Source organism: Cervus elaphus, chromosome 1 (genome assembly GCF_910594005.1).
Source record: "Cervus elaphus chromosome 1, mCerEla1.1, whole genome shotgun sequence".
Taxonomy (NCBI): Eukaryota; Metazoa; Chordata; class Mammalia; order Artiodactyla; family Cervidae; genus Cervus; species Cervus elaphus.
The window spans coordinates 93,338,514-93,410,602 of NC_057815.1; the positions used below are offsets into that span (position 1 = coordinate 93,338,514).

The following is a 72,089-nucleotide window of genomic DNA, read 5'->3' on the forward strand; positions in this document are numbered from 1 at the left end:
TCTCACTTTCTTGGTAATCTGTGAGTCATTTATTTTCTTAATGAGCACTTTGCCCATTTTCTACCAAAAGTCTTAATGCTATTTTCCTCTTATTCAGCAAAGCATGATTTCCCTGTCACTGTCTGATTTCCTATTGGAACATCAGAGCACACTCAACAGGCAACTCCTTGAATTTATTGCTACTCTAATCACAAAGCAAATTATAAAAAAAATAGATGATACCTATACTTAACTTTAACTAGCCGTCAATCTGTTATCTATGCAGTAAAAGGAAAATATATTCAGCTATCACACAGTCGGGCAGGATCATGGAAAGGAGGAGAAATCATTCACCACACATGTCCTTCCACTCCAATTGTCGTGAATCCTTCATATCACTTCTTTCAGCCTTGACATTCTTTCCTCACTGAAATTCTGGTCATTCACCTACTGTTCAGAGTATTTCATTTTGTGTCTTGAATTCACATATCTCTCAATATCATTCATTAGCCATTCATAGAAAAATAAAAGTGTCATTGTAGAGACACTGTCACTCAACCAGTGTTCACACAATGAGAGGACATACCCTCAGAGGAACAGTTTGAACAAAGTGGCCTAGTGTGAATATCCACAAGAGTCTAATCACCATCTATATTTTCATCTCTAAGGTTATTCCCCACGATGTTCAAGCTCACATAACTAATAAACAAAAATAAAGTGTACATTCTAAAACTATATCTATCTTATTCTAGAACACTATGTTTTGCAAGTTGTTTGGATTTATGTTCCCGAATCATGAGCTCACCAAGTGGATTTCCTCTAGATCCAAGTCATCAGATCCACTGAAGTGAACATCAAAGCTGGATTATAAATAGTATGCAGGCCACCACTTGCTTTTGTGTGTGATTTAGGAAGCTCAGTTATTAGACATTCATTCCTCCTGGGCTTCAGTGACTGAATTCCCTTGCACTTCACTCAGACTTTTGTGATATAAACAACTTTGTGGGATTTTTTGCCTTGAGGGGCTTATCCTTTCCATGATTTCTGTAATCTGCTGCTGCTGCTGCTGCCGCCAAGTCACTTCAGTTGTGACCGTCTCTGTGTGACCCCATAGACGGCAGCCACCAGGCTCCCCCTTCCCTGGGATTCTCCAGGCAAGAACACTGGAGTGGGTTGCCATTTCCTTCTCCAGTGCATGAAAGTGAAAAGTGAAAGTGAAGTCTCTCAGTCATGTCCAACTCCTAGCGACCCCATGGACCGCAGCCTACCAGGCTCCTCCGTCCATGGGATTTTCAGGCAAGAGTCCTGGAGTGGGGAGCCATTGCCTTCTCGGTCTGTAATCTGAGTGAGAGACAAAGGACAGCTCTGGTACTAGGGTTCCCTCCCAGAGTCAGGAAGATCCCCTGGAGGAGGAAATGGCAACCCATTTGGGTATTCTTGCCTGGGAAATCCCATGGACAGAGGAGCCTGGTGGGTTGCAATTCATGGGGTCACAAAGAGTCGGACAAGACCAAGCACTGAGCTGAAGTAAATTTATGGCAATTAATAGCCTTCATCTCTCCTCAAAAAGATTGTCTTCCCTGAGAGAGTTCAAATGGGTTTTACTTTATTTTCAAGTATTGATTTCCTAGAAAATTATAAGCTAATAAATATTGGTGTTATTTTTATGAATTTAGAAAACTTCCAGAAAATAATAGAAAAAATTTTCAGTTGAACATGTTTTAATTTTTCCCCAAACATATCATTTCCAAAGGCCTTTCTTTCCTTATTTTCTTCTTTCCCATGTATTTCTGAAGACTCAGTTGCTTCCAATGTGCTATATGAGCAAAATAAATAATAGCAAATGCGCAGCGAGGATTTACTGGGTGTCATATACCAAGGGTTCTCTTTCATCTTAACAAGGTCCTAGTGAGAAAGGCACTAAGTCTCCTAAATTTACCTATGAGTAAAATCAATAACAGATAATTAATTCATAATGTGCCTAATGTTTCAAGGTGTTTGTTGGCAAACTGACCCCATATAAGGAGGCAGGGAGAGACTGAAAAAAGAGTCAGACCGCTCCAGTTTGGAGGTGGCACTTTTACTAAACAAAGGGCTTACATGGGGGGCTTGTCACGGATGGTTCCAAGATAAGCAGATCTTTGCATCTTTATGTCAGAAAATTTAAGATCATATACAGGCCTTTCCTGGGTTCATTCACATATTCAGTCCAGATGGTCTCAACAACACCTTATTATCTCAAGTCTGCATCCTTGAAAATGTCTCCAGCTGTGGGGGTGATGTTGTTTAGTCTCTCAGTCGTGTCCAACTCTGCAGCCCCGTGGACTGCAGCAAGCCAGGTTTCCCTGTCCTTCACCATCTCCCAGAGCTTGCTCAAAATCACTTCCATTGAGTGGGTGATGCCATCCAACCATCCGGTCCTCTGTCATCCCTTTCTCCTCTTGCCTTCTATCTTTCCCAGCATCAGAGTCTTTTCCATTGAGTCAACTGTTCACATTAGGTGGCCAGAGGATTGGAGCTTCTGCTTTAGCATCAGTCCTTCCAGTGAATCTTCAGGGCTGATTTCCTTTAGGATGGACTAAACAAAGTGATCATATGGATTGCAGCCTTATCTAACTCATAAAACTATGAGCCATGCCATGTATGACCACTCAAGATGGACGAGTCATGGAGGAGAATTCTGACAATATGTGGTCCACTGGAGAAGGGGGTGGCAAACCTCTTCAGCATTCTTTCCTTGAGAACCCCATGAACAGTATGAAAAGGCAAAAATTGGGACAATAAATGGAACTCAAATTCAAGAATGGGAGGACAAATGAGGAACTTCTGATGCTCAGGCCCATCTCATTTCTCTAGCAGTGGTCGTGTCCTCTCAATGACCGACACCAGGCAGAGAGGACAGTACCTATAAAAGTCAGAAGGGTAGCTACTTCTAGGGGAAGGAAGCAGTGAGGACAGGAAGGAACGGATATTAGACTTTGGAGATTATTATTGTGCTCTATTTCTTGATTCAGGTACAGAGTACAGGTTTATTGCCTTCATAGTTCTGTCTTTCTGTCTCAGTTTTGTTTTTGTTTTTCATTTCTTTATGGATTATATGTCATAACTAATATATGAAAAAATCTGTAAGATGCCTTAAAACCATACATAAGTCAGTGAAACACCCAAGGCAGAGTGTAAGATTAGATATGTCTTTAAAGAATTAACTTGAAAGCAAATTTAGGTATTTCCTATCTAGTCTTCATGTACAAATATCATAAGCAAATTATTATTTTTTAATTCACAGTCAGTCTTAAAATTGCCTAATCTATATAACATAGCAACAGTTTCTTTAAGCTAATATGTTTTTAATCACATAAGTCCCTACAAAATCTGAGTGACCAATGGAACTGTCATTTTTCTCATAATTTTTCAACTCATCATCTCTGATATTTATAAAGTAAATAATTTGGGCTCTGTGATTTGAAAGTTAATTGAGTTCTACAATTCCCAAATCCACTTTTACTTCCACATAGAGGTTTTAACACATTGAGTAGGGGAAATTAATTATGCTTCTCTTCTGAAAACATCTTTTGGTACCAAACCCTTCTCATGGCCTTTTTCATCTCTGTGTTTCTCAGAGTGTAGATTAAGGGATTGAACATAGGAGCAATGATGGTACAAAAGAGAGAAAAGATTTTTTCCTCAGGGAAAGTGGTAGGGGGTCTGAGGTAGGCAAAGATTGAAGGACCAAAAAATAAGGTAACCACAGTGATGTGAGACCCACAGGTAGAGAGGGCTTTGCGCCTTCCTTCAGCTGAGTGGTTTCTTAAAGTGAATAATATAATGACATAGGACCCAAACAAGAGAACAAAGGTTACTAAGGCAACCATTCCTGAATTGGCAACCACCAGGACACCAGTGACGTAGGTATCAGTACAGGCAACTTTCAACAAAGGAAAAATGTCACAATAGTAGTGGTCAATTTCATTGGGGTCACAGAAGGGCAAAGTGACTATCACAGAGAACTGAGAAAAGGCATGGACGGCCCCACCAGCCCAAGCAGCCACGATGAGGAGGTTGCACCTTGTCCTGGTCATGATAATCATGTAGTGGAGAGGCTTGCAGATGGCAACACAGCGGTCAAAGGCCATGACTGTAAGGATGCAGATTTCAATCATTCCTAAGAAGTGCAAGGAAAAGACCTGTAAACATGCAGTTACCATAAGAGATGGTTTTCCTTCCCAGGAGCAGGTCACTGATCAGTGTGGGTGTCACACAAGAGGTATAGCAGATGTCCATGGAGGATAAGTGGCTGAGGAGATAGTACATTGGTTGGTGAAAAAGAGGGTTACATCGGATGGAGACAAGAATCAGAAGGTTTCCCACCAAGATGGCAATGTAACAAAATAAGAAGAACACAAAGCAAAATATTTGTATGTTTTGGTTATAGGAAAGTCCCCAAAAAATAAATTCTGAGATGTTCCTTTGACTTTCCATATATTGTATGCTATCTGCAAATAGTTGAGTATCTGAAAAAAAGAGAAAGAAAATATTTACAATATGATCACAATCACATAAAAGCTGCTAACAAGCCATTAAAGTTCATTTTAACAAATTACCAAAACTAGTTAATAAATTAATGATATTATATTTTTCTTAGGAACCATAGCTAATTTCTTCAGTATTGTTTTCAAATATTCTGTTACATTGGTAGTAATAAAAATGCTGCTGCTGCTGCTGCTGCTAAGTCGCTTCAGTCGTGTCCAACTCTGTGCAACACCATATACGGCAGCCCACCAGGCTCCGCTGTCCCTGGGATTCTCCAGGCAAGAACACTGGAGTGGAATAAAAATAAATTCTATTAAATTTTCAAAATATAATTGTTTAGGCTTCCCAGGTGGCTCTAGAGGTAAAGAACCCATCTGCCAATGCAGAAGACACAAGAGACATGGGTTTGATCCTTGGGTCAAGCATATCCACTGTAGTAGGAAACGGTAACCCAATGCACACTTCTTGCCTGGAAAATTCCATGGACAGAAGAACCTGGTGGGCTGTGAATCCATGAGTCCTCAGTGAGTCCACTGAGCACATGGTTTGCAGTACAGAACAGGCATTACAGACATTCCTTGACTCATGGTGGTTTTTGTTGCGACTTTACTGACTTTATGATAGTATGAGAATAGCAAGCATCAAGAAGAAACTGTACTTGAATTTTGATCTTTTCCCTGAGCTAGCTATAGGTGATATGATACTGTTATAATGCTGGGTCTGAGCAGTGAGTTACAGTAGCCTCCAGTCAGCCTGGTGATCACATAGGTAAAGAACGGATGTACTTACAACCATTCCGTACCAGACAGCCATTGTTTTTCACTTTTAGTGGAGTATTCAATAACTTGCATGAGATAGGCTTTGTGTTAGATTGTTAAAAATAGGCTTCATGTTAGATTGCTGTTGTTGTTCAATAGCTAAGTCATGTCCAGCTCGTTAGGAGCCCATGAACTGCAGCACTCCAGGCTCCCCTGTCCTTCACCATCTCCCTGAGTTTCCTCAAACTCATTTCCTTTGAGTCAGTGATGCCATCTGACCATCTCATCCTCTGTTGCTCCCTTCTTCTCTTACCCTCAATCTTTCCCAGCATCAGAGAGTTTGCCAGTGAGTTGGCTCTTTGCATTCGGTGGTCAAAGTATTAGAGATGATTTTGCTCAACTGCAGGCTAATGTAAGTATTCTGAATATGTTTAAGGTAAGCTGGACTAAACTATGATGTCCAGTAGGTTAGATATATTCAATTCAATTTCAACTTGTATTTTCAGGTTATCATGAATTGATTGGGATGTAATCTCATTGAATATTAAAATGCAGAGACATTACTTTGCCAACAAAGGTCCATCTAGTCAAGGCTATGGTTTTTCCAGTGGTCATGTATGGATGTGAGAGTTGGACTGTGAAGAAAGCTGAGCACCAAAGAATTGATGCTTTTGAACTGTGGTGTTGGAGAAGATTCTTGAGAGTCCCTTAGACTGCAAGGAGATCCAACCAGTTCATCCTAAAGGAGATCAGTCCTGGGTGTTCATTGGAAGGACTGATGTTGAAGCTGAAACTCCAATACTTTGGCCACCTCATGTGAAAAGTAGACTCATTAGAAAAGACCCTCATGCTGGGATGGATTTGGGGCAGAAGGATAGGGGACGACAGAGGATGAGATGGCTGGATGGCATCACTGACTCGATGGACACGAGTTTGGGTAAACTCCAGGAGTTGGTGATGGACAGGGAGGCCTGGCATGCTACATCATGGGATCGCAAAGAGTCACACACGACTGAGCAACTGAACTGAACTGGACTGAATCTCATTGAATGTCATGAAGATCTGAACTATTTCCCAGAGATAAATTATACCATTACCATTACTTTTAACACTTAAACAAGTGTTATTAATGCAATTTAATAAAGGACTTTTTTTTACTTATAATTTTCAAATGTCTCCTTCAGAAAGGTAATTTTTTTTTTTAATTACATGATGCTCCATTCCCCTACCATGATATAAAACACTCTCCTGGATTTGTCTGTAGTCGTATGATCATGGAATACAGTGCATGTAATAAAAGTCACCTAAATTATGAGCTGTGTGATTAGGATTATAAGTGCTGTCCCTTGAAATACAAGAGTGAGGGTAGAGTAAGTACTGCATAGTGAACTTGGGGAGCCAATCTTGCTAGCTATTTTATAAGACTAAAATTATTTGAAAATATAACAAAAATTTTTAGTGATTGACATTTAAAGAAAGAAAATTATATTTTATATTTAAATTTAAAGTAAAATAATGGTTTAATGTGAATTTTATAGTGATTAAACTTAACAGTGCAAATAAAGAGATACACTAATTGAAATGAACAAATAATTTGAATTTGGTATTTGTGATCTCTGCTGGAATAAATTATGGACAGCAAAAATCAGAAGATGATGTCACCTCAATATAAATGTAAGGCAAACTTTATGGTCAAGAAGTGATCAGTTGTTTTCTGTTCATTGGCTTTTTAATGGATTTGCATGTAGTATATTCTTTTTGATCAAGGTAGGACTTAACACTAAGGTGATGAAAGCATGTACTACTGAGAACACAGACTTCTCAGTTTTATTCCCGTCACTCCTGAGGAATTAGGTAGTATCCAGGTGGTTGTCCACCTGACTCCTCTGTCAGATGGAGTAGCCATGCTGTGTTCCATGGGTTCCATAAGCAGATTTTTAATAAAACATAACTTTTGATATAACAAAATGAATAGGTTAACATGTTCACTATTTTCCAAATTGTGTAGCTGTATTGCTGGTGATATTTAATATTATCTTAGCTGATAAACAGATGTGGCTTTAAAGCACATTGCAAAATATGTTGAGAGTAATTCTTTTTTCAATTTTAGCTCAATATCTTTGTCTACATTAAAAAGGGAAAGTATTAACTTAATCACATTATGTCATTATATCCCTATGATGCTTTTTTTTTTTAACATGAAGACATTATATCCATAGTCTCCTTTTTTTTAACATGAAGACAACAGGGTTTATCTTCAAAATTACATGCAATTTATACCATAAGCTCCATAAAAGTTAATGTTTTGTTATATCTTTAAATGAATCATCACAATTGCAATTAATAACTAATTTATGAAAAAATATTATATTGCATTCCTTTGAGTGAAAGTACAAGAAACTAAAGTGACTTAAAATTTATTAAAAATAAATAAGTCTAGTTATTATGTAGCATAAAAGTACTCATCTAATCTAACCGTATGATTTTCAGTATCAAATGAATTGATTTAAAATAAAGTAAGTGACTATCCCAAACCACAGAACCAGTAAACCATAGCATTTATAAACTAGACCTTCCAAGTCTTACTATGTACATCACTGCTTTCCACAGGAAAGGGGCACATATTAGAAAAGACAGCAGTAAAGGAATTATCACTATTTTCATCTCATGAAAGGTGACAGACTCCCAGATCACTATAAAACATACTATGATAATTATAAGAATAGATGCATGGTGTAACATGTCCGTGCTTTGAAATCACTTTTACAACATCAAAGTTTCACTCTAAACACTACAGATATTAATGCTTTGATCTTATAAAGATATGTTATCAGCTCTCTTGAAGGCACTAGTAGAATAATGGCCTTCATGAAGGTTAAAACATTGAACACATAAGTGAAGAAAAGAAAACATAATTAAGTCAAAAATCAAGTGATGATGCAAAAGCAATAAGGTCGAAATTAGATATGATGAAGATAATAAAATAAAATGGAGGAAAAACCACTTTTATCCAAGCATTGGTAAACTTCTGATGCTAGAGAGAGGATATTGGTCACCTAGATGTTTCCAATATTCAGATGTTTGATATCAAGTGAAATAATGTAAACTGAAAGTTAGCTACTTTTTTTGCTTCAGTTTTTTATATTTATGCTTTATACAGAAGAGGACATTTAAATCTAAAAAGACCTTCCAGTTTAGAGTGCATAATCAATCATCCTTTTTGAATCTGGGCAATTGTCACACCTTATTCTTGGTGCTTTATATGTTTAACTTTCTTTTACTATTTGTAATGCAATCTGAAGTACAAGAAGGACTGTTTTGGATTTATTCAATCACACGAGTTGTTCTTGGTTGTATTACACAATGTGCTTTAAACTTGAAGTGCAAAAACTACACCTGTGATATAGACACATCTTTCCAGGAAACAATGAGAGAAGAACACATGAGTTTATAAAACAAAATCCATACATAACAATATCTTTTCTTTACATTCTTTTTTCTTTGAATAAAGGCACAGACATACATTTCAATGAAATCACTTGAAATAAACGAAACCCAAACAAAACCCAAATTGAATTTCTGTTGAAAAAAATAAAGTCAACCTGGCTATATCACTGGCTGCTCGCAAAATTTCTTGATATTTAATTTTAAATAAGTAATCCGTTATTTCATGCCACCAATATTAAGTTAAAAAGTTAATTTGCACCTGCTGTAGTACTGCTTAACTGTCCTATTCACCCTTCATGAGGTATTATCAGTGTTGTAAAACTATTCTTCAGGAAGTCAAGTAGGATCTGTATGTATTTATATGTATATCTAGGTATAATCAGCCTGTGACTAACCATACATTTGCTTGACCTGAGTCTGATGAGTCTAGACAATTCTAGTCAACTGATATTTTAAAAAATAGGAATTTCTTCAAATATTAGAGTTTGGAAGATCACTGACAATCTGAAATTTTCGTCATTTTTAAATGTATTATCCACAGCACACATGCTGTTTGTAGTATACCATCAAAACAGAACTCATTTGAACCCTTGTTAAAATGTTTTATATACCACATCAGAATATATAAACTTAAAGTAACACAATTAATGCCAAATAGAGCTGATGAGCCTAAAACAAGTACTGTAAAGACTATTACCTGCACATAATTTGCAGATGGTCTTCAAGTTAGTTTTAACTTGTTCAGGAAAATGTCTTGGTCACACAACTCCCCCCCTCCACTTCATTTACACAGTTTGCTAACCATTCACTAGCATTTACATATAGACTTAAATTAAATGTAAGTCTATAAAGCAGCGATTCAGACAAATCTAAATCAGTTCTCTAAAAATATCTTCAAATATTGCTTGAATTTCCAGGAAGAAAAACCCTACTGTTATACAAAGTGAGTGGTGGTTTGAATACCCCTGAAAACTATCCTGTGTTCACAGAGAAACATTTGTTCATCCCACAAGAAGGTGATCTGGGATTCTAAATGCTGATGACTCACCAACACCTGCTCATATTCAACAGTAAACAAGAACTTCTTGAAATATCTGCTAAAGCAGCATTCACATCCACACCCTCGAAGTCATCTCTTTGATGCCTGTGCCTGAAAGAAACTTGTTCTACACGAGCCAAATATAACCTGAGAGGAAGCTATAAGAATAGTTTGACTTAAAAAGTTAAAGAAATTGTTTTCCCAAAAGCATTTCCTGAAGATTCTAACCAAGGAACACTAATCAGTTGTGCAAGATTATATTCCACAGCCTTCTGGGAATTCTCAGAATATAAATGTATTTAATGTTTTGTGTTAGCCAAGCTCTGGGCACTGTCTCCAGAGGTCAGTACTGTTATTCAGATCCCAAGAAGCTCAGTAAATTCTGCCAGTTCTGTCTAATTTCCTCCTGTGAAGAACAGAAAAGAACCTAGATAACCCTTTGGGAGCACCGAGTTTGCTTTGAAGAAGGCCTCTATTTCCAAGCCAAAGAAGAAAAGAAGTTAGAGGAAAGTCAGAAAGAGATATTCAGAGTCCCAACATTTTTTACGAACAAAAGCAACATAAGACGCATAAGAGTCAGTTAACAATAAATCAATCACCTGTCACTTCACTACTTTCTGGGACCAGCAGCAGCAACCAACAGCAATGCAGGGCCAAGGCTGCAATGAGCATTGGGAGAAGAATCATCTGTGGGACTTCCTGGCAGCTCACTGGTTAAGACTCTGCTATCAATGCAGGAGACAGGGGTTCAATCCCTGGCTGGGGAACTAAGAGCCCACAAGTTTCATGGTGTGGCCAAAAATAAAAGTAAATAAATATTAAAAAAAAAATTTCAAAATATTTGAAATTTAAAACAAAATCCCTATTCTTATAGATAGGTTGGAATAGGCTCCACATTTGTTTACTGAAGTTTTAAATAGCTTAATGAAGTTAGAAACCAACAAAATATATATATTTTTATCCCCCTTACTATTGAGCACTTTCCCTTCAGTAGGTTTAGTCCTGCAGGGTGTATACACTCAGAACCATCTGCACAAATGGGCCCCAAGGGCAAAGAATAAATCAAAAGGAGATCACAAAGTAGTTTTATATGAATTAAAATAAAAACAAAATATATCAAAGTCTATACAATGCTAGTAAAGTATTAATTATAGGGAGATTTGTTGCACCAAACATCTATATTGGAAAAGAAAAATTCTCACATTTGTCCTCAATTTCTGTCTTAAAATTAGAAAGAACAAATAAACAAAGAAATAAAGATCAAAGTGAAAAATCAAAAATAAAAGCACAAGAAAATACAGTAGAGAGAAAAGGAAAGCAAAATCAGTTATTTGAGAAATACTCTAAAGCTGATAAACATCTAGCCATGTGACTCAGGAGCAAAGGAGAAATGACACATATTACCAACATCAAAAGTGAGGTATGATAGCGCTATAAATATACATATATTAAAGAGCTAATAAGTAAATAATATAAGCAATTTTATGCCTAAAATTTCAACAATCTGGATAAAAATTTTAAAAATTAGCAGATGATCTGAAAAGACACTTCACCAATAAAGATATTTGAATGTCAAATTAATGGGTGAAAATTTGCTTAACACCATCAGTTATTTATGAATGCAAATTAAAGCCATAATGAGATGGCAGCTCACGACTCTATATAGGCTAAAATTGAGAAAAGTGACATATCAAGTACTGAAGAGCATCTTGAACACTCATAAACTTCTTGTGGGGAGGTAAACTGGTACAATCACTCACTTTTCCAAAGTAGCTTGCAGTTTCCTAAAATGTTAAGTGTGCATAAGACCAGCCATTTTGCTCCTTCATATATGCCTTGCAAGACTATATGCAAAATCAGTAAGTTGTACATTAATGAACATAGCAGTGTTATCTGTAATAGGCAAAAACTGGACCTACCCCAAATGTCTATGAAGAACACAGTGAAAAAGCAAATTGTAAAATTTGCATTCATGGGATTTGCATTCAATTCCTCATCAATCAAAAGGGATGAACAATTGATGCATGCAACAATATGGATTAATCTTTAAATCATTATTATGAAATAAACTACTGAATGCAGAATTTATACTGTATGATTAAATGTATATAAATATCTAGAGAATGCAAACTAATCTATAGAGACAGAAAGCAAATCAACAGTTGCCACAGAAAAGGGGTCCAGTAAAGGGCAAGAGGGAAGGCTACAATGAGCACAAGGAAACTCTTTGGAGTGATGGACACTCTCATTATTTTGATCGTGGGGATGGTTTCAGAGGTGTATACATTTGTCAAAACTGAACAAAGTGTGCAGTTTAAATATGTTCAATGTATGATATGCCATTAGAAATGTTGAAAGTAACCTAAGATTGAGGGGATTAGTAACTAAAGAATGAACGTAGAGGAGGAGATCTCTCCTCAAAATTGGGAGTCAGCACTGGCGCAATTAAAAATTGGAGCCACGTGCTATTGTAGCTGCAGCCAGAACCGCCATCATCAGAGAACAAGCAGGAAGTGCTTTTCTAAAGGCTAAGGTTGGCCAGAGGATATGCAGAGACTGAGCACAGAGAACAAGCTGGACACAGGGTGTCTGTGGTCTGAGGTGTGAATAAACTTTAGAGAAGAAACTAGGAAAACAATAACAGCAACAACTTGGACCTAGACTGGAAGATGTTGACTGGTGAATGCTCAGATAGAGCACACGTGTTGGAGCTTTGTCGTGGAGGCAGGCACAAGGCCTGGGATGCAAATGTCTGCTCCACTAGTGTCTGATGGTGCAGCAAGGTGATGGCCAGGTTTGTCCTGGGGTTGTGAACTTGCTGAGAAAATGTGTGCTTGGGAACAGTTTTGGGAAGTGGAGAAGGATCCAGAAGGAAACAAAATAAACAAATAATTAGTGATAATAAGGGAACAACAGAGGATGAGATGGTTGGATGGCATCACTAACGTGATGGAAATGAATTTGAGTAAGCTCTGGGAGTTGGTGATGGACAAGGAAGCCTGGTGTGCTGCAGTCCATGGGGTACCAAAGAGTTGGACATGACTGAGTGAACTGAACTGTTCAGTCATTCAGTCGTGTCTGACTCTTTGTGACCCCATGAACCATACCACGCCAGGCGGCCCTGTCCATCAGCAACTCCCAGAGCACACCCAAACACATGTCCATTGAGTCGGTGATGCCATCCAACCATCTCATCCTCTGTCATCCCCTTCTCCTCCCACCTTCAATCTTTCCCAGCATCAGGGTCTTTTCCAATGAGTCAGCTCTTCGCATCAGGTGCCCAAATATTGGAGTTTCAGCTTCAACATCAGTCCTTCCAATGAACACCCAGGACTGATCTCCTTTAGGATGGACTGGTTGGATCTCCTCGAAGTCCAAGGGACTCTCAAGAATCTTCTCCAACACCACAGTTCAAAAGCATCAATTCTTCGGCATTTAGCTTTCTTAATAGTCCAACTCTCACATCCATACATGACTAGTGGAAAAAACCATAGCCTTGACTAGATGGAACTTTGTTGACAAAGTGATGTCTCTGCTTTTTAATATGCTGTCTAGGTTGGTCATAACATTCCTACCAAGGAGTAAGCGTCTTTTAATTTCATGGCTACAATCACCATCTGCATTGATTTTGGAGCCCAAAAAAGTAAAGTCTGACACTGCTTCCATTGTTTCCCCATCTATTTCCCATGAAGTGATGGGACCAGATGCCATGATCTTAGTTTTCTGAATGTTGAGCTTTAAGTCAACTTTTTCACTCTCCTCTTTCCCTTTCATCAAGAGACTCTTGTGTTCTTTTTCACTTTCTGCCATAAAGGTGGTGTCATCTGCATATCTGAGGTCATTGATATTTCTCCCAGCAATCTTGATTCCAGTTTGTGCCTTCTCCAGCCAGCGTTTCTCATGATGCACTCTGCATATAAGTTAAATAAGCAGGGTGAATACTCCTTTTCCTATTTGGAACCAGTCTGTTGTTCCATGTCCAATTCTAACTGTTGCTTCCTGACGTGCATACAGGTTTCTCAAGTATTCCCATTTCTTTCAGAATTTCCCAGAGTTTGTTGTGATCCACACAGTCAAAGGCTTTGGCATAGTCAATAACGCAGAAATAGATGTTTTTCTAGAACTCACTTGCTTTTCTGATGATCCAGCGGATGTTGACAATTTGATCTCTTGTTCCTCTGCCTTTTCTAAAACCAGCTTGAACATTTGGAAGTTCACTGTTCACGTATTGCTGAAGCCTGGCTTGGAGAATTTTGAGCATCACTTTACTAGCGTGTGAGATGAGTGCAATTGTGCGGTAGTCTGAGCATTCTTTGTCATTGCCTTTCTTTGGGATTGGAATGAAAACTGAGCTTTTCCAGTCCTGTGACCACTGCTGAGTTTTCCAAATTTGCTGGCATGTTGAGTGCAGCACTTTCACGGCATCGTCTTCTAGGATTTGAAATAGCTCAACTGGAATTCCATCACCTCCACAATCTTTGTTCATAGTGATGCTTCCTAAGGCCCACTTGACATCACATTCCAGGATATCTGGCTCTAGGTCAGTGATCACACCATTGTGATTATCTGGGTCATGAAGATCTTTTTTGTACAGTTCTTCTGGATATTCTTGCCATCTCTTCTTAATATCTTCTGCTTCTGTTAGGTCCCTACCATTTCTGTCTTTTATTGAGCCCATCTTTGCATGAAATGTTCCCTTGGTATCTCTAATTTTCTTGAAGAGATCTCTAGTCTTTCCCATTCTATTGTTTTCCTCTGTTTCTTTGCACTGATCATGGAGGAAGGCTTTCTTCTCTCTCCTTGCTATTCTTTGGAACTGTGCATTCAAATGGATATATCCTTCCTTTTCTCCTTCGCTTTTGGCTTCTCTTCTTTTCACAGCTATTTGTAAGGCCTCCTCAGACACCCATTTTGCTTTTTTGCATTTATTTTTCTTGGGGATGGTCTTGATTCCTGTCTCCTATACAATGTCATGAACCTCCGTCCATAGTTCATCAGTCACTCTGTCTGTCAGATCTAGTCCCTTAAATCTATTTCACACTTCCACTAAATAGTCATAAGGGATTTGATTTAGGTCATACTTGAATGGTCTAGTGGTTTTCTCCACTTTCTTCAATTTCTAACTATTTCACCAAACAGAGATCAATACTGAAAAATAATGTCTGCTTTATGAGCCTGTGGTGGTGTAGTCACTCAGTTTGGCCCGACTATTCCAACCCCATTGACTGTAGCCCACCAGGCTCCTCTGTTCATACAATTTCCCAGGCAAGAGTATTTAAGTGTTTTGCCATTTTCTTCTCCAGGGAATCTTCCCAACCCAGGGATCTGAATCTGTATCTCCTGCATTGCAAGTGGATTGTTTACTGCTGAGCCACCAGAGAAGAGCTTTATGAACTTACATTTTCTTAATTTTATGCATGTCCAGAGAATATCAGCAATTTGTCTTGTCCCCAAGTTTACATGTGAATGATTATGAAAATTCTCTTTAGCCTCATAGTTCACTATGGGTTAGAGAATTTGACAGTTATATTTCTTCATTTTATCACCTCTGACATTTATAAAGTGGACAACTTGAGTTCAAATCATTCTCAAAGCCATAGGACTCTATGATTCCAAGTCTCCATTTACTCTTGCATAAAGTTTTTATTTAACATATTGAGTTCAGTTCAGCTCAGTTCAGTCACTCAGTCGTGTCCAACTCTTTACGACCCCATGAACTGCAACACGCCAGGCCTCCCTGTCCATCACCAACTCCCGGAGTCCACCCAAACCCAGGTTCATTGAGTCGGTGATGCCATCCAACCATCTCATCCTCTGTTGCCCCCTTCTTCTTCTGCCCTCAATCTTTCCCAGCATCAGCATCTTTCCAAATGAGTCAGCTCTTCACATCAGGTAGCCAAAGTATTGGAGTTTCAGTTTCAACATCAGTCCTTCCAATGAACACCCAGAACTGATCAAGTAGAAGAAATCAATTATGTTTTTCTTCTGAAAATATCTTTTGACAACTAACTTTTCTAATAGCCTTTTTCATCTCTGTGTTTCTCAGAGTGTAGATTAAGGGATTGAACATAGGAGCAATGATGGTATAAAAGAGAGAAAATATTTTGTCCTCAGGGAAAGTGGTAGGGGGTCTGAGGTAGGCAAAGATTGAAGGACCAAAAAATAAGGTAACCACAATGATGTGAGACCCACAGGTAGAGAGGGCTTTGCGCCTTCCTTCAGCTGAGTGGTTTCTTAAAGTGAATAATATAATGACATAGGACCCAAACAAGAGAACAAAGGTTACTAAGGCAACCATTCCTGAATTGGCAACCACCAGGACACCAGTGACGTAGGTATCAGTACAGGCAACTTTCAACAAAGGAAAAATGTCACAATAGTAGTGGTCAATTTCATTGGGGCCACAGAAGGGCAAAGTGACTATCACAGAGAACTGAGAAAAGGCATGGACGGCCCCACCAGCCCAAGCAGCCACGATGAGGAGGTTGCAGCTTGTCCTGGTCATGATAATCATGTAGTGGAGAGGCTTGCAGATGGCAACACAGCGGTCAAAGGCCATGACTGTGAGGACAAAGACCTCGATGATGCCAAAAAAGTACATGGTGAAGACCTGCAGCATGCAGTTGCCGTAAGAGATGGTTTTCCTTCCCAGGAGCAGGTCACTGATCAGTGTGGGTGTCACACAAGAGGTATAGCAGATGTCCATGGAGGATAAGTGGCTGAGGAGATAGTACATTGGTTGGTGAAAAAGGACACTGCATTTGATAGAGACAAGGATCAGAAGGTTTCCCACCAAGATGACAATGTAACAGAATAAGAACACAAAGCAAAACATCTGTATTTTCTGGTCAGAGGAAAGCCCCATAAAAATGAATTCCGATACATTCCTCTGATTTTCCATATGGTGAGTTTAATGGTATTATGCAAAAAATTGTTGAGTACCTGAAAGAAAAATCAGCACATGCATTTGGATGAAACACTTACAGTAAAACAATAGCAAGTTTACTATAAAATTATAACCATTAACATATCATTGAAGCAAATTCATAAGGTATTTACTGTACTTGTTATGGGAAATTATAGACTTTTTTTGCCCCATAGCTTCCTTTTGTTTCTAAATATTCTATCCTATTGATGGAATTAAATATGTATTTTCTTCAGTATTCCTGTTTTTAAATTTAATGATTAACATATCACTATTTCCTAAAGGGGAAGGGAAAATTATGGAGAAGGGAATGGCTACCCATCGCTGTATTCTTCCCTAGAGAATCTCATGGGCAGAGGAGCCTGGCAGGCTGCAGTCCATAAGGTCACACAGAGTCGGACACAACTGAAGTGATTAAGGAGCAACAGCATAATATTTAGGGGAAAATGAATATTTATATACTCATTTCTGGGTATGTGACATATAGATATATTAAACAGGTGTTTTTTTGTACATGATACAGTTTTCATTTTATATAATGTTTCTTTCTCCAACAGGATGTTGACTACCCTCTGCATTTTCTTCATGCCTAAGTGCAAGAATATAAGCAAATTTATGACCTATTTTTCTGAATTTTGAAATGCTTGAGTGGACAATTTATTTGCAAAACAGCTGATTTCTTTGCCACTAGTGAAAGAAACATAAGTCAAATAAGTCTTATAAGTCAAATCAATCGTATAAGTCAAATAACTAGAATACATGATCACAAACACTGGAAAGCTGTCAATGACTGGCATCCTAAAAATAACTGTAAAATATATGCACCTCTTCTATTTAACCTTTAAGTGTTAAAGTCACTGCTTTTGTAGTAAACTGTACATTTGTTAAAATTAGTGGTTTAATAAGTAAAGGAAAAAGAAAATTGCTTATAATTACACAGGTATGTTTAACTCCTGCACCTTTTATGTGTTTTATATATTTATATTTTACTATTTATTTTTATAAATAGTATAATTTACTGAAATTCAGTAAAAGATGATGTTATAAAATGATAAAGCATAAGTTATGGTCAGTAAGCGTTCGACTATTATGTGTTGAATGAATGAGGGATTGATTCATGAATCTGCTTGTGTCTTATTTCTGCATAATTTTTAAGACATACAGTATACAGGAGTGGAAAAATATGCACTACATACAGGGGAACTCATCTAAATGCTGCTCTCCACCCTGGTAAATCCAGAAGGTCTTCCTACCTTACTCCTAGGTGAAGACCATACCCAGCCATCACAGAGATGTTTTTAAAATATAAATTTTGTTTTTGTTGTAGAGTTATGTAGAAATTAACAAATTCATCATTAACCATACTGTGTAGCTATATTACTGGTAATACTTAAAGTGATTTTAACTAGCAAATAGATAAGACAATAAAACACATTTGGTACCATTTTAGTTTAATCTATTTGATTCCATGAGGCAGGAGTTTTTGATTTAGTCATATTATATCCTTAAGTCTCTCCTTGCTAATCTCCATTTTTAACAGAATGACAGCAGATTTCCTCAGATTTTCCACTGTTGATAGTAGTTAAATAGCATGTATTCATGCTGTGTGGTTCGTTTAAAAAATGTCACAATTAAAGTCATAAGATATGTCTATTATACAGCAATAAAATAAAAACTTACATTTTAATAAATTTAAGTGCATTGATATAAAGAGAACTCTTAAATAAGAAGGAGCCTAGTTATTAGAATGACTTAATCATGGGAACATGATCCCTTTGTTCCATTACAAAAGACTCTGATAAAAAGTAGCTGAATCAATTTCCCAAATCAGAAAGCTAATAAACAGTAGCTCATAGAAATAATCTGGTTTACATTTAGACTGCTGATGCCTCTTCTGGTTGGAAGCAGAGCAGACCAGGAATCATGAGGGACAGCAGGGGTGGAATCATTTGAATCTATATTTCAAATTCTTTGCAATATAGATTACAGGCGATATGCTAGGTCACTCTAAAAATATGTCTATGGAGTTACAAGAAGTAAGAATAGATTAGCATTTATGATTTCAAACCCATTTGCAACATCTTTGCCTACAATTTGACCACAGTAGTTTCAGTGTCCCAGTTTGTACAGCTAAAGGATTAGCTACTTACTGTTGATTGAATGTTGTTAAAGAAATTATGGTAAACTATCAGTTAAGTATTTCTACAGATACTGGCAATAACAAAATTAATCTAATGAATAAATTGAAGGGATAAAATTATAGTCATGGAAAAATTAACCTTTCTTTGACTGAAGAAAACTTTTCAAAACATTAAACTCATATATTACATTTATGCAAGTATAAATAGTTTTTAAGAAAGATAATAACAAAAGAATTAGAAAAGCTGAGAAGTGTAAAATAAAGAGAACTAATCACATTGATTCAAACTCCATATATAATAATAAATTCCATCAAGATTATCAACACACACATTTGCCTTCAGATGAAATAGTAGATCCTTATACCTGGCCAATTTATTACCCAATTTTTCAATATTTGGGTTTGAATAAATGTTGCCATTGTGTCAAATATTTATTTCCGAATTAGTGGAAGACAAACAACTTTCATCCTGCATAAGCTTAGACACTACCAAGTTTACTCTCCAAAATTATTTTAAATATTTTGCTTTCCATGAAATTGTTATTAAGAACTTATAACAAGAACAAAGTGTACTCTTTTGAGATTCTTTGGGAAGGATGTTTTATCTGTCTAAACTTCAGAATCCTTATATGTGCAACTGCAATATTAATACATTCTTAAAGAAAATATTGAGAAATACATAAAATTATAATGTGAAGCTTCCTAGTATGGTACCTAGCACATAACAACTAGACAGGATTCCTTTCCCTACCATTAACTTACCTTCACCAATTTCAATCAGTCTAATTTATTTTAGGAAAATCATCATTTGATCTCTGTAGATTAGATGTTCAAAAGCCATAGACAACCTAAACATTTCAAAATTCTAATGTTATTTCCCCTACTCCAATTCAGCCTGCAATATACAATTAAGGCTAAACATCACCAAAGCATGTACTCTAATCGCTATACCACAATAAAATGTAATAACCTTACAATAACAGTTAAGGAGAACAAAAGGGAAATAGCATGCCGATAGCCTAATACAAAGAAAAACATCAGGACAATTTTGAGTTGCCGTCAGGTTAGTTTCCAGCTCTTCAGGAAAATATCTGCTTGGTACATTCTCCACTTTTGGTAAGCACTGTACTAAACTTTTTCAATTACATATAAACCTGAAATGAAATGGGAGACTACAAATCCATGATGCAAACAAAGCTACATTAATTCTCTGCAAATATCTTCAGGATTGTTTTTCTAGGAGAAGCTCTGTTGTTTTGCAAGGGAAATCAAGAGTTAGGTACCCCTGAAGTCATCCTGAACTCACAGAGAAGTATGAATTCTTTCCACAGGGATGTGATCTGGTCTTTTGATTACAAATACAATTTCTTTACACCTGCTCTGAATTGCAAGTAAGCCAGAGACATTTTTGTATACCTGCTAAAGCAATGTGCACATGCATTCCATAGGAGTCATCTGTTTTATGCTTGTGCCTATAGGAAATGATATCCGGAAGAGCCAAATATAAACAGGGCATTACAAGAATTCATTCTTTGAATGCTAGGGGCATTTGTTTTCCCAAAAGTGTTTCTAAAGCAGTCTTGCTATAATCACTAACCAGTTGTCCAAGGTTATATTCCTGAGGCCTCCTGGGAATTTTCAGTCTGTGAATTTGCTTTTCACTTTGTTCAGCAGGGCTCTGGGCACTGGGTCTCTAGAGGGCAGCATTCCTATTCAGACCTGAGGAAGGTCAGCAAATTCTGCCATCTCTAGCTAATGCTCTTGTTTGAAAAGCAGGAAGGGGACTTAGTAGCCCTGAGGAAGCATGAGGTTTCTTTGGAGGAGGTCTCTACTTCTTGAGAGAGGAACAACAAAGAGAATCAAAAGGAAACACAGAGTTCGAATAATTGTCGTGAACAAAGCAATATGGATACAGGAGTCACTTTATGAAAATACTGACCAGCTGGCGCTCTATTCCTCTCAGTCCCAGGTTATCTACTTCCACATTTATTTCCATTTCTCAAATGGGAGATTGGGTTTTGCAAAGAAAAGGAAGAGAAAATGACCAAACCAAATTAACTTTCCTTTCCATTCCTTTCGGCAAAAGGGAAAAGATACAACCGTGACTCATCAGTTGGGAGTCAATATTACAGGTTGTTACAATATATTGGATATAATTGCCTGGGCTACAGTGAATCCTCACTGCTTCTCAGTTTTGCATGTCGGAGTTTGTATCTGTTAACCCCATACTCCTAATCTGTCCTTCCTCCCCTTTCGATCCCCTTTGATAATCACGGGTTTGTCTTCTACCTCTGTGAGTCTGCTTGTGTTTCGTATATGACTCATTTGTATTGTTTTTTAGATTCCACATGTAAGTGATATCATATCGTATTTGTCTTTGTCTGACTTACTTCACTAAGCATAATACTCTCTAGGACCATCGGCATTGCTGCAAAAGGCAATATTTCATTCTTTCAAAACTATCATCAATCTGGAAAATTTTCAGTAAACAGCACTTTAATTTTTTTTCTCATTATTATCCAAACCCTAGAGTTTGATAAATACTGGTTTTTCACTTTTATTTTACTTCATTGATAATGAATATTAATATCTTTTTGATATTTTCTATCTTCTTTTCTCTCTAACTCTGTGTTCTGGTAATTTGTTAATAACTGCAATTCTATTTACTGTTTCTTTCTTAAGATAAGATAAATTTCTTAAGATATTTACTCTTTCTTTTGTGTTTTATCTATCAAATTTCAAATTAAAATATTATTTTTATTTAATTTTTAAACACCCGGGACAATTTTGAGATTCATATATCATGCTTGAAAATTATTATTTTTTAGAGAAAATTATTTTTATATAATAAATATTTTTACATTATATTTTTATCTGATGACCTCAATAAAGGAAGTCATTGTGTTACATACTCTGCAATATCTATTTTCAATATAATTTTTCCCTATATTCAAGGTTATTTTTTTAATGTGGTCATCACCTTTTGGAAAAAATTAAATATTTTCTCTCTCAGTTTGATTTTGAATTCAAGAATGTTTATCTCATTTGTGCTATAATAGAAGTTCCTGCAAAGTTGTAATTGTCTATATTTTGTGTTTGTGTGCATTGCAAACCAGCATTCACACTTGTTGTTGTTTAGTTGCTCAATCATGTCCAGCTCTTTGCGGCCCCATGGACTGCTTCCCTGTCCTTCACTAACTCCTGGGGCTTGCTCAAACTCATGTCCCTTGAGTCCATGATGCCATACAGTCATCTCATCCTCTGTTGGCCCCTTCTCCTCCTGCCTTCAATCTTTCCCAGCATCAGGGTCTTTTCCAATGAGCTGGCTCTTTGCAGCAGGTGGCCAAAGTATTGGAGCTTCAGCTTCAGCATCAGTCCTTCCAATGGATGTTCAAGATTGCTTTCCTTTAGGACTGACTGGTTTGACCCCTTGCAGTCCAAGGATCTCTCATGTTCTCCAACACCACAGTTTGAAGGCATCAATCTTTGGCACTCAGCCTTCTTTACTGTCCAGCTCTCACACCCGTACTTTACTACTGGAAAACCAAAGCTTGAAACATACAGACCTTTCTTGGCAAAGTAATGTCTCTGCTTTTTAAAGCAGTGTAGATTTGTCATTGCTTTTCTTTCAGGGAGCAAGCGTCTTTTAGTTTCATGGCTGCAGGCACCATTCACAGAGAATTTGGAGGCCAACAAAATAGTCTGTCACCATTTCCATTGTTTCCTCACTTATTTGCCATGAAGTGATGGGACCGGATGCCATGATCTTTGTTTTTTGTGTGTTGACTTTTAAGCCAGCTTTTTCACTCTCCTTTTTTACCTTTATCAAGAGGCTCTTTAATTCCTCTTTGCTTTCTGCTTTAAGGGTGGAATTATCTGCTTATACCCTCTTTACCTGAAACCACTGCCCCTATTTAAAGGTCACTGAAATACATTTTTTCTTTTTACTCAGAATCTAAATAAATAATTTTCCAGCTTTACTTATGATAAGCAACTCCATATCCTCTAGTAAATATCTTATTTGTAATATTTCCCAGTGATGATTACTTAAATGTTAATCTTGTAAACATTACCTGACACTCCATTCTGGGAATCTTTCCTAAGCTCCATTGTCCAAGCTTTCTTTCTAACAGTCTTATTCTTTGTATCTGTGATTGACAGTTTGACTGGCATTGATTAATATACCCCAGACCCCAGTGATGAATTCTAAAAGTGTCAGAAGTTTCACATATTTCTAAACCTTTTATTGCATCCACCCTAATGTCTTTCTAGAGACATTTTAAAATTTAATGTATTTTAGTTTATGTCAGTAACATATTAGCAAAGATTACTGATACAAGGGTGCACCACTATCTTAAAATTTTAAGTATTAAAATTTACCATGTAAAACATATTGAAAAGAAACAACAGAAGACACATATACACCAAAAGACATTCCAAAATGTTTAAAGCAGTGCTACTCTTAATAGCTCTAAGAAATGACCCAAATGCCTAGCACCAAAAGAATGGGTAAATTAATGGTCACATATTCATGCAATGAGATGCTGTAGATCAATGAAAGCCATCAGAGAAGTTGATGCTTGAATGAGTATTACAAACACAATAATAGAAAAATGGACAAAAGTGTATGATCTCTATTGCTATCTTTCTATAGAATACAAAAAAGATATAAATTGATTTTAAAGATAAAGATGGTAATTTTGTGGGGGAAATTGTGATTATACAGGGGTATGGGGTGGAGTTCTGGTATATTAATTTCTGACTCAATCTGGCTGCTGATTACACGGCGTTGCTCAGTTTTTGACCGTTCAAGAACTACATGTGAGTGACGCGCATGTATAGTCCAATAAAAGTTTGAAAACAGAAGGTAATATCTTACTCAGTTTCTCAGCATTTTAAGGCATAAAAAGTGCATGATTTATTTTATCTTTTTTCAATAGGATGCTAAATATGTGATGCAACTTTTTGTTTTTAGCACATAGTCTGGCTATTTTGCATAAACATAGTCTTAATTGTTAAGACAGATGAACGAGGGTGAGAATAAGAATAATGCTTAAAATTATGTAAGGTGCCAGTGTAGAAACATAGAACAACAGACAGGATATGCTTTTTTTTTTTTTTTTCACTTATCTCTCCAAGCAGAGGTGATGAGAATGGATCTTATTTCCAGCCACGATCTCACGGAACCTCGTCATGAAACTCAGAAAAGCTTCAGGAAAGTTACTTTCTTTCCAGAAGTACATGACGATACCAAACTTTCCTCAGGGCATTCTTCATCTCCATGTTTCTCAGCGTGTAGATCAGAGGGTTGAACATCGGGGCAATGATAGTGTAAAAAAGAGCAAACATTTTATCTTCTGGGAAAGTTGTGGCTGGTCAGATGCAAATGAATGACTCAGGTGCAAAAAACAGGACTACAACGGTGATATGAGAACTGCAAGTGGAGAGAGCTTTGCTGCGGCTCTCCACAGAACATGCCCTGATGCCGAACAATATAAAAAAGTAAGACAGCAGCAAGACAGCAAAGGTCACCAAAACAACTAGGCCCGCATTAGCAATAACTAAGAAACCTATCATGCGTGTGTTCGAGCAGGCCAGTTTCAGCAAAGGATACACCTCACAGAAGTAGTGATCTATCTCATTGGGGCCACAGAAGGGTAAGAAGACGGTGAGAAGGAACTGGCTGGCAGAGTGTGTAAGTCCCCCAGTACAGCAGGCGATGATGATGGCATTACACCTCTGCCTGTTCATGACGACGGCGTAGTGCAGGGGCTTGCAGATGGCCACGGAGCGGTCATAGGCCATCCCTGTGAGGATAAATATCTCAATGCCTCCAAAGAAGTGCACAGTAAAGAGCTGTGCCATACAGTTCCTGTAGGAAATGGTCTTCCTTTCGGCCAGTAAATCAGTTATTAGCTTGGGTGTCACTGTCGATGTGTAGCAAAGGTCAGAGACTGAGAGGTAATTAAGGAAAAAATACATGGGTTGCTCAATGAGCTGACTGCAGGTGATAGAAATCATGATGAGCACATTGCCTATCCAAATAGCAATGTAGCAAAATAAGAATAAGATGAAGCAAAGGGTTTCAGTGTTCTTGTTTTTGGAAAGTCCCAAAAGAATAAATACAGTGACATTATTGCATTTTTCCATGGTTAGTGTAGATGGAACACATAAATTACCTGAAATGATATAATTCATGAACCAATATTTAGAAATGCTTATTGAGAAGAGTAATGATCCTATGATTTTAAAGACACTAATTATTAATAGGTTTAATAGGACTCATTTAAATGTCTCTGAATAAAAATCAGGTACTCAAAATACTTTTTACTAAGAATCTGTGTTAATATATACTGACTGATTTCTGCTAATTCTTCCATCAAATTGTGATCAGCATTGGTGTTAGTCAATATGAATGTCTTATCAATCCACAATAGAGTTTTGAATGCTTCTGAAAAGATGACAGTGGTTGGTTAACAATGTGCTCCATCAAAAACTTATAAGAAATAATGAAAATAAACTAGGATAAATTCTTTTCAGTTGTCTTCATGGTGTCTGTATTTTCATACTATATATTTTTTGTAATCAGCCTCATACTTGGCTTCTTGATCAATTTCTGTTTAATTGTCTGGTTCAATTCTCCCTATGATTGATTAAGTTAACATTGTTACCTACATGGTGAACAATTGCATTGTAATAGAGATAGAATTTTAAAAGAAATAAAATTAGTTCCCATAGCAGAATTTTAAGAGCTTCTCCTAAATTAAAATTAAACTAATTTAGGAATTTGTTTAAAGAAAAATTTATTGAGAAGTAGCTTCTGATCAGTCCCCAAATCAGACCATGGTATATTAGCCAGTAAGTAGAAAGACTGTTCATTTCAATTTGAATAAAATAATAATGTTGAATATACTACTGGCTTGAAGCATTCACTATATACTTCAAATATGTTATCATGACAAAAATATATTAAAACATTTACATAATTTTAAATCTCTATCTAAAGGAAAATTAGGAGTACTCTCAGAAAAGTCCATTCATCAATTTGCATTTATTAGAAGTTTACTAAAAATTTTCCTTGAAGGTTAGCTGTCTTTTTATCCAGAAGGCTACAGCTATGCTTAATTTCTTACCTGGCATTCTTCCTTGATTCATCTTCTTCATTGACATAGGACTACTATGATTAACTTAACATATTTTAATGTCTTTAAAAATAAAGATTACAATATAATCATTCATTATATTTTGGGGGTACCCTCTTTATATGTCTTAATTAAGCCACTAAATTCAGACATAAATTTTGCAAGGTAGTTGATATATTTAACTTTTTCTTTTTTTTTAACCCAAGAAAAATATTCTTTAGAATTCAGATTGACTCTGGGATGATTTTGATCACAAGCGAGAAAGAGTTTTTAAAAAGCATGAAATAGTGTACACATGGCAAGATGATTGTGTTAAAATAAATGTACACAAAAATAAATTATGTTCAGAGGCTATTTGTATATAATAACATATCTAGTATGCAGCAAACTAGGGTTTATAGCTTAACTTTTCTGACTCCGTTGCCTGTTTCACAACATTTCAGAAAGGAAAACCAAAAAAAAAAAAAAAGGCAAAGCAGCAAGAAAGATTTAACATTAACCCCACTTTACCCAACTCTGAAGTTTGCATAGATTTCTTAAACCCTGTAGATAAATCTATGATACCTCCTGAATCAATCATTGTTCCATTCTAGTCACAAAAACTTAAATTTAAAAAATGTGTAAATGGAAACACAGAACATAGTTGGGCTAAAGTCTCTATGAGAAACCACAAACCAAGTCAGCTCCGAATTGCCATAAATAAGCCACTCAAAAATGTAATAAGCATACAGTTCATCTACTGTAGGAAGCAATTTCATATTTTCTCAAGTGTGAGCACTAACAGTGCATCTCAACTCTTAACCATGTAAAATAATAGGCAGGAGAAATGGATTTAGGAGCATGTCCTAACATTGCCACTTCTTATTATCTGTGAACTTGAAAACTCCTGGCTCTGTGAAATGAAGAAATTAGCTTCATTGTTCTAATAGCCATTTCTGCTATTATGTCTTTTTCAGAATAAAAATTAGCTTAATATTGTTTAATGTTTTACTGACCTTCTCCCTTGAGTTATAACAACGTGTCCTCTTTTTTTATATGCAGTCATCCTGCAGTATTATTTTATGACTTTGATCTTATTTTTCCAGAATCTGTTATTCCACCCTCAGTTTACTCCCAGATCCTCCTTGAATTTCCTGATCCCTTAATCAAAAAATTTCCTAGGCTATAAAATTCACAGTAAAGCTTATTTTAAAAGCAACAGCTAATTAATGTTTTCTTAACCCAGTAGTTAAAAATACATTGCAAGAAATACCACATATTTATGGAAGCTCCTGGCAAGGAAGAAAAAGACACAATTTTCTCACATATTTTCCTCTGCACTTATTTTGAATCTATTCTTCTTGTATAGTTTCTGTCCTGTCTTCATGGAAATGATAGTCATCCTTTAACTCCTCAAGTGATTTCCTTTCAAGTTTTTGACTTAAATGCTACTGCTGAGTTTCACTTTCTAATTTTCCCCGATCTGTAAATAAATAGTATGACTTTTACATAATTTTGGTAACTACTGTCCCCTACAACACCATCAAATCAAATAAATGATGAGGGTTTATTCCACAGAAAAAATATTTGAGGATAAGAAGAGTATTCTGTTATCCAAAACTAGTCAAATGGAGTTTTATAGACTCTGTATTTCTATGACCACATCATTCCTGAGGGGTTTAGGCACAAAACTCTGTAAAGTTTTAAGTAAACTTTATATCCGAAAGGTACACATATTTCTTCCCAAAAGGTTGCTTACTTAGTTCAAGTTAATTATGTACATTGGGTTTCCCAGGTGGCTCAGTGGTAAAGAATCCCCCTGCCAATGCAGAAGATGTGGGTTTGATCTCTGGGTCAGGAAGATCCCCTGGAGAAGGAAATGGCAACCCACTCCAGTATTCTTGCCTGGAAATCCCATGGAAAGAGGAGCTTAACAGGCTACAGTCCATGGGGTCGCAAAGATTCAGACATGGCTTAGAGACTAAACAGCAACAAGCATTATGTGTATGTTCCCAAATAATCCACTCACCAGTGTCCTTTTAGATCTAAGTTATCAGAGCAACTCTAGAGGACTATAAATGCCCTGCAAAAAGAGGCAACCCTGCAGCATCTCAGCATCCCTTGATGACTGAGATCTGCTATTTATGCAATTTGAGTTTTTTTTCTCCTTGCTATTATCTGAGGAAACCTGGGGTCAGTCATTTTGTTAAGAAATAATTTTCATCCATCCTCATGTAATATTTTCATCTTTGTCTCCAAGAGGGCAAAATGAATGTTCTTTAATGTACTTCCAGGTAAGATGAATTTTTCCGGAAAATTACAGATATATAGAACTTTCTTTCATATCTTTCTAGGTTCACAAAAAACTTATTAGACTAATTTGTCAACAGTGGAGTCGAGCATTGTGTAATTTTGCTTTCATAATTTTTCAACAGCTTTTCCTCTTTTTACGTCTATATTCAAAACTAACGCTTGCTTCTGCCCTGCTCTGTTAGCCTCCTTAATAATAGCAAATATTTACTATCTGTAAGGTCTGAGCCAATTGATGGGGTTTAGCTTATTGGTCTTTGTATCAACCCTAAGGGAGAGATAACTCTCATCAGCTCCATTGCACAGATGAAGAAACTGGGGTGTAGAAAAGTATGTTAAGAAGTGATTCTCAAGAAATAGTACAGAAAGCACTAAACCTAACTTTCCTCTTATTTTTTTTTTCTTTTTTCATTATAGTATTTGTTTTACTATAGTAGTGACTTAATTACTATAACCCAGGTGATTTTTAGGCATGTAACCCTGATCACATCATCTCAAAATTCAACAAAATTAACTACATTTTCAATTCAATTTTTTAAGTAAAATTGGTGTTTGATTAGTAGCTATTTTTAATCTAGAAGTCTCATTTATGTCACTTTATAAAACTGTACCTGTGGAATAATTAATCTGTGAAATAATTTATTGTTCTCTGATTCTACATATATCTCATCTAGCTGTCCTTCCTCCCACCTTTTTTGTTGTTGTTGTTGTTAAGATGTGGTTAGAATGTTTAACACTGAGCTCTTCTTATGGCATTTTTCATCTTTACATCCCTCAGCATATAGATTAAGAGATTGAACATAGGAGCAATAATGATGTAGAGAGAGAAGAATACTAAATGAAACATGATATGCTGGACTGAATTGTGGAATATAAAGAAAATGTAAATGTAATTGCTACATCAAAGAGATATATGATTCCCATTCTCACTGCAGCATTATTCACAATAACCACAACACGGAAACTGCCTAAGTGTCTTCTGTCAGATGAATGGATAAAGAAAATGTGATATATGCATATGTGTGTTTATGCATATACAAAAGAAACAAATCTTGCCACTTTAATAACACAGATGGAACTCGAGAGCATTATAATAAATGAAGTAAGACAGACACAAAAGGAAAAATACCATATAATCGTACTTATATGTGAAATCTTAAAAAAAGAAAAAGCAAGCAAACCTGAATTCATAGATTCAGAGAAAAGATTGCTGGTTGCCAGAGGTGGGTGGAAGGGGCATGACAAAATGGGTGAAGAGAGGCAAAAGGTCCAAAGTTGCAGTTATCAAATTTATTTATAAAATAGATAAATCCTTCCTGGATATGTGGAGATATATATATATATATATATATATATATGAACTAAAAATTATGTAGTTATATGTCAATATGCTTCAATTTGAAAAATACTATCAACCCATTACTCCTGACAGCCGCTACAAGAAGTACTAAGTAATTTCTGTGAAATATTTTGGTAACGTCTCAAGTCTCATTTAGGAATTTGTGTTTAGATTTGTATCAGAAAATGTTTTTAGTGCTAGGTCAATACTGTTTGAAATAAGAATTCTGATCACTAATAATGCTCTACAAATAGAAATTCATACTATTAAGGGAATATGATAATGAAAACAAATATTTACCTTTTAAAGATGCCATCTTTAAAGGTCCATCTAATCAAAGCTATGGTTTTTCCAGTAGTCATGTATGGATGTAAGAGTTGGACCATAAAGAAAGTTGAGCACTGAAGAATTGATGCTTTTGAACTGTGGTGTTGGAGAAGACTCTTGAGAGTCCCTTGGACTGCAAGGAGATCCAACCAGTCCATCCTAAAGGAAATCAGTCCTGGGTATTCATTGGAAGGACAGGTGCTGAAGCTGAAACTCCAATACTTTGGCCACCTGATTCAAAGAGTTGACTCATTGGAGAAGACCCTGATGCTGGGAGGGATTGGGGGCAGGAGGAGAAGGGGACGACAGAGGATGAGATGGTTGGGTGGCATCACCGACTCAATGAACATGAGTCTGAGTAAACTCTGGGAGCTGGTGATGGACAGGGAGGCCTGGCATGCTGGGCTTTGCGTCCATGGGGTCGCAAAGAGTCTGACATGACTGAGGGTCTGAACTGAACTGAACTGAGAGTCCTTTGAAATGAATTTATTAATTAACTCAACTTCTCTTTCACTTTTACTGACAGTTTTGTTTGGTTCTGTTCAGCTAAGTAAACATCATAGAACATGACTAAAATTAAATTTGGCGATTAAAAAAAAAAAACAACACAATTTTCCTAGTGGTACAGTGGATAGGAATCTGCCTGCCAAGGCAGGGTACCTGGGTTCAATCCTTGGTCTAGGAAGATTTCACGTGCCGCAGAGCAACCAAAGTCCCTGTTCTATGACTACTGAGCCCACAAGCTCCAGAGCCAGGGCTATGCAGCCAGAGAAGCGACCACAATCAGAAGCCTGTGCACCCAGCAGAGAGCGGCTGTACTTACCACAACTGGAGAAAGCCAGGGTGCAGCTGGAAGCCCCAGAGCAGCAAAGCATATAAAACACTGAAAATTTAAGCATATAGTAATAACATCAATAACACTTTCCTTAACATTCTTGATTTTGAGATTGTTTATTTTTCTCTGGTCGTTGTTGCTGGCCACACTGCCACTTTTTCAGGAATCTTTGTTCTCTGACCAGTGATTGAACCCAGGGACCCAACAGTGAAAATGCTGAGTATTAACCACTGGACTGCCAGTTTTGCCGCTGTTTAATCTCTAAGTCATGTTGGACTCTGTAACCCCATGGACTGTAGCCTGCGAGGCTCCTCTGTCCATGAAATTTCCTAGGTAAGATTACTGGAGTGGGTTGCTGTTTCCTTCTCTAGGGATTCTTCCCAACCAACCCAGAGACTGTATCTGCGTTTCCTGCTTTGGAAGGTGGATTCTCTACCAGTGAGGCACCAGGGAATTCCCAAATCTGGAGATGGGTCTGTTAAGATCTTCTATTTCTTCTTGGTTCAGTTTTGGAAAGTTATAGTTTTCTAAGAATTTGTCCATTTCTTCCAAGTTGTCCATTTTATTGGCATAGAGCTGCTGGTAGTAGTCTTTTATGATCCTTTGTATTTCAGAGTTGTCTGTTTTGATCTCTCCATTTTCATTTCTAATTTTGTTGATTTGGTTCTTCTCCCTTTGTTTCTTGATGAGTCTGGCTAACAGTCAATTTTATTTACCTTTTCAAAAAGCCAACTTTTAGCTTTGTTGATTTTTGCTGTGGTCTCTTTTGTTTCTTTAGCATTTATTTCTGCCCTAATTTTTAAGATTCTTTCCTTCTACTAACCTTGGGGTTCTTCATTTCTTCCTTCTCTAGTTGCTTTAGGTGTAGAGTTAGGTTATTTATTTGACTTTTTTCTTGTTTCTTGAGGTGAGCCTGTATTGCTATGAACCTTCCCCTTCGCACTGCTTTTACAGTGCCCCATAGGTTTTGGGTTGTTGTGTTTTCATTTTCATTCATTTCTATGCATATTTTGATTTCTTTTTTGATTTCTTCTATGATTTTTTGGTTATTCAGAAGCGTGTTATTTAGCCTCCATATGTTGGAGTTTTTAATATTTTTTTTTTTTTTTCCTGTAATTGAGATCTAATCTTACAGCATTGTGGTCAGAAAAGATGACTGGAATGATTTCAATTTTTTTTGAATTTGATAATTTGATTCTTTATTAGAAATTCTTGGGATGGTAAGTTGTGCAGTTCCTCTCTGCCCTAAAAACAATACTTAATTTTACCTTTGTTATCATTTTTTCCATCCTTTATAACTCCTTGTGGGCTTCCCAGGTGCTGCCAGTGGTAAACAACCCACTTGCCAGTGCAGGAGATGTAAGAGACACAAGGTGATCCCTGAGTTGGTAAGTCCCCTGGAGGATGGCATGGAAACCCATTCCACTATTCTAGCCTGGAGAATCCCATGGACAGAGGAGCCAGGTGGGCCATAGTCTGTAGGGTCGCAGAGAGTCAGATAAAACTGAAGCCACTTAGCACACGCATGTATACTTCCTTATATAGCATCTTTAGAATGATTGTGACTCTTGCAATTTTTAATTTTTATACAAATTTAAAGGTTACTTTCATTTACAAAGTCATGGCTATATTCTCTGTGTTTTACAATACATCCTTTAACCTATCTTGCATCCAATAGTTTATACATCCCATTCCCCCACCCCAATGTTGCCATCCCTCACAATGGTAACTATTAGTTTTTTCTCTATATCTGTGAGTCTACTTCTTTTATGTTATATTCACTAATTTGTCATAGCTTTTATATTTCACATTTAGGAGATATCATACAGTATTTATCTTTTTCTGTCTGATTTATTTCACTTAGCATAACGCTCTCCAAGTCCTTCCATGTTCCTGAAGGTGGTAATATATATCATTATTTTTTTGACTGAGTAGTATTCCTCTGTGTGTGTGTGTGTGTGTGTGTGTGTGTGTGTGTGTGTGTGTCTATATGTGTGTGTGTGTGTGCGCGCACCAAGTCTTCTTTATTAATTCATCTGGTAAGGGACACTTAGGTTACTTCCTTGGCAATTATAATAATGCAACTATTGAACATTGCTATTGTTGTTCAGTTGCTAAGTCATGTCCAACTATTTGCAACCGTGTGAAATTCAGCACGCCAGTCTTTCCTGTCCTTCACTGACTCCCAGAGTTTGCTCAAATTCATGTCCATTGAGTCAGTGATGCCATCCAACCACCTTATCCTCTATCAACCACTTCTACTCCTGCCTTTAATCTTTCCCAGTATTAGGGTCTTTTCCAATGAGTTGGCTCTTCAAATCACATAGCCAAAGTATCAGTGCTTCAGCATCAGTCCTTCCAATGAATATTCAGGGTTGATTTCATTTATAATTGACTGGTTTGATCTCCTTGCTGTGCAAGGGACTCAATGAAATGAATATATATTTTTTTCAATTAGTATGTGTGATTTCTTAATTATATTTCGATTAGTATGTGTTATTTTATTTTATGGGCTCCCAAATCACTGCAGATTGTGATTGCAGCCATGAAATTAAAAGACACTCCTTGGAAGGAAAGTTATGACCAACCTAGATAGCATATTAAAAAGCAGAGATATTACTTTGCCAACAAAGGTCAATCTAGTCAAGGCTATGGTTTTTCCAGTGGTCTTATATGGATGTGAGAGTTGGACTATGAAGAAAGTTGAGCACCAAAAAATTGATGCTTTTGAACTGTGATGTTGGAGAAGACTCTTGAGAGTCCCTTGGACTGCAAGGAGATCCAATCAGTCCATCCTAAAGGAGATCAGTCCTGGGTGTTCATTGGAAGGACTGATGCTGAAGCTGAAACTCCAATACTTTGGCCACCTCATGGGAAGAGTTGACTCACTGGAAAAGACCCTGATGCTGGGAGGGATTGGGAGCAGGAGGAGAAGGGGATGACAGAGGATGAGATGGTTGGATGGCATCTCCAGCTCGATGGACATGAGTTTGGGTGAACTCCGGGAGTTGGTGATGGACAGGGAGGCCTGGCGTGCTGTGGTTCATGGGGTCGCAAAGAGTCGGACACGACTGAGCGGCTGAACTGAACTGAACTGAAGCATGCTGAAAGGATTTTCATAAAATTCTCTTCTGGTTTCTCTATAAAATCTTTCTCAGAATTCTTTCTCCATTCTGGTTTCAAGATAAGTTGATATATCTATTTTGACAAAATGTATATTTTTAACTAATGAATTTTACTTTGTAAAGCAGTTTTAGTTTCATGGCAAAACCATATACCCTTATCCTCACACAAGGACAGCCTCTCCCACAAGAGGGGTGTATTTTTTACATTCAAAGGAATCCACACTGACACAACTTCATCACACAAAATTCATAGTTTACATTAGGATTCACTTTAGGTTTTATACAGTTTATGGGTTTTGACATACATCATGACATTAGCTTAGACACAAAGTATATCATGGAAAATGCTGGCCTGGATGAAGCACAAGCTGGAATCAAGATTGCTGGGAGAAATATCAGTAACCTCAGATATGCAGATGACACCACCCTTATGGCAGAAAGCAAAGAGGAACTAAAGAATCTCTTGATGAAGGTGAAAGAGGAGAGTGAAAAAGTTGGCAAAAAATGAAGATCATGGCATCTGGTCCCATCACTTCATGGGAAATAGATTGGGAAACAATGGAAACAGTGACAGACTTTATTTTCTTGGGCTCCAATATCAATGCAGATGGTGGCTGCAGCCATGAAATTAAAAGATTCTTACTCCTTGGAGGGAAAGTTATGACCAACCTAGACAGCATATTAAAAAGCAGAGACATTGTTTTGCTGACAAAGATCCAGCTAGTCAAGGTTATGGTTTTTCCAGTAGTCATGTATGGATGTGAGATTTGGACTATAAAGAAAGCTGAGCTCAGAAGAATTGACGCTTTTGAACTGTAGTGTTGGAGAAGACTCTTGAGAGTCCCTTGGACTGCAAGGAGATCCAACCAGTCCATCCTGAAGATCAGTCCTGGGTGTTCATTAGAAGAACTGATGTTGAAGCTGAAACTCCAATACTTTGGCCACCTGATATGAAGAGCTGACTCATTTGAAAAGACCCTGATGCTGGGAAATATTGAGGGCAGGAGAAGGGGATGACAGAGGATGAGATGGTTAGATGGCATCACTGACTCAATGGACATGAGTTTGGGTAAACTCTGGGAGTTGGTGATGGACAGGAAGGCCTGGTGTGCTGTGGTTCATGGGGTCACAAAGAGTCAGACACAACTGAGCAACTGAACTGAACTGAATGAATTTAAGTTTCTTGTAGTGTTGAATAGTATCCCATTGTCTGGAAGTACCACATTTTATCTATCCACCTACAGAAGGACATCCTAGTTATCTACAAGATTTGACAATTAACAATAAAGTTGCTATTAATACCCATGTACTACAAAAATGCACTCACTTGTTTCTTTCTTTGACTTTAATCACATATTGTCTTTTGCTAGCTTTTTCCCCCTCATTGTTGATGACAGATCTTTGAGTACCAACCCAAGCATGAGCCAATTATCATTTTAGGCAGTTAAGGGTTTGTTAACACCTACATTTTATTATTAATCACTTCTGTAAGTTTTATGGGAAATGCTTTATATTCTGATCTATAGGTGGAAAACATTGATTGTGGTTTTAATCTTCCTGATTATTGATTCTTAGTTTGTCTTTACTATTTTTTTTTTTTTACTATTTGTTTTTACTATTTTTTAATGTGAAGTCAGGTGACCATCTGGAATCGCGTTAAAAGAGTCTGCTGTACTGATCTTTTGTTAATTACTGATTTCTGAATGCTACTAAAATATGCACATGAATATTATTTCACAAATCTAAGGATATTATTTTATCTCATATTTCAGCTTTCCTACTGCCATATAATATGGGCCACTGTATGGTCTGGCCCATAAGCCCAGAGTTTTTAAAATAATTATAATTTAAAATATTTTTATCTTAATATTCAAAGGTCAATATAGAATTGTCTTATTTGTTTTGAACCAGTTTTTTTGTTTTTATTTCCTTGCAGGTAACCATGTCTACCCCACCATAATACTCCAAAAAACTGATCAACCTTCCAGGTGTTTTGGTATGTGCAAATTAGTAGTGGTTATGATTTTAAGTTTCTAAACTTCTGTTCTCAATAATTCCATTCAAATGATGATAGAATATAAAATCTATGAGATAGTCTTTTTTTTTAAATTTACAGCAGTCTCTTTTCTTTTATAAAATTGCTTACATACAAGCTTCTTCACACTAATCGTATGCTTTCTTTGAAAATAACCTTTGACACCAAACTTTCCTCATGGAATTTTTCATCTCAGTATTTCTCAGTGTATAGATTAAAGGATTGAACACAGGGGCAATGACAGTGTAAAATAGTGCAAGTACCTTGTCCTAGGGTAAGTAGTAGGAGGTCTAAGGTAACCAAAGATCGAAGGTCCAAAAAATAAGAGGACTACTGTGATATGAGACCCACAGGTGGAGAGGGCTTTGCGTCTTCCCTCAGCTGAGTGATTTCTTAAAGTAAATAGTATGATGACATAAGAAACAAATAAGACAACAAAAGTAACTAAGGAAACCGTTCCTGAATTGGCAACCAGAAGGACACCAGTGATGGAGGTATCAGCACAAGCAATTTTCAGCATAGGGAAGATATCACAAAAATAGTGACCAATTTCATTAGAACCACAAAAAGGCAACTGGATTATCATAGATAATTGAGGAAAAGAAGGGACAGCCCCACCAGCCCAAGTAGCCAAGACTAGAAGATTGCATCTTGTTCTGTTCATGATAATCGCATAGTGGAGAGGTTTACAAATGGCAGTGTAGCGACCAAAAGCCATGGCAGGAAGAATGAAGACTCGATGCTGCCGAAAAAATGCATTGCAAAATCTGGAATGTGCAATTATCATGAGAAAGGGTTGTTTCTTCCCCTAGCAGATCACCAATTAGTTTGGGTGTACACTAGATGTACAGCAGATGTCTATGAACGATAAGTGACTGAGGAAACAGTGCACTGGTTGGTTAAGAAGAGGACTGCCCGGAATGGACACAAGGATCAGAGATTCCCTACAACAGGGTCACTGAGCAGAATGAAAAGAGCACAGAGCAAAATGTTTGCATGCTCTGGTCATGAGAAAGTCCCAGATAGATGAATCCTGAGACGTTTCTCTGGTTTTCCATATATCTGAGTTTGGTATATATTATATACAAATGAATTAGGTATCTGAAAAAAACAAACATAAATTTGGTGAAAATTAACAATATGAACACAAAATTATAAGCTTTACTAAAAACTAGTTTGACATGAATATAATATTCTCAACTTATTGAATTAAGCTGATTTATTTTTTAATTGCTTTTTATTTTATAAATCTACTGTGGAACACTTTTGTAATAATTATTTTACTGAATTTTATTTTTCAGTAATGATTTTAAACATTTAAATAATATTTTGAAAATTGAAACATATTTGATTGTCAATTATATTATCTAGCTAACAAAGATTTTTAATTGACCAAAGTAAAAACATGCTTTTCCACATATTTTAAATATATATATATATCAAATACATAAAATTGACCTTCCTTTTTCTAATATATTTGTCCAAATTCTCTGAATTATCTGGGAGTGAATCATCAGGAAATGCAAATGTATTTAAGCATCCCCTAAACTGGAAAATTCTTACAGAGTGTGCTCTTTATGGCTTATATCTGAAAATGTTGCCAATGAATCATGCTAAACCAGAGTGATTGCTATAATATTAGAAAGTAAAGAATGTTTGAGAGCTACTCAGCAAAAGAAAGAATGCATTTAATGATGGAAATTGTGAAAAAATAGGAAATCCATTTATCCTATTTATAATTCAAGTAAAAGGCAATTAAAAAATAATTACAGTCATTGAAGTTAGTGATGGCAATCATTAAAGCATAGATGAAATAAACTGCCCACATTTTTTTAAATTTAGCATATGCCATGACTTTTGCTAGAAATTGCATATGTTTTATTTACAATCTAAAGAACTGGTGTAAATCAAAAGAGATAATACACAAGACAACTTTAGACAAACTTTGTGGTCAGATACACGTGGTGGTATTTGAGGCAATGATATTAATAAATTAATTAATCAATAGTTATACATGTTATGTAACTAATATGTAATGTTAAAGACATTGAAGAAGAAATGAAGTCGCTCAGTCATGTCCAACTATTTGCAACCCCATGAACTGTAGCCTACCAGGCTGCTCCATCCATGGGATTTTCCAGGCAAGAGTACTGGAGTGGGTGAGCAAAATGAAGGCTAGAGACAATGCACCATGAGTGTCTCACTCACTGATGATGAATCCGCTGTCCTAAGTAGATTTGCAAAAGCTAGTACACCTACCTTAGTCTGCATCTGATGTTATAAACAAATCTGTGCCCCAGATGTCTATAAAGAATTCTTTCATAGCAAGGATATATTGAAACTATCAATTCTAGTAACTGTCAAAATCAATACCTATGTGTTTTATAGTCTTGGAAACTCTTATACACGCCATAGAATTAACAGGTAGACATTTAAAATATGATCTGTACTATGGAACATCAACTCTATTTTAAACTATTCAAAAGTCTACCACTACAATATTGTAAAGTAATTAGCCTCCAATTAAAATAAATTAATTTTTATTAAAAAAAAAAGTCTAAATTTTCAAAGGAGACATTTTCAGTTTGTACTTACTTTAAGGATAATTATCAACCACATAATGTTTTCCAGTTAAACTTAACTAATGAAAATTGAAAAATTTTTATCTGGGATAGGATTCTACCTATCTTCAACTTATTGTTACTTAACGGATGAGTTGCAATAATTTTGATTTCCAGATACATTTATTTAGCTAAAACTATTTACTTAAAAATAAGTATTATATAAGTAGACTTTGAACAGTTTTAAAGATAGAATTCACTTAACTAATCTCTGATTTTAAATAGAAGAGACTCAGGTCAAGAGAATTTGGGGACTTCTCTGGTGGTCCGGTGGTTTAGCATCTGTCTTCCAATGCAGAGGACGAGGGTTCAATCCTTGGTCAGAGAACTAAGATACCTAATGCTGCATGTTATGCCCGCTGTCCGAATCCCCCAGCAGGAAAAGAGAAGACCTCCATGACAATGCAACACGCAAACGAAGGGAAATTTATTACTGACTCGAGTCTGGGCCCCTGCTGCAACCAACGCAGTGGTGCAAAGTCAGAGAGCCCCGAGCCCCAGTTTCCACACACATTTATAGAGTGCTCGATTTCAAACATAAGCAGTGAGTAGTGGGCGCAAACAGATTGGTTACATGTTTGCAAAGCAATTTTATTGGTACAAACTTTCACGCGGGAGGGACTTTCCAGGGGACCTTCTTGGAGGTTTACTGGACGTGTACTGATTAGCTGGTCTCTGGTGGCCTGTTGAGGGCAGATAATTACCCTACCCTCGGGAGAAACTGAAACTTAGGCCTACTCTTAGTTCAGGGCGCCTGTCATGGTGCTAGTCTTGACAGTCTTACATTCCCCCCTGTCTTGTTGTCCCTGTAGAGGAATCTTTCTCTTTACCATCCTGAGCCACTGGCTGATATTGCTGTCTCAACACCATAATCTGAATGGTGTTTATACGTTCTTTAATAAATGACACTAGCCAGTTTAAGATACAAGGGCCAAATGTCAGCATCAATATCTACACTATGAGTGGGCCCAGGAGGGTGGAGACCAAGGTTGTCAGCCATGGGGAGCATTGGAACCAAGATTCAAAGCATCCCTGTTGGGCCTCTCGTTCCCTCTTTCACTGTGCAAGCCCCTCTCTTACTTTGCCATAGATTCTCTCTCTCACCACTCCTGTGTGGTCCGCATAGAAACAACATTCTTCTCCCAGAGCCGTGCAGACCCCACCCTGTTGGAGAAAGATTAAGTCTAACCCTCTCCTATTTTGCAAAACCACTGCAGATAAGGATGTCAAAGACTTTTCTAAGCGACTAATTGATTTTTCTATGCGGACTATGTCTTATCTATAGCGGCCCGCAGGGAGGAGAGCCCTTGGTCCTGCAAAGATAATGAAGCTATTCCTGTCCCTGCTCCTGCCAGTCCGAGGCTGAACAGGGCTGCCACAGTGATTGTGCTAATGGGCTCTCGTTTCTGTCTTAGTACTTCCCGGTCCCAATGTGAGTACATTACCTCCTCAGAATGGTATAGGATCTTTGGCATCACAGTGACAAGAACACAGAATTCTTGGCTCAGGTTAAAAACCTTCATATTTAAACATGGTGTTAGCCCCGTGTGTGAACAAACCCACCATCCCCCGACTTCCGGCACTAGCCAATTTTTGCCAGGTAAGCTGATATTACCAATAGTCTGAGCACAAAGAGAGGTCTTATCCCTTGGTACTGTGCCCAAACAGACTCCCTGTCCCCATACCTCTTCCATCGTGAGGTCTATCTTATGCTCTTCCCACCTGCATTGAGGGGGATTGGGGTCTGAAGACAAGTTGTAGGAGACACTGAGGCCTACGGCCTCATAGAAGGGGCTGAGGTTATAACAGAGCCAGCAGGATTGGGTCGCATTTGGGTCAGTATGGTTTAGAGCCATAAAAGCGGCATTTACTATGGCCCATAGGGGGTCTTGAGTCACTGAGCTAGCAGTTACAGTTAGATGGCCCAGGGCGTTTGTCAGATTACCTCTGGTGCCTGGGGTAGAGGAGGTGCTGTTTGACCTCGGCGAGTCTAGCCCGGAGGTGGTCGTCTTAGGGGTCGTCTTGTGCCCCGGTGCCCTTTTGACCAGGTTGGGACCCAGACTATGTACCTGTACCGGCTCAATCACCTGTTTAATGGTCAAGAGCTCACCTGGGTAAGGGCCGGGCCAAGCCACATGGAACTGGAAGCCCCAAGTTAGCCCTGCGGTCCAGCGGCTTTCTTTTGTTGCTCGGTCCTGGTTGAACTGTACCCGTAAAAAAGGCCCTTGGTGTTTGGAATCACTAAAGGTGAATCTAACTAAATCTCTGTTCCCGACATCCCACCTCCGGGGCCCATCACAAGAAGTTACACAGCTCCAGCTTGCACAGTAATAGCTTTCCATACCCCGACAAGTTTTCCAATTACCTCTAATGTTGCCTGGGCAAGCGTAAAACCCAGGAAGCTCCCCCACTCCATAAGTGTGGGCGTATGCATCCCCCATATGTCCACCCAGGCTTCCATATAGTGGAGTGTGTAGCCCGACCCTGTGTACAAAGAGTCTCCTGAGGTTAAAGTACAGGTCTGGCCACCAGGTGTTGAGAGGGTGGATTCCTGAGGTTTCGTTGATTACCTCATGGGTCTGTCCGTTGCTGAGCTTCTAGGTGATCTTGAATGGTTGGTGTGGATTGGATATTCGTGGGTTGATGAGAATTGCCACCAGTAGGAGACTCAGGAGGCCTCTCGTCGGACGAGTTTCAGTTTCAAAAGATTTGACGGGTGAGGACTTGCCTTCCATTCTGCTCGCGCTATTTCCTGTTCCTCAGGAGTAGCTTGCCGCACGTGATTGCAATGAACCCAGGGTCCAATCCCATCAACCTTAACGGCGGTAGGGTTGGTAAGGAGAACAACATAAGGGCCTTTCCATCTGGGTTCTCATACTTTAGATTGGTGCCGTTTTACCCAAATCCAGTCACCTGGGCCAATATTATGTGCGGGGATGGCCCCCTTGCTTTGACCCTCGTGTATCTCTCGAATCAATTTCCAAACATGGTTATGCACCTTACTTAATGCCATCAGAGTTTGCTGGAATTGCCCCAAAGTAGGGAGTGGCAGGCACTTTCCCTCGAAAAAAGGACACGCAGGAGGGGGTCTTCCATACAGAATTTCAAAAGGGGTAAGATTCAGCTTATAAGGGGTGTTACACGCCTGAAAGAGTGCAAAGGGAAGGAGGGTCACCCAGTCCCCGCCAGTCTCTATTGCCAACTTTGTTCTCTCAACCTGTCCTGAGCTCTGGGGATTATATTCACAATGTAACTTCCATTTTGTCCCCAAAGCTTGGGCCAGCCCTTGTACAATCTGGCTCACAAAGGCAGGTCCGTTATCAGAGCCCATAGTCACTGGCAGCCCGTACCTAGGCACTATCTCCTCTAAGATCTTTTTAGCAACCACTATTGCTGTCTCTCCCTTAGTGGGGATGGCCTCCACCCTCCCCGAGAAGGTATCTACCAGAACCAACAGATAGCGATACCCGTACTTGCCTGGCCTTACCTCAGTGAAATCTATCTCCCAGTGTTGCCCTGGCTTTTCCCCTCGGTAGCACACGCCGTGTGCTGCTTCTTCCCTGCCCTCATTAGTTGGAGGGACTGTCAGTCATCAACTATGGCGGCTCCCGCTTTCCTTTGCCCATCTTTTACATAGCTGCTCCCATCAGTGAACCATACTAGCTCACTGTTGTCTAGGGGTACATCAGTTAAGTCTTTTCATGCTGCCAGGGCCTCAGCCAGTATCTCGCTGCAATCATGGAGAGGGCAGTCTTTCTCTGGGTTGGGTAGGAGCATGGCCGGATTCAGGAAGCAAGGGGTCTGAAAACGCACCCGTGGGGCATTGAGCAGCAAGGCCTGGTAGTGTGTCAAGTGGGCATTGGAGATCCACTTACCCGGTGGCTGCTTCAAAACCCCTTCAATGGCATGGAGGGTGTAAACCAAGAGTTGCTGTCCATATATCAACTTGTCAGCATCACAGACGAGGAGGACAGTGGCTGTGATGATGCGAAGGCAAGGGGGCCACCCAGCAGCACTGGGTCTAATCGCTTCAAAAGGTATGCCACCGGCCGCTTCCATGGTCCCCATTGTTGCGTCAAGACCCCCTTTCCCATTCCTTGCTTTTCATCTACAAACAGCTAGAATGGCTTATTTGGGTTAGGCAGGGCAAGGGCTGGGGCTTCTAGTAGGGCTCGTCTGAGTGTCTGTAAAGTCTGTTTCATTGGCTCAGTCCAAGTCCAGTTTGGGGTCTCTTTACTTCCCTCATACAAGGGCCGGGCCTTCTCAGTAAACCCCATGATCCATAGTCTGCAGTATCCAACAGTCCCCAGAAACTCTCTCACCTAGCGGGGGGTCTTGGGCTCTGATATCTGCAATATTGTTTCCTTCATGGCCTGGGTTAGCCACCTTTGCCCCTGCCTGATCTTATACCCCAAATAGATGACCTCTTGCCGGGCTATTTGCACCTTCTTTGCGCTAGCGTGATACCCCAAGGTGCCTAGGGTCTGTAAGAGGTCCCCGGTGGCACGGCTGCATGCCTCCTCTGTGGTTCCAGCCAACATAAGGTCATCTACATATTGTAGCGGAATGACCTCTGGGTGGCAAGTCCGATATTCGTGGCAGCAGAATTTTCCAGTTCCTCATGACTGCAGTTATCCAACATATCCACAGGGAATGCCATCGGTCAAAATGAATCTGAGCATTAACTTTAGTCAACAAGTCTCTTCCAAGTAGAGGGGCTGGGCATTCTGGTATCACCAGAAACGAATGGGACACCTGGTGGGTCCCCAGATCTACTTTTCGTTCTGTGGTCCAACAATATCTTTTTGTCCCCGTGGCTCCTTGCACCAAGCTGGTTTTCTTAGACATTGGTCCCAGTTTTTGATTTAAAACAGAGTGTTGGGCACCAATATCTACCATGAAGCCAACAGGTTTCCCCTCCACATGTATGGTTACCCAGGACTCTGGGAGGGGTGCCGAGTCTTGACTCCCCTAGTCACTGTCTTCCCCTGCATATAGAACTTGAGTTCTAGGGGAGATTCTCTCTCTCTGGGTTGTTCCTCTCCTCGGGTCCCTCTTAGGGCATTCGTTTTTCCAGTGCCCCTGTTCTTTGCAGTAGGTGCACTGATCTTTCTTTAGGGCCTGCCATTTTGGTTTCTCTTTTTCTCTCGTCCGGGGGTCTCGAGGTTCCCTCAATTCTGTTCCAGCCTTTATCCCCGCAAAAAGAATCTGGTCTAGCTCCCTCTGGTTCTTCCGGTTTTCCCTTGCTCTATGTTCTCTATCTTCCTTCCTGATCCTCTCAGCTAATTCCCTTTCTTCCCGTCGAATTCGTTCTTCTCTTTCTTCTGGGGTCTCTCTACTATTAAATACCTTTTCAGCTGCTTTCAGTAAATCTTGTATTGTCTGTTCTTCCAATCCCTCCATCTTTTGTAATTTCCTCCTAATATCTGGGGCTGCCTGATTTACAAACGCTAACAGAACTGCAGCACATGACTCCTCAGCTTGGGGGTCCATAGGTGTATATTGCCTAAAGGCTTCCATGAGCCTCTCTAGGAAGGCTGACGGGCTCTCAGTGGGCTCTTGCCTTACTAAATTTACCTTCACCAAATTTGTCGGCTTTCTTGTTGCAGCCCACAGGCCAGCCATTAGAGTCTGGCGGTACACTCGGAGACACTCCCTACCTTCTGCTTGCTCAAAATCCCAGTTAGGCCACAACAGAGGAAACCCCTCGTCTACAAGATGAGGCTGGGCAGTTGGTCTCCCGTCGACCCCCGAGACCCGTTTCCATGTCTCTGTCAGAATTCGCTCCCATTCTGTGGTGAAGAGCACCTGCAACAGCTGCTGACAATCGTCCCAGGTGGGGTTGCGAGTGAACAAAATGGAATCTAAGAGGTCAATGAGGCCTTGGGGCTTCTCTGAGAAAGGAGGGTTCTGGGTTTTCCAATTGTACAGGTCACTCGTGGAAAAGGGCCAGTACTGATAGGTTCGCTCTCCGTCCGGGTTAGCTGGTCCCACTCGGACGGGGAGCGCCTGAATGGTGGATGAAGGCAACTCTGGGTCCCCAGGGTCTTGCCCACCCCTATCACCCCTAATTCTCCTCCGGGTCCCCCATGCGGGTCCCCCCTCATGGTCAGCTCCCGCGGGCCCTCTCAACCCTTTTGCTTCGCCCGGGGGAGTTCCTCCCCTCGGAGGGAATTGCAATGGAGGGGCATACAGCGGAGGCCTTATCTCTGTTTCTAAATCTATCAGGTTCGGATAAGATGATTCCTGAAGGACGGGTTTTGGGTCCTCTTTCTTTTTAGTTTCTTCTGGGGAGTTTTCCATCACCAGGACCTGTGAATTGGAAGAACTAGGAAGTCTGTGAACTAAAGGTTTTACCCACTTGGGCGGATTTTCCACCAGATCCTGCCAGACCATGACATAAGGAACCTGATCCTGATGACCCCTGGGATCAGGAGCCATAATCTTTTCTTTTATAGCCTGTATAATGGACGGTTGAAAGGTACCTTCCGGAGGCCATCCAACTTGGAAGTCAGGCCACTCTGCAGAGCAAAAGGTTATTAATTTACTTTTCTTGACTAGCAAAGACAAGTTATGTGCCCTGGCCCTGACATCTGAGAAATGGTCAGTCATGAGAGAAAGTGGGGTAGATTCCCCCTGACTCATAGTCAAAGAGCAGATGGTAGGAGAGAGAGAAGAAGTCACTGAGAACGGCCACCAAAAATCCTACCTGGAGTGGTGGCAGCCAAGAGGTTGGGCTTATGGTATGCTTTTGGAACTGTTTATGTGCCTGTGTCAGTGCACGGAAGTTTTCTTGCTGGGGGCGGGCACCCTAGAGGTTTCTAGCCCGTTCCATGACCCCCTTATCCTCTCACGGGTGTCTTCAAGTGGCAGGCACCCTAACGGCCTTTAAGTGCCTGTCCCATGCCCACACAAGGAATTTTAGGCCACGTCCTCAGTTAGGGATGTTGAAAGAGAGTTTCACCCGATTGGGCTCCCGTTACTGAGGCTCACTTATTATAGGGCCTTCAGAGTCTGCCAGAGCATAGCCCTGGCCGGGACTCATCAGTTGCCCCCACAACTGTTCGCCTGTTCACTGAAACTCTTGAAGAGAGTAGGAGTTGCAGTCAGATCAGAGAAGAAAGGGAGAAGGAGAATAAGTCAGAAGAGAGTAGAGGACGATACACCAGAAGACAACGAGACCAGAGACAATGCCGGCACACACACAAACACGGAGGGGCGTAGACAAACACACAGACAGACATATGTCGGCCGACAACACAGCACTGGGTTTTCAGGCCCCCTGAGTCCTCTTGCCTCCCGGTACAAGGTTCACCTTACCGAATGGCGTCCACTGCTCACCAGACTCGGGATCAGGAGAGGAACTCTCCTTCCCGCAGAGCCGGCTGCCTTCCAGTGTGCTCGCTGGCCTCAGTCTTGCGCTGGCTGGAATGCCCAATCCATTCCCCCTTTATAGAAAGCTTTCTCCTGTGCCAGATACCTTCCTGCTTCTCAGCAGGGCCTCGGATTTACACTGGACTTTTCTGTCCTGCCTGAGCACCCGTGCTATATCTATCGTTCCCCTCTGTCCTGGCAGTGTTCTCTTTCCCTGGTTAAGGGATCCTGGACGAGCCCCCAAATGTTATGCCTGATGTCTGAATCCCCCAGCAGGAAAAGAGAAGACCTCCATGACAATGCAACATGCAAAGGAAGGGAAATTTATTACTGACTCGAGTCTGGGCCTCTGCTGCAACCAACGCAGTGGTGCAAAGTCAGAGAGCCCTGAGCCCCAGTTTCCGCGCACATTTATAGGGTGCTCGATTTCAAACATACGCAGTGGGTAGTTAGCGCAAGCAGATTGTTTACATGTTTACGAAGCAATTTCATTGGTCAAACACACTTTAAAATTTTCGCGCGCAGGGGACTCTCCCGGAGGTTTACTGGGCGCGTGCTGGTTGGCTGGTCTCTGGTGGCCTGTTGAGGGCAGATAATTACCCCACCCTCGGGAGAAACTGAAACTTAAGCTTACTCATAGTTCAGGGTGTCAGTCATGGCACTAGTTATGCCCGTCTCACACTGCATAGCAACTAAGGCTTCCCACAGCTGCTACTGAACCTGCACACCATAGCGAGAGATACTTGTGTGCCTCAATGAAAAGGTCCTGCATGCTGCAGCAAAGTTTACACTAACACAAATAAGACCTGATGTGGCCAAATAAAAAAAAATAAATAAAAAATCAACTCTCATACTTAAAAAAAAATAACAGAATCTAACTAACTTCTCAGTGTTGGAAAATAATATAATTACACAAGGAACAAATAAGAGAACAAAGGTAGCTAAGGGGCAGCCATCCCTCAATGAACAACCACTGTGAATGTTCAAGACAAAGGTCCTGATTCTCCCTCATCTGGGGCTTCATGTCATGCTTGAGAGCTGAGAGAAATGCAGGAAAACTGTGAAAGCACTCTTTTGAATTCTCATCTGAGTAGAAGAAAACATGCACGATGATGAGTTATTAGACTACTGGAAATTTTTCCAGTAGTCATGTATGGGTGTGAGAGTTGACCCATAAAGAAGGCTGAGCACCTAAGAATTGATGCTTCTGAACTGTGGTGTTGGAGAAGACTCTTGAGAGTCCCTTGGACTGCAAGGAGATCCAACCAGTCCATCCTAAAGGAGATCAGTCCTGAATATTCATTGGAAGGACTGATACTGAAACTGAGATTCCAATACTTTGGCCATCTGATGTGAAGAACTGGCTCCTTGGGAAAAAACCATAATGCTGGGAAAGATTGAAGGCAGGAGGAGAAGAGGACAACAGAGGATGAGATGGCTGGATGGCATCACCGACTCGATGGACATGAGTTTGAGTAAGCTCCGGGAGCTGGTGATGGACAGGGAGGCCTGATGTGCTGTGGTTCTTAGGGTCACAAAGAGTCGGACACAACTGAGTGATTGGATTAACTAACTAACTGATCTGATCTTACTATTAATGGAGGGGAAAAGGGAAAGGGAAAGCTCAGAAGAGAAGAATTATTGTCATATAAACTGTTCTGATCACAGAGATATTAAGGAACACTCCCAAGTAGAAATTAGTCAAAATGGATGAAATAAAGAGTATTCAGCAATCTCTGAATACACAAAACAGTGGTGACACAGAAAGAGGTAGCAATGCTGAGTGGCTATAAACAAGCAAACACAAAAACTGACCAGTGTCACCCTTGAGCTAACTGCTTACTCTTTCTAAACCTCCCCTTATTCCTCTTATATCTACGACATCATGCCAGAATTCAGATTTCTAATGAGGAGTGCACGAGATGATTTGAAATAAACCAGTGACAGTGTGATATTTAAAACATACTTTTCTTTTACAGTCTTTCCTCTTTGAGTGATTGGTTTCGAAACACAGAATTGTCGTGTACATTTATACAAAGTCGAATGGAAAAATAAAGACAAAAATGAAGAAATCCACAACATGCATGTGATTACTATGATCAGGTAAACTTTAATTTTAACTCTATGTTAGTGAAAACATTTAAGCTAGCTTAATAAGATTGTTTCTCATAAGGAATATTTAATCCTACTCACTAACCTGATATCTTGCACTATAAAAATATTGTCATAAATTTACTTTACTCTTAGGTAGTACTGAATAAAAATTCTGACTGCACTTTCTGTTGTTATTAACATAAGGGTAAGAAGTTCTTATACTTAAAACTTCCACTGCATATTCAAATTTTTCTTTAATGTATCAGAATGTAGCATGGTATAAACTTACCTTAGTTGATTCAGATCAGATTAGTCTACTGTGAGATGCCAGATTTTGAAATACAAGAAATTCTTCAGGACTGTAGATATTGAAACATAATCTACTATATGTCTTAATGGTAATATGAAGGAATGCATATAAACATAAAAATAGGGCACAATGAAATTCACTGCCAATTATTAGAAAATGTTTTAACTTTGTATTATTTTAGTAAGAACTTTGCTTACATGTAATGCACCATTAAAACTAAGGCATGATAAATCATTTTATAGTAAACAAATTATCATATACTGCAAAAGAAGTTATAGGCTTTAGAATAAAATTATATAGAATAAATATAAAGAAGATATAATTAGCCTAGCACATGTTTGATGGGGCTCAGGCAGTAAAGAATCCACTTGCAATGTGGGATACCCGGGTTTGATCCCTAGGTCAGAAAGATACCCTGGAGAAGGGATTGACAACTCACTTCAGTATTCTTGCCTGGAGAATTCAATGGACAGAGGAGTCTGGCAGGCTATAGTCCTTGAGTTCACAAAGAGTGGGCAAGACTGAATGACTAACACTTTGACAATTTCCAAAATCCAGGTGCTATGAGTAATACACTGCCAGAAGATCTGAGTGGCTATCAGGTTAGTTTTAGTTTGATCAAGAATGTTATCCTAGATGCCTACTTTGCCAATCCATCCCTAGGATCAAAATCTGAAATAAAATGTGATAAATTACACTTCATAAACAAATTATAAACTAATAATTCAGATACATCCAGACTAATTTTCTGCAAATATTTTGGAAATTTCAATACATCTCAAAAACTCTACAGGCTTGTAAGGGAAATGGACTGTTAGAACTACTGTGTACATCTTTATGCCCCCAGGAAAGCAAGCTAGGAAGTTCAAATGCCAACTGAACATCTCAATATTAATTGACTAAAAATAAATTAAAACTCTGCTTAAATCCCTTCAAAAGCTAACACAGGTATTCAGGCCCTATTCATTGCATGCTTATGCCTGAAGAAAATTTGATTCAAAAGAACAGAATATAAATGAAACTACCAACCATAAATTAACAGGTCCTTGAGAGCTCTAAGTGATTAAATCCCCAAAGGCATCTTCTAAACAGATCCAAGTCAAATGTTGCTGAGTCACTGTCCTTGGCAATGTCCTTGCTTCCACTGGGAGGAGGAGTTTCCATACTTTATCTTGATTTGGGCATATTTTCCCAGGGGTCCTAAAAAGGCTATAGGCAGAGTAGTTCAGGGAAATCTGACTGCGCTGCTCCTCCAGCTTTCTGAAGATTAGGAAGAAAACTGATATAGGGTGCAATAGTACTAGGCTGGCTTTCAGGAAAATCTGAGCTGAGGTGGGGCAGAGAACCAATCACAGGCATTTTACACTCTGAGTATGGACCATTATCAAGATCCTAGCTGTGCAGAGCAGATAAATCAATACAATTGATGACCTTCAATATCGTACAGAATTACTTGTTTCAAGGTGAAGGAGTCTTTGGGGCCTAGAAAAGAAAACAACAGTCTCAAAGGCCCCTTGCTGAATCATCTAACTTCGGAGAAAACAAAGCATAACTTTAGTTCCACCCTGATGCTCCAGGCCAGTTGCATCTATCTGGAACTTATGACCCCCTGTCCAGAAACCTTCCACCCCCTACACCTGCCCAGAAGAATTATCACCCCCTGCCCAAATACAAATGTCATCTCAACAAAAGAATACTCAAAATATCATGGCTGATTAACGTTTCCCTTATCGCTTCCACTAACCTCCCTATAAATATGAAGCCTCCCTGATCCCTCTCAGCGCTCAGCCTGGTCGTTAGGCCGACTGTCACCCCTCCTCGCCTAAATAAAGGTAACCTACTTCTGTTGAGGTCGCCATTCCTTTTCTGCCTTGCCCAAACTATACGTTACACAAGGGACAAATTTGCCAGAATAGATGGTTTGGGAATGGAAGATGAGAAAAGAAAAGAGAAAAGAATAAACAGTCTTTTTCTCCAAAAGAAAAAGGAAAAATCAGAGGAAGGAAACACCCAAAATATAGCAAAACTTCTATCCTGTTTCCTCTCCAGTTTTCTTTTTCCCCTTGAAACTGAATATTTACAGGTTGTTTACTCAGCCTCATCAACACACACTGACGGTTGATTAGCCTCCCTCTGAAACAAATGCATAAGTATATACTTTTTCAGGAATTTAAAACTTATGAAAATTGTAATTTATTGTATCAGACTTGATTCAATACTGCTAAGATCAAACTACTTAGCAAATTAATAATAATAAAATAATTTATTGAGAGATTATTGGGTAGTTCATGTTCACTATTTTATTTAATATGAATGAGTGAGTAAAATTCACTCAGCTGTGTCTGGCTCTTTGCAACCCCATGGACTATACAGTCCATGGAATTCTCCAGGCCAGAATACTGGAGTGGATGCCTTTCCCTTCTCCTGGGGATCTTCCTGACCCAGGGATCAAACCCAGGTCTCCCGCATTGCAGGAGGATTCTTTTTCAACTGAGCCAGCAGGGAAGCCCCTTAATATGAATAAGAATGCATATTTTGACCTAAGTACTATTACCTCTGCACTTCCCAAATGATGGCTTAGTGGCCACCTTTTATTTATTTATTTTTCCACAATGTTAATTCCATTCTTTTATTCCCTCCTACCACAAACATTTAACTGCCCTTTTGCAACCTGAATTTACATAAGCAAATTGCAAAGGAAAAACAGGCGTTCTTTTATCCTCCAAAATGCATGTATGAAATACAACACAAACCCTAGTGTTAATACACAAGCAGGCTTAGCTGAAGCTTCATGGAAATTCCTTAAAATTAACATGACAGTATAAATATTTGTGCCTCTAAAGGTTTGCACAGTCTACTATACATAGTTGTTTCAGAAGCAGTTAAGACATTTAATTAATCACTGGATAAAAAAGCTTCAACGAAAAAGCTCTAACAATTGTGTGACATTTAAGTTACTTACACTTAAACATTTAGGCTCCTGATTCACAAAACCTAGTGCATGTCATGATTTATTTATGAGTTTTGCAGAGAAGGTAAGTAGTATAAAGAATATTCCCTAGGTAAAATCTAGAATGAATGGCTTTTAGAAGAATATCTGCAATATGCTTACTGGAAATTAGAGAAAAAGTAACAAAACAAAAACTGTAATGCAGGAGATGCAGGAGACAGGAGTTCGAGGCCTGGGATGGGAAGATGCCCTGGAGGAGGAAAGGGAAATCCACTCCAGTATTCTTGCCTGGGAAAATCCCATGGACGGAGTGAAGGAGGAAACAGACAGAATAGGCTCCATCTTGAAAGTAGGACTCCATCTTGGGCCAGACTGTGGACTTTGAGCTGGATGCCCAGTATCTATAGGAAAGACTTACCAATTGGAAAACCAGACCCACCCCCCACCCGATGGAAGAGCCCCAGGGCTCGCACCTAGACTCTCCATCGCCTAAAAGAATACCCTAATTATCTGTGTAACTGAATAGAATCATGCATTCTATTATGTTTATTGGGGTATGACCACAGGCCTATTGATAATTGTCCACTGTTAACTACCCAGGCTTAAGGCATAGGAATCACAGGTTTAAGGCATAGGAATCACAGGTTAAATTTGATTGCATCTTTCTTTTCATTTGCTCAGACTAGTTTCAGAGAATTTGGGGAGGTGGGTTTGAGTACTACACTTCGGGTATATAAGGTTTTCACAAAAACTGGTCGGGAGTCTTGGCTAAGAGGAGACTCTGCCCTGGACCTGCTAGTGTAATAAACTGCACTCCACTATCTGCATTGTCCTCCTGAGTGAGTCAGCTTCCTGGAACGCGTGGCTAAAACAGGAGGAGCCTAGAAGGCTACAGTCCATGGGGTCACAGAGTCAGACACGACTCAGCACTCACACAGCACACATTATTATCTCTATTATGCACATGAGACGCCACAGCTTTTAGAGGTTAAATAACAAACTTGACAACCAGTAAGCAACAGAATCAAGACCATGGGTATTTGTAAGGTTAAAGCTTGCTTCTAGATTTTAAAAATCTAGTAACCCTGAGTAAATAAAATATCCTATCATTAAAAGGAAGTATGTTTTATAATCAAAAATCTATAAGTACTAGGAATTGAGTTTCAAGAAGAGAAAAGCCAATTAAATCAAAACTATATGGAAATGAGGATATATTGTTACAAAATTAATGACATAATTGACAGTTCTAAGTAGAGAATACAAATCACAAAGGTTGATTCTTGATAGAATTAATCAAACAAAAATTTTATTAAGATGAATTAAGAGAAAATAGAGAAAAAGGAGAAAAACAAACACAAATTTTCAATGGAGAAATAGGGCTCATATATTTTTGAAAGTAGTATAAAATTGTACAAAAGTGTTGAAACAATTTGGTAATGTATGCGCCAGCTCCATATGCCATGTTCCGACAATTCTACTTCCAGATGTTTATGATACTATAGAATTGAGTGGCTAATTACCAGGTGTCATCATTTAGATGCAGGTATATAATGTCATGAAATCATACCTGAGATGAGACACACAATATGTCACATGAGCATGTGGCTCACACTTAGAGCACCTAGGCCTTGTTGTAATATGTTTCAAAGAGCAGATAAGCAAATAAGCACAAAACAAGCTCAAAGAAAATTTAAGTATCTTTGGACTTAAAATGAGATTTATAGCCATTTCAAGGTCAGGGCCCTCAGATTCTAGGGCTAGTATTCTTATAATATGTACCTGTGTGGATGAAGCACATGGGGTAAGAATCCCAGCAAACTGGACAGATCAGTGTTTAGGAAAGTAAATGTGCCATAAAGCTCCTTTCAATGGGCTGAAAGACTCTCATATGAAACCTCTCAACCACACCTAGAATATTTATTACTTATCAATAATTAAACTAGGAACTTCATATGGCCTATATGCAAAGTTATGTGGGTAAACTATTATTTAATATAACTTAAAAGTGATGCATTTTAAAATGTATATATATGTATATATATGGAAGTGACAGAAGATGAGATGGTTAGATGGCATCACCAACACAATGGGTATGGTATTGAGCAAACTCCTGGAGACAGCAAAGGACGGGGGCGCCAGGCGGGCTGCAGTGTGTGGAGCTGTAAGTGCATGTAGTGCATGGAGTTGCTAAGTGTTGGACCTGACTTAGCAACTGAACAAAAGCAATTCGTTTATATGGATTTATATATACATACTGAAGTAGGAAATGGCAACCCACTCCAGTATTCTTGCCTGGAGAATCCCACAGCCAGAGGAGCCTGGAGGGCTACAGTCCATGCGGTCACAAAGAGGGACATGACTGAAGTGACTCAGCATGCACGCATATGTATATAGATAGAGACAGAGGAAATACAGGTATAGCTATATAGATTGTTGTTCAGTCACTAAGTTGTGCCTGACTCTTTTTGACCTCATGGAGTGTAGTCCACCAGGCTCCTCTGTCCATGAAATTTCCCAAGCAATACTGGAGTGGGTTGCCATTTCATTTTTCAGGGGATCTTCTGGATCCAGGGATCCAACCTGCGCCTGCTGCTTGGCAGACCAGTTATTAAACACTGAGCCACCTGGAAAGCCCCATGTAAATGGAGGGATTTTCTTAAATTACACATTGACAATAGTGAATATTTCTTAAATCTTCTGTTTTTTACTGACATGCTGAACAAAACATAAATAGCTAATCTTACTTTAACATATTTTTTATGTGGCCTTGTGCAATATCATCAGATTTTTTGCCAATTTGTGAACTTTGAGAAAAGGAAAAAAAAAAACATAATAAAAGTTTATTTATTTGCATAGTATTTTCATGATGGGATGAGAATTTCTCATCCAACTTCAATACCCTAAAGACCCCCACACCATATATACACAGACACAATCATTACACACACATACACAGACACACACAGCATGCATATACATTCTATATATCTATACTTTAAAGAAATCCAAATGCTTTTGAAAAAACATTACATTAAACCAGATCAAATGGTACTATGAATGATTTGTCAAAGCTAATTTACAATGGAATGGACAGAATATTTTCTTTTCATATTCCAATGTATCCAGGAGGAAAAAGAAAGTTATTATCTTCATATGAAATAAAGAAACTGTGAGATATTTATCAAGCAAAGATAAGCTCATTTACTATCAACAGAGAATTACAATGTGGGGTCTGAAACTCTGGCAAGCAAAATGCATGAGCCTGTGTAAGTCCCCAAAAAAACAAATGTGAAGGAGAACTTATTTATACAGAGAAAAAGGAAGTTAGGCAGGTTATAGCAAACAACGAGTACATGGCTTTTCATTGGCTGAGTCTCTGTCAGGAAAGGAAAGTCTTCTCTTTTGCCTTTCAGGCTGTGTTGTCACAAGATGTGAAAGCTCCCTGCTACTGATCTACCAACACAATTTAATTGAGGTTTCCCTTTATTAATTTTTTTACAGTTCTAAGAGCTGAAACATTAAAAGAATGGATCCTGGCATTAAGATAATATTTAACATAGTCTCCATGTGTCTTTCCTGGGTATTATCTTTGTTGAGGGGCAGGAGTAACTTGGTCAAGAAAGTTGTGTGGAAGATACGTCATCATTTGACTGAGAAAAGAAAAGTGCTTGGGCAGAGTGAAATGTCTAGTCAAGTAGGAACCAAAACCTAGAAGCTGAGGTTGTGTTATGTGATTCAGTGAATACAGGGTAAAGAACAATTAAAGAGTTGTACCTACTCAATGCATTAAATAAATAAGTAAAAAGACATTACTGGGGGTTGAAAGTCTGCTGGATTTCAATCACTCCATGATTGAAGGATGAGGATATATGTTAAAATTTTAACCTTTCTGACATTATTAATGCATGCTTGTTAATGACATAAATGCAAGTTCTAGATACGTAAGAACAAATGCATAAAGTCACACAAATAGAAAAGATAGAATTTTTGTATTTAATTCAGAAACTGTTTTGCTATATCTTAATTTGTGCTGGAAAAAAGAGAGATAAAAGATAATTAATGTGGCACACAATATTCTGTTTAAGTCATATTAGAAAAACCCAGTTCATAAGAAGAAACATTAATATAAGATATAAGGTTACTTGAAATAGAACCAGACATCCTGGAATGTGAAGTCAAGTGGGCCTTAGGAAGCATCACTATGAAAAAAGTTAGTGGAGGGGATGGAATTCCAGTTGAGCTATTTCAAATCCTGAAAGATGATGCTGTGAAAATGCTGCACTCAATATGTCAGCAAATTTGGAAAACTCAGCAGTGGCCACAGGACTGGAAAAGCTCAGTTTTCATTCCAACCCCAAAGAGAGGCAATGCCAAAGAATACCCAAACTACCACACAATTGCACTCATCTCACACGCTAGTAAAGTAATGCTCAAAATTCTCCAAGCCAGGCTTTAGCAATACATGAACAGTGAACTTCAAGATGTTCAAGCTAGTTTTAGAAAAGGCAGAGGAACCAGAGATCAAACTGTCAACATCCGCTGGATCATCGAAAAAGCAAGAGAGTTCCAGAAAAACATCTATTTCTGCTTTATTGACTATGTCAAAGCCTTTGACTGTGTGGATCACAATAAACTGTGGAAAATTCTGAAAGAGATGGGAATACCAGAGCACCTGACCTGCCTCTTGAGAAACCTGTATGCAGGTCAGGAAGCAACAGTTAGAACTGGACATGCAACAACAGACTGGTTCCAAATAGGAAAAGGAGTACGTCAAGGCTGTATATTGTCACCCTGCTTATTTAACTTATATGTAGAGCACATCATGAGAAATGCTGGGCTAGATGAAGCACAAGCTGGAATCAAGATTGCCAGGGGAAATATCAATAACCTCAGATATGCAGATGACACCACCCTTATGGCAGAAAATGAAGAAGAACTAAAGAGCCTCTTGATGAAAATAAAAGAGGAGAGTGAAAATGTTGGCTTAAAGTTCAACATTCAGAAAACTAAGATCATGGCATCTGGTCTCATCATTTCATGGGAAATAGATGGGGCAACAGTGGAAACAGTGTCAGACTTTATTTGGCGGGGGGGCTCCAAAATCACTGCAGATGGTGATTGTAGCCATGAAATTAAAAGACACTTAGTCCTTGAAAGGAAAGTCATGACCAACCTAAACAGCATATTAAAAAGCAGAGTCATTACTTTGTCCACAAAGGTCTGTCTAGTCAAGGTTCTGGTTTTTCCAGTGGACATGTATGGATGTGATAGTTGGACTATAAAGAAAGCTGAGCACCGAAGAATTGATGCTTTTGAACTGTGGTGTTGGAGAAGACTCTTGGGAGTCCCTTGGACTGCAAGGAGATCCTTGCATCCTAAAGATCAGTCCTGGGTGTTCATTAGACGGACTGATGCTGAAGCTGAAACTCCAATACTTTGGCCACCTGATGCGAAGAGGTGACTCATTGGAAAAGACCCTGATGCTGGGATGGAATGGGGGCAGGAGGAAAAGGGGATGACAGAGGATGAGATGGCTGAATGACATCACTGACTCGATGGGCATGGGTTTGGGTGGACTCCAGGTGTCGGTGATGGACAGGGAGGCCTGGCATGCTTCAATTCATGGGGTCGCAAAGCACTGGACACGACTGAGTGACCAAACTGTACTGAACTGAAAATCATTGCAGATGGTGATTGCAGCCATTAAATTAAAAGATACTTTCCCCGTGGAAGGAAAATATGACCAACCTAGGCAGCATATTAAAAAGCAGAGACATCACTTTTTCAACAAAGGTCCATCTAGTCAAGGCTATGGTTTTTCCAGTGGTCATGTATGGATGTGAGAGTTGGACTATAAAGAAAACTTAGCGTTGAAGAATTGATGCTTTTGAACTGTGGTGTTGGAGAAGACTTTTGAGAGTCCCTTGGACTGCAAGGAGATCCAACCAGTCCATCCTAAAGGAGATCAGTCCTGGGTGTTCATTGGAAGGACTGATGCTGAAGCTGAAACTCCAATACTTTGGCCACCTGATGCGGAGAGCTGACTCATTTGAAAAGACCCTCATGCTGGGAAAGATTGAGGGAAGGAGGAGAAAGGGACGACAGATGATGAGATGGTTGGATGGCATCACCGACTCAGTGGACATGGATTTGGGTATACTCCGGGAGTTGGGGATGGACAGGGAGGCCTGACATGCTGCGGTTCATGGGGTCACAAAGAGTTTGACACGACTGAGCGACTGAACTGAACTGAACTGAACTGAAACACACTGCTAAATGGCAATAAAATAACACATGGAATCAGATGTATTTTCTACTTTGTTGACAGATGTACAAAATCTTCCTGTACAAGATCATCTCTGAAGTGTGAAATATATATAAGATGTGGCCCCCTAAAACATGGGAGTAAGAAATCCTAAACAGAGAAGGAAGAAAAGTCTAGTGAGGTGACAGATTTTAGAGTGCATTTAGAGAATGTTAGAGGGATCCAGCTTGCCTGGAAGCATCCAAGCAAATGGAAGAAAGTAGAGAAAGAGAGAGGAAAAGTATCTAACATGAGTTTCTGGTAGCTTTATTCTACATTAAAAATCTACATGTGTTATTATAGGTAGTATTGTGTCTTTGTAAAATATGATATTACCCTATTTCATAGACGTTTTTGAAGTGGAGATATATATAAATAATTATAGCAAATTGTCAAGACCTGGAGAGTTAGTAGTCACCCAGATCTGACTCCAAAGCCCATCGTCGTAACACTGTAGTTTTTCCAACATAGTGACTTCTGGCATTACTAAGTTAGACTTGGATCAGAGTTGGGTAGGTAAAATATAAATATCATTGTTGTTCAGTTTTTAAGTCATTTCTGAGTTTTTTTGCAACCCCTTGGACTATAGTTCCTCTGTTCATGGGATTTCCCAGCCATGAGTACTGGAGTGGGTTCCCATCGTCTTTTCCAGGGTATCTTCCTGACCCAGGGTTCAAACCTGCATCTCCTGCTTAGTAGTCAGTTCTTTACCACTGAGCCACCTGGGAAGCCCAGAATATAAATATGGATAAATGCCAAAACAAAGAATACTACACCATCATGGAGATCTACAGGTTGAGAAAAGTTTGTGTCCCCCTACAGAGGACTTGTCTTGTGGCTCAGCTGGTATAGAAGCCGCCTGCAAAGTGGGAGACCCTGGGCTCAAGTCCTGGGTTGGGAAGATCCCCTGGAGAAGGGAAAAGCTACCCACTCCAGTATTCTGGCCTGGAGAATCCCATGGACTATACAGTCCATGGGGTCACAAATAGTCGGAGATGACTGACCAATTTTCACTTCACTTCACAGACAACTATATTCTAAGGCTATATAAGAAATTTCTAGGACAAGAATCATGACAAGCTTTACTATCTCTAGAACTAGTAATCACTAAGATATTACCAACATAAATAATTTTGCATATCAGTTCAAAAAGGCTTCATGTCACATATATAGTGAACTATCTGATCAGGAACACAGAATGTGAAAATGAGTACATTTGTTAAGAATAAAGCATTATATGAAGATTAAAGCTGGAACTCCAAATTTTGTACTCTGAAACACATGGCTCTTTTAAAACATCGATCCCTTTTAACACCAATTGCCCCCATTTTGATTTCTTTACATTGGTTCAAGTCTTGTCTTGTCAAAATAACTCTTTTTTTTTTTCTCTTTGGAAAGAAATATGAATTGTTCAATTCATGACCCCTTTTAAGTGGGAAGGTTTTATTTTTCTTCTTTAAATGATAAAATACAATTTGGAAATACAATTTGATATTTTCAAAACATTATCATCAGACATTTAGACTTTGACAAATGTCTTCTGATGCATTTTTCAGAAGAGAATTTTTTAGATGCCAATTTTTTTTGGAAACTTACCAAAATGGTAATTTTTCCAATTTTCTCTCCTATGAAAATCCTATTTAATTATATGTCCCTCGTGATTTTTTATTGTTTATTCTTCTGTGCAAATTACATTTATAATGGTTGTGTTATATTTGCATAGTTAAAAGTGTTTATATATTTCAGTTATCCTAGTCATATAATCCTCTTTTCTTATATATAATAATATATAATGTATTATATATATTGTATATATAATGTATTATATATTATATATAATGTAATATCTTACATATAATCTTTTCTCTTATAATGTTTGCTATGTTTTCTAAGAGTGTTGTTATGTGGGTTTTTTTTTTGCGTCCTACTATAGATGAAACTCAGAGAAGGCAATGGCACCCCACTCCAGTACTCTTGCCTGGAAACTCCCATGGATGGAAAAGCCTGGCAGGCTGCAGTCCATGGGGTCGCTAGAAGAGTTGGACACGACTGAGCGACTTCACTTTCACTTTTCACTGTCATGCATTGGAGAAGGAAATGGCAACCCACTCCAGTGTTCTTGCCTGGAGAATCCTAGGGACAGAGCAGCCTGGTGGGCTGCAATACATGGGGTCGCACAGAGTCAGACACTACTGAAGCAACTTAGCAGCAGCGTAGATGAAACTAAACACAATTCATCAAAAAATCCTCAGGTTTCTCTATGAAATATTTCCAAGTTTCTCCTCTTCATATTAGTCACAAAGATAATTTGCAATTGCCATTCTTTTCCAAGATTAGTGTCACAGTGATTTCTTTTTAATTGTGATTTTTTTTTAATTGGAGGATAATTGTTTTACAATATTGTGTTGGCCTTCGCCTCGCATCGACATGAATCAGCACAGGTATATGCATGTCCCTTTCTTCCTGAAGCCCCCTCCCCGCTCCCATCCATCCCGCCCTCTAGATGGGTTGAGCTGTCTATGCTGTTCCCACTTGAACTGAACTGAATGCCAGATGACATTTATTTCAATTCCTCAAAGAAAGTGTATATGTTTTCTTCTATTACCTCAAAGGGCACAGGTCCTGGAGATGAGACATGAATTCTAAAGCATAGTGAGTATCACCCTATTCACTTCAAATCTGAGTGCGTCACTTTAGACCATACCTTCCTCATGGCGATTTTCATCTCCGTGTTTCTCAGGGTGTAGATGAGAGGGTTCAGCACGGGGCCGATCACAGTGTAAAACACCGAGATGTCCTTGTCCTTGTTCTCGCTCCCTGCGGGCAGAACGTAAGTATAGATACAGGGCACGAAGAATAACACTACAACTGTTATGTGAGAACCACACGTTGAGAGAGCTTTTTTTCGCCCTGCAGAAGAATGTGTTCTAAGGTTATATAGTATGACTATGTAAGAAGCTACTAGAACAAGAAATATGACAAGCACCACCATTCCTGAATTTGCAATCACTAAGATACTCACAACATGAATATCTTTGCACACCAGTTTCAAGAGAGGCTTCACATCACATAGGTAGTGATCTATCTGATTAGGACCGCAGAAAGGTAACCTGAGTACCATGAGAAGTAAAGCAATAGAATGCCAAAAGCCGACAACCCAGGCCAGGACGATCAACATGTTACACCTCTGTCTGTTCATGATGACCATGTAGTGCAGGGGCTTGACAATGGCGACGTAGCGGTCAAAAGCCATGGACACCAAGATGAATAGTTCCACACCTGCCAGCAAGTGGGCAGTGAAGAGCTGGGTCATACAGTTGTTATAGGAAATGTTTCTTCTTGCTGCGGCTAAGTCCCTGATTAGCCTGGGGACCACCGTGGAGGTGTAGCTGACATCCATGAGGGAGAGGTGGCAGAGAAAGTAGTACATTGGTTGTTGCTTTAGATGGCTGCAGGTGATGGTGAGTAAGACGATGACATTCCCCATCAAGACAGCCAGGTAACAGAGCAGGAACAAGGAAAAGAACAGTAGCTCTATTTTCTTATTTCCCCACAACCCTATGAAAACAAATTCTGTGACATTGTTTTGGTTTTCCATGAGGTTGAGTAGAGTTCAGGACACACAGCAGAAACTCAATTTATCTGAAACAATAGAGAGCATACTACATCTTTAATTGCATATTTAAAGTTTTAGATTATTGTACTCTGAGCAAAGATGTAGGTCACAGAAAGTTTACTATAAGCAATCTATCATTTGATATTAAGAGAAGCACATTTCAAACAATATTTAATAAAATATTAATTATGACTGGAATTGTAACAACCCAACCAAGAGGTGGTATTCTGATACTCATTTTATATTTATAAAATAAAAGCAAGAGGTTTCAGTAATTTGCACCAAATCATTAAGAGATAGTTGCAATCAAACTAAGATGAACCTGACTCTGATACCAGAGTTCATGCTCTTGGAAACTATGCAACAACATTCACCAACCACGGAAATTCCAGCTTTTGTCCATCTCTGTAAAAGATATAGTCATTCTCCATCCAAGCCTTTAGCCATCTATGTAATGGCCATTTATATGTTTAAGAAAATCTCTCCACTTCTCCACATGCATGTATTTCACATACAAAGTCCCAATTTTAGATTAACATTCTATACATTCAATGGAACTAAATATTATTTTTGAAATTTTTGAAAAATGCTTTTAATCATAGCAGAGCATACCTGTGTTGGTAGAAAATAGTCTCATTGACTCTCCTTGTAGGCATGTGTGATAAAGATTCAGAACACAGAGAGACTGGAAACAGAGAAGTTAAGCACACTGTGAACCATTTGAATATAGGAAGAAAGGTTATCATTATGTAAAAATTCACTTTAACCTTAATTTCAATAAATACATGTTTCAGAGGTTTCTGTTGATACTCCTTAGAGCTAGTAGCTTTTGTTTATATTTTGGGTTTTTTTTTTCTTTTTTTTTAATTGGGTGAACTCAACACAAAGAATTATTTAGTTAAATACTTTAGAACAGTGCCACCGTTTGGATGTAGTACATCCAAAACAGTACATCAAGGAGAACAGGGTGAATATGTTGAAAAAAATCACCTTTTACCCAAAACCAAATGTTCTCCACAGTAAAATCATTGTTTGTATCAAATACTGTTAATTGCAATGAGTTGTTGTTTAATGGCATCATTGAGGAACAATGTGACATGTTAGATAGATCCATCATCTTAACGATACATGCGCACGTGTCCTATTTGATTTTTGTTGAGCACTAAACAGTTCATCCTCTCTGAGCCTTCTTCAACTGGTAAGTGAAATGAATACTGCTGGATCTATTTGCCTTACAGCAAGAACAGAACGTGAAATTCATACAAAATATACTCAATATAATGAGCTTGCGATTCTAACTTTTCAACTACAAAGGACAGGACTCCAACAGGAAACCAATGGTTCTATAAGAAATTATACATCAACACCTACATCAGTTAATGGCTGTATCTTTAGATTCTATTCTGCCACAGGAAGATTTATTGAAGAACTTTTATTAGATTTACAGAAGTTTAAGGAAGAAACACAGGTGTTGGTTTAAGTTTGCTCTGTGTACAAATGGAGAGCTTAGCAAAGTACTTCTTTGTTTATGAATTGAGAAACCTAGTCTATGTTTATGCGGAAGACTCTGTCACATGATATAAACAAATTTAAAGACACTTTTTAATTAAAATTGTAATAGAAATTATAGAAAAACTAGAGAACCAAAACTGTAGAAAATGCAACTCTTGGTTTAGCATCTTTTTTAAATAGTAGTACAAGCCTCAGCAACCCTTAATATTTGCATTAGTGCCGCACTACTTAATATAGACTCAGAAAAAGATCCTTCAGTGCAGGCCTTATTCTTCTGGTCTTCCTTTAAACCAGGAACAAAAAGACTGTGTCGTCCCCTTCTTCGTCCTGCCCTGCTCTCACTCCTTTCTCTCCCTGCATCCAGCCCACACACATGCCACCATCACCCAAATACATGTTTAGATGCCAAGGGTTTTGAGAGGGAAGGAGAATGAATATTGAGTCCAACTTTTCACATACCTTTCAGTTAAGGTGTTTCTACCAAAAACCCCTCCTTCAAGCTTTAAATTGTTAAAAAAAGAAAAAAGAAAAAAAAACAGTGAGGAATAGTTTGCAAAGATATATCAAACTACAGTTTGAGAGAGAAAAAAAGCACTTAAGCATATTAAGTAAAGGGATTTATAATTAAGGTCATGAGAGAACATGGACAGTGTAAAATCCCAAGGGCAATTGGATAAAATTTGTATCAAAATTTTAAATGTTTATCATATCAATAATAAAGTAAAAAATCATGATATTAACATGTGTGGTTTTCATTATTTTCTGTATTTAGAGGAAAGTGTTGAGATGAAAAGAGATAGTTAAAATGTCATTTTCTCAGTCATGTCCCACTGTTTGCAAGCCCACGGGCTGTAGCCCTCCAGGCTCTCTCCTTGGAATTCTCCAAGAAGGAATACTGGAGTGGGTTGCCATGCCCTTCTCCAGGAGATCTTTCCAATCCAGGGATCAAAACCAGTTCTCCTGTATTGCAGGCATCTTCTTTACCATCTGAGCTGCTAAGGAAGCCCAAATATTGGGGCACTATATACTAACTCATTAAATGATCTGGGAACAACACTAAAAAATTTTCATTTACTGACCATTTCATCTTTACCACCACCTAGTAAGGTGTATAAAGTTTCAATTACTATGATCAAAAATTATGTAATTTTTTTCTAAATCCCAATTATTTTTATATAAATTTAATGTACATACATGTAACTAATCATAACACTGATTTCTGCAAGATTTTACTTTTATTTGAAACGTCAGATGATCTTTCAGGCTGTTTGTTTTTATTTCTCTGAGACTGTGCTTTGAAACAGCAAATAGATAAAGAATACATCTGACCTTCTCAGGAACTGTCCATCCAAAAGAACATTTTAGGAAAGCATTGCTATATATAATTTGAATTAAAAGCACACCAAAGGAAAACAGGAAAAAAAACCAAAAAAGTCCCACAGGCATTTTACAGCAGCCAGTGTGTGTAAGATCATAATTATAAGAACAAAGCTACTAATATTAATGACATCTATAAGACAGGTTTGAGATTTCTTTCTTTAATCTCTTGAGGGTTATATAGGAATGATTCAATAACTTTATAGTGTTATAATACCAATGAAATGTTATGGATATTTTTCTATCTTTCACTTCTAAAATAATTTCCTCAAAAACTGAGTTTGCTGACATTTACGAAAGTATATATAATACACATTTAATATATTTGAAATATTTATTACTTAATTGTATAAATATGGTAAGAGATAATCAGGACACTTATACTTCCCAGATACACTTCACATTATTATCACAATTTGGAAATTATTTCTCAGTGTCTTTTTAGTCCCACTTGAAATTTAGAAGCCATGAACAGCAATTTGTGCCAACAGGTATCATGTAGTATTAGGTAACATTAGACGGCTGGGGAGAAAGTCACAGTCCATTTTCCTTTCTTTAGTGTTTTGGGTTGTTTTGCCATCCTTTGTCCCTTTCCATCCCGTTGGCAAGAGAGGAAGAAGGGTGTCAGTACAAACTAGGGAGGCAGCTGGAGTACACTGTGGTCCTCAGTTCTGATTTCTTATCAAGCGGTTTTCACGGGCCATGCAAGGTCTTTCTAAAGTTTTCTTTATTTTATAATACATTTTTCCTTTTTAAAATGCTCATTTCCACTCTATATACTCTCTGTACGCTAATGTATGTAACTCTTACTAGCCGCAGGGCATTTCATATTAGTTGTACTCTCCTCACGGCCGTCAACATGTAGAAATAATCTCAGTATAATCACCTTAAACTGTGGCACTTGACTCTGTCTTCTCCTTGCTGCTTGATACTAGGAAGCAATAAAAGTCTTTAAATGCAAATTTGATTAAGTAATAAACAGTCTTTCAAAGATCAATAAAACTGATAATATCTCAAAATAAGGAAAAGAGGGAGAGAAGAAAGAAGAAGAGAATGAGAGAAAAATAGAAACAAAATACTTAAACCAAGAATGAAATAATGTACAGCATTGCAGAATCTACATATATTAACAGGGTGGTAGAAAATATTTTTAAAAATATTTTTTAAAAAATCATAGAATCTAACAGAAGATATAGAAAAACAGAATTGTTCTATATCAGCTAAAGAAATTAAATTCATGGCTAAACTTCTTGCCAAATATAACTTCTGGCCCAATGAATTTAATAATAATTTATCATGATCTTGTGGAAATTATCCCAGGAATAAAAGACTCAAAATGCAACAGTGTAATTCACTATATTAGCACAGTAAGGAGAATAATCACAAGGTCATTTCAATAAATGCATGAAGTTAATTATAATTTAAAACATTTCAAAAAAAATAAAACATTTCCATTTATATATATATATGTATATATATATAATATTTTTAAAACATTTCAGCAAATGAAAAGGAATTGATTAATCTAATATAGCAACTGTATAAGACCTATAACTACCATCACTTATATTGGGGGATATTCTGTAAGTTTGGACCAATAAAAGACTGTCAACTCCTATTCCTGGATTAAATCCTAAATTCTATTACACTGCAATAAGGTAAGAAAAAGAAACATAAGACATATAGATTCAAAAGGTAGGAGTAAAATTGTAACAAATCCACATATATGCAGATAGAATGGTTCTATGGTAGAAAACACTAAGTGTTCTGTAAAGAATCTAAGGCGGTGCTAGTGGTAAAGAACCCACCTGCCAATCCAAGAGACAAAAGAGGCAAGGGTGTGATCCCTGGGTCGGGAGGATCCTCTAGAGGAAGGCATGGGAACCCACTCCAACATTCTTACCTGGGGAATCCCCATGGACAGAGGAGCCTGGCAGGCTACAGTCCATGGAGTTTCAAAGAGTCAGGCACAACTGAAGTGAGTTAGCGTGCATGCAATCAATTAGTTAGTTTAGCAAGTTCACAAGATATAATTTCAATACAAAATTTAAATGCATTTCTGTAATAGCAACAATTAAAAACTGAAATTAGGATCAGCATCTGTATAAGGTATTAATTAAAAATATGAAACTTGACAGATAAACATACAATAATATATACTTGTAGAACACCTAACTTGCATATCAAAACCAGAAAATATTTCTTAGAAAAATTCAGTACATAAATAAGTGAAGAGATATGCCTTATAGGTGAGTTATAAGACTTACTCTATTTTACCATTTTGCTTTTTTTAATTTCAATGCAGCTTCAATAAAATAAAACAGAATAATCAGAATTAATCAATAATCCCATTCTGAAGTTTATGTAGAAATATACAAGTTTAAAGAAACCTAGGATACTTTTATGACCACAATAAAATCAACCACAGAAACAAGAAGAAACAAATTATGTAGACTAAACAACGTGGTACTGAAAAGCCAATGGTCTACTGATGAAATCAAAGAGGAAACTAAAAAATACCTTGAGATAAATGATAATGAAAGCACAACCATACAAAACCTATGGGATGCAGCAAAAGTGATTCTTAGAGGGAAATTCATAGCAATACAGATCTTCCCAAAACAATAAATATCTCAAATAAACAATCTAATCTACCACTTTAAAGGATTGGAAAAAGAAGAGCAAACAAAACCTAAAGTATGCAGAAAGAAGGAATAAAGATCACTTAGAAATCAACAAAATAGAGATATAAAATAATAGAACAATAAATAAAACCAAGAGCAGGTTCACAGAAAAGATAAACAAAATAGACAAACCTCCAGCGAAGCTCATGATGAAGACAACAGAGAAGATCCAAATAAACAAAATAAGAAATGAGAGATGAGAAATATCAATGCCACTGTAATAAGAAAATACATAAGTGAGTACAAGCAATAATTATATGCCAACAAACTGGACAAAGTAGAAGAAATGGGCAAATTTCTAGAAACATGTGACACAAAAAAGAATCAAGGATAAATAGATAAATTGAACAGATGTATCACTACAAGTGAAATAGAATCTGTAAAAAAAAATTTTTTTTAAAACTCCCTGAAAAAAAAAAAAGTCCAGAGCCAGATGGTTTCATTGGGGAATTCTACCAGACATAAAAGAACTTACACTAACCGTTCTCAAGCTCTACAAAAAGACTGAAGATGAGGGAACCCACCCAAAATCATTATATGAAGCCATCATCCCCCCGAAATCAAAGTCAAAGATAGTACCAAAAAGAAATTATAGTCCAATATCTTTGATGAATACAGATGCAAAAATCCTCAACAAAATATTAGCAAACCAACTTCAACAGTATGCATAAGGTCATCCACCACAACCAAGTTGGATTCATACAATGGTCACAAGGATGGTTCAACATACATAAATAAATTCATGTGATATACCACATCAAAAAAAGAAAAGACAGAAAACACTCAATAGGTGAAAAGGTATTTGATAAAATTAAAGATTCATGCATTATACAAACTCAAATTTGATATATAGAAAACATCTTAGCATAATAAAAGCTATTTATGACAGTTCAGTTCAGTTCAGTCATTCAGTCGTGTCTGACTCTTTGTGACTGCATGGACTGCAGCAGGCCAGGACTCCCTGTCTATCACCAACTCCCGGAGTTTACTCAAACTCATGTCCATTGAGTCGGTGATACCATCTGACCATCTCATCCTTTGTCATCCTCTTCTCCTCCTGCCTTCAATCTTTCCCAGCAACAGGGTCTTTTCTTTTTTTTTTTTTTTTTTTCATTTATTTTTATTAGTTGGAGGCTAATTACTTTACAATATTGTAGTGGGTTTTGTCATACATTGACATGAATCAGCCATGGATTTACATGTATTCCCCATCCCGATCCCCCCTCCCACCTTCCTCTCCACCCGATTCCTCTGGGTCTTCCCAGTGCACCAGGCCCGAGCACTTGTCTCATGCATCCAGCCTGGGCTGGTGATCTGTTTCACCCTAGATAATATACATGTTTCAATGCTGTTCTCTCGAAACATCCCACCCTCGCCTTCTCCCACAAAGTACAATCTGTTCTGTACATCTGTGTCTCTCTTTCTGTTTTGCATATAGGGTTATCGTTACCATCTTTCTAAATTCCATATATATGCATTAGTATACTGTATTGGTCTTTATCTTTCTGGCTTACTTCACTCTGTATAATGGGCTCCAGCTTCATCCATCTCATTAGGACTGGTTCAAATGAATTCTTTTTAATGGCTGAGTAATATTCCATGGTGTATATGTACCACAGCTTCCTTATCCATTCATCTGCTGATGGGCATCTAGGTTGCTTCCATGTCCTGGCTGTTATAAATAGTGCTGTGATGAACATTGGGGTGCACGTGTCTCTTTCAGATCTGGTTTCCTCAGTGTGTATGCCCAGAAGTGGTATTGCTGGGTCATATGGCAGTTCTAATTCCAGTTTTTTAAGGGTCTTTTCTAATGAGTCAGTTCTTCGCATCAGGTGGCCAAAGTATTGGAGTTTCAGATTCAACATCATTCTTTGCAACGAATATTCAGGACTGATTTCCTTTAGGATGGACCGGCTGGATCTCCTTGCAGTCCAAGGGACTCTCAAGAGTCTTCTCTAGCCCCACAGATCAAAAGTATCAATTCTTCTGCACTCAGCTTTCTTTATAGTCCAACTCTCACATCCATACATGACCACTGGAAAAACCACAGCTTTGACTAGACGGACCTTTGTTGACAAAGAAATGTCTCTGCTTTTTAATAAGCTGACTAGGTTGATCATAACTTTTCTTCCAAGGAGCAAGCATCTTTTATTTCCATGGCCACAGTCATCATCTACAGTGATTTAGGAGCCCCCCAAAATTAATTCTGTCACTGTTTCTACTGTTTTCCCATCTGTTTGCCATGAAGTCATGGGACCAGATGCCATGATCTTAGTTTTCTAAATGTTGAGCTTTAAGCCAACATTTTCACTCTCCTCTTTCACTTTCATCAAGAGGCTCTTTAGTTGTTCTTTGCTTTCTGCCATAAGGGTGGTGTCATCTGCATATGTGAGGTTATTGATATTTCTCCCAGCAATCTTGATTCCAGCTTGTGCTTCATCCAGCCCAGCATTTCTCAAGATGTGCTCTGCATATAAGTTAAATAAGCAGGGTGACACGATACAGCCTTGAAGTACTCCTTTCCCGATTTGGAACCAGTCTGTTGTTCCATGTCCAGTTCTAACTGTGGCTTCTCGACCTGAATGTATATTTGTCAGGAGGCAGGTCAGGTGGTCTGTTATTCACACCTCTTGAAGAATTTTCCACAGTTTGTGGAAAAGATGGGCATAAAGGACAGAAATGGTATGGACCTAACAGAAGCGGAAGATATTAAGAAGAGTTGGCAAGAATTCACAGAAGAACTATACAAAAAATAATCTGTATGACCCAAATAACCACAATGGTGTGATCACTCACCTAGATACAACATCCTGAAATGCGAAGTCAAGTGGGCCTTAGGAAGCATCACTATGTACAAAGCTAGTAGAAGTGATGGAATTCCAGTTGAACTATTTCAAATACTAAAAGGTGCTGTGAAAGTGCTGCACTCAATATGCCAGCAAATTTGAAAAATTCAACAGTGGCCACAGGACTAGAAAAGTTCAGTTTTCATTCCAATCCCAAAGAAAGGCAATGCAAAGAATGCTCAAACTACTGCACAATTGCACTCATCTCACACACTAGTAAAGTAATGCTCAAAATTCTCCAAGCCAGGCTTCAATAGTATGTGAACTGTGAACTTCCAAATGTTCAAACTGAATTTAGAAAAGGCAGAGGAACCAGAGATCAAATTGCCAACATCTTCTGGATCATTAAAAAGGCAAGAGAGTTCCAGAAAAGCATCTATTTTTGCTTAATTGACTAGGCCAAAATTTGACTGTATGAGTCACAACAAACCGTGGAAAATTCTTCAAGAGATTTAACACAGTAGCCCAAAGATATTACACAGTCTGACCTCAGGTGGTGCAGTGGTAAAGAATCTGCCTTCCAATGCCGGAAATGCAAGAGACATGGGTTTGATCCTTGATCTGGGAAGCTACCTTGGAGTAGGAAATGGTAACCGACTCCAGTATTCCTGTTGGGAAAATCCCATGGACAGTGGATTCTGACGGTCTACAATCCATGGAGTCACAAAGAATCAGACATGAGTGAGTGACTGAGCACACATTACACATTAGTTGTGGTCCTATAGTTGTTCACTATCTAGAAATAATCTCTTAGTTTAAGGTGAGTACACCTTAAAGTATGTTTGACTCTGTCTTCTCCTTGCCGCAGGACTGGAAAGCAATAAAAGTCTTTAAAAAGAAATTTAGAAGCATATAAATATAGTCTACAGAGAAATAATGTCTAAAACCAATTTGCAAAGGTTTTGACCTAACAAGCTAGAAAAATAATAGGAAAATAAACATCAAGTAAGCAAAACACAGGAATTAGGGATAAGAAAAACTCAGTGAAATAAAAATAATTTAAAAATGGAAAAAATAATTAAACAAAAAGCTGTTTCTTTAAAGGATCATTAAGCCGGATTGCATCTCAGAACAGTAGGGAATGGGAGAGGGAAAAGAAAGACTAAAAGAATAAGAGAGAAAAATAGAGACAAATTACCTAAATAGAGAATAAAACAATATGTAGCATTACAGATTCTATAGACATTAATAGGGTAGTAGAAAATATTATGATCAGTAAAGTTAAATTTATTGGGCTTATAGTTGAGACAGGAGAGGGAGTTAACTAGGACCAATGGACTGAGAACATGGGGAAGCATCCTTGTAGAAGGGAACACACCTGTGCAGGTTCTGTGGTGGGAAGGAGCGAGGCAGCCAAATAGAGGACGTTGTTTGGCTGTTTTACTGAGAAGTTAGTACTCATGGTTCTTAACTCCATGGCTGTCTCACCGACAGTGTTTTTTTTTAATCACCTTGAGTATTGTTTTCCTCATCTATAAACTGGGATAGCGTTACCCACTTTGCAGGGACTTCCCTGACGTTTCAGTGACTAACTCTCTGCGCTCTCAAAGCAAAGGATCTGGGTTCAGTCCCTGCTCAGAGAACTAGAGAGAACACACTCTGCAATTACGAGTTTGCAGGTCACAAACTAAAGACACCACGTGCAGCAGCTGAGACCCAACACCACCAAACGAATGCACACGTCATGTTAAATAAATAAACAAACCATTGGAAAATGCTACACTGACTAGAAAACTAACAAGTAAAACCTCTCTAAAAAGGAAAAAAAAAATCCACAGAAGGGTTAATTCCATCTGAGAAGAAGGAATCTAGTTAAACATGTCTTATGTTACAGGATAAATAACACAAGAAAAAAATAAAGATATTTATGTATGTATTTATATTACATGTATGTGATACACATATGTACCAGCATATTCATGAAATAAAGTGGACACACAATTGCAATTCTCATTTCTGTAACTTGTTACACGGTTGTGACTGGTCATTATGACTAGTTTCTTTTGTTACTCATTTTGCATTCTCTGTATCTTCAGAAAGAACGGAAGCTGGCCACGGATTTTTACCTGGTGTGTGGCACAGGCCTTCAGTGGTAAAAAGTCTGGGTCATTGTTAATTCTAATTGGATGGGGTTGTTGTAGTTTTGTATTGATTTTAATTTTCAATAGTGATCATAGTAAGTGGAGATCTGTGGGAGCTATTGTATTTCAAACATATTTTTTCTTATCTCCACTGAGGAGTAGCAGTCTATTTCCTCTTAGTAATCAGGATCAATAACCCAGTCATCACCCTAACTTACTAATTTGCCTGTTGACTCAGAGGCAAGAGGAGCCCAATATTGTCAGACAAAAGTCTTAGCTCTCAGTTCAAAAGAATCTCTTTGTATCTCCTTGTAGAAACATTTCTCATTTTGTAACTGAAACCTCTAAGCAAGCAGAACATAATGGGAACCGGAAGCACATATTTTTGTAATAATTTACTAAAGTTAGTA

At 38.4% G+C, this 72,089-nt stretch overlaps 3 protein-coding genes and 2 pseudogenes across 3 annotated transcripts; all 5 read right to left on the reverse strand.

Annotated features, from left to right (window-relative positions):
• Positions 1-3,521: 3,521 nt before the first annotated feature.
• On the reverse strand, positions 3,522-4,458 carry LOC122675522 (annotated as a pseudogene).
• An 11,263-nt stretch (positions 4,459-15,721) lies between these two features.
• Positions 15,722-16,654, reverse strand: LOC122675587 (olfactory receptor 4P4-like). The gene has a single exon (XM_043874564.1). It carries the CDS (start codon positions 16,652-16,654, stop codon positions 15,722-15,724), a length of 933 nt encoding a protein of 310 aa, XP_043730499.1.
• A 7,384-nt stretch (positions 16,655-24,038) lies between these two features.
• On the reverse strand, positions 24,039-24,968 carry LOC122702990 (olfactory receptor 4P4-like). Its single transcript, XM_043917054.1, is given in 1 exon segment — positions 24,039-24,968. A coding segment is annotated over 1 exon segment (930 nt).
• An 11,070-nt stretch (positions 24,969-36,038) lies between these two features.
• LOC122675658 lies at positions 36,039-36,968 on the reverse strand (annotated as a pseudogene).
• Positions 36,969-60,231: 23,263 nt separating this feature from the next.
• Positions 60,232-61,161, reverse strand: LOC122675728 (olfactory receptor 4P4-like). The gene has a single exon (XM_043874808.1). It carries the CDS (start codon positions 61,159-61,161, stop codon positions 60,232-60,234), a length of 930 nt encoding a protein of 309 aa, XP_043730743.1.
• Positions 61,162-72,089: the final 10,928 nt, after the last annotated feature.

What these genes read in the sequence shown, in the direction of transcription:
- LOC122675587 (XM_043874564.1), bottom strand. Translation starts at nt 16,654, where the DNA reads ATGGAAAATCAGAGGAATGTATCGGAATTCATTTTTATGGGGCTTTCC.
- LOC122675728 (XM_043874808.1), bottom strand. Translation starts at nt 61,161, where the DNA reads ATGGAAAACCAAAACAATGTCACAGAATTTGTTTTCATAGGGTTGTGG.